We start from the raw sequence: 72,089 nt of genomic DNA, 5'->3' as shown, positions 1-72,089 counted from the left end.
GGGGGCCTTTGACCACATTAGCATCAGGAGCAAATACATAGAGAACCTTCGACATGATGAAAACTTGTTAAAGTTGATGATCAAGATAGATTTTTGAGAGAAAATTGACTGCTTGAATAGGTTGTACAAGTGACCTAGGAGAGAGAGTTATCCTAATTTATCCGTGAATTTTCTTTCCTTTTACATAATCATGATTGGAGAAAGCGACGCCGTATAAGTCTAGTATTCCAAGATATTGTTACATATTTTAATCGTCATCCAGAAGTTACCGTTGAGATAATTGTATCAGCGAGACATAGCGTCAACGACGTGAATTCTCCGTGGAAGCGGTCAGCATATCAGAGTTGCATTATTAGCGGATCAAGGTTACAACTAACAATCGAGTGAGATTGTTATGTCTCCTGATAGCATGGGTTTGAACAATCCTTCACTGACATAGTATTGTGAGGTCTCATCAACGTATGGTTTTATACGCTGAATCCTCAACTTCTTTTCTTAGAAGAATAAAAGGCGAGAATGGAATGATACGTGTAATACATTCTGGTACGGTATGTACCCATCGGTAAAGAGTGTCGACGTTTTATCAGTGTATAGACAACATAATGAATCATCAACTTCTTCAATAGAATTTTTTTGGGAGAGAATAGGTAGGTGCGTGTAATACATCATGGGACGTGATATTCCCATCGGCACAGAGTTTTCGAATTCTCATCAACGTCTGGTTTCATACACTAAATCATAGAATTCTAAAGAAGGATGTATGGCTAGAGTGAATTGGTGTGTGTGATAAACTAAGGTACATAGCCTAACCATCATCACATATTTTTCAAGCTCTCATCAATGTATGGTATGTTATATTGAATCATAAAGCTTTTAAGAAGAATTTACGGGAAAGAAGGCTTTGGTGTGTATGATATCCTACGACACATAGACTAACCATCAGCACAAAGTTCCAAACTTTTATCAGTGTGTAGTATATCACAGTGAATCTTTAAGTTTTATGAAGAAGATATTAATGGAGAGAATGCAATTTTTCAATCACGCTGAGGTGGAATCAGCATGAATCGTAAACAACATAAACTTATCAACTAGAAGTGGTTTATCTTCTGTATCATGAAGTTAAGCTTCATTCAAGAATTTAGAATTCACCATCTATTCATTTAATATGGTAAAATACAATAAAATAATAAAGGATACAATATTAATAAGAGAATAAAACAAAAGATTTAGTCAAACAAGGAAGTTTTCCAAAAGCGAAATTTGAGCAGCTTTTGTAGAAATGAGATAAAGATCCAATTCACCAAATTTTTTGAATTGAAAGGCCATAAATGAGTATCCTTTCTCTAAGATATATGCCCCTCAGTACTATATATAAAAGAATATATAAGCAAGATCAAATACATCAACACAATTCATAACAAAACAAGACATAAGATGCCTTTAATCGTTGAAGTATTGCAAATAGATTCCAAGCTTCATGTTCACCAAGAACAAGGGAAGAACAAGAACCAGTCTTTGTAACCAATGAGTTAATAGGATCCAATCTTGGTAACCTTCGAGTTATGAGAGTCACCAAGACAAAACTCGAAGGTTCCATTCCTGGTGATCCGTGATAGAAGAGATGAGGAGCAATGTCTTGTTGAAGAGGTCTTTGGATCTCAAATGGGAATCGGTGTAGCAGTGAGAGCATCTATGGAAATTAGACGTACCACATTACCTAGCTTCACTTCCTCCCATCAAAATAGAGATAGGATATAAGAGAAAGAAGAGATCTATGTCCAGAAAAACAGTTTCAGACACAATTCTCCCTTTTTTTTTACTCGTCAGTAGTATACTTCATGTCCATCAGTGTGATCATCAACGCCGGGGAGAGAGCAGTTGGTGTTGAATAAAAGATGTTGAGCCAACTTCAACCAGATCTACTCAGAAGATGCTGCATCGAAGGAATGATATGCCAATCATTTCCAAAAGGACAAATCAGTTAAGATCATTGTCGATATGAAGGCAGAAGATCCTGAGACTTAGAGAGTGAAAGAGAAGAACACACATAGGAAATATTAGTAGTAAAATATACAATGTATACTCCGTTGGTAAAATGAAAGTTAGAAATAATTTTTGAAGCATAAAAGTTTTATAGTAAAATAAAAATCAGCAGTGTATGTTCAGAAGTTTAAGATAGAAAAAAGTATGTAAAGTCATAAATCAACATTGTCCAACACAAATATAATTAAAGCATGTAAATTATATTGTCCCGGAGTGCAATGAGCTCAATTGTGTTCTTCAGTCGATGACCTTTCCTTCATTGTACTCAAAAGGAACTCTGCAACCAGTGTCATATAGTTGACTGATAGAGATGAGATTGTTTTGAAGGCCCTTGACATAGAACACATTCTTCAGCTCGACTAGTTTTCACTTAATTGTACCCATGCCTTTGATTGATCCTTCACTGCTATCTCCGAAAGCAATAATAGGAGCATCTTTTCCACAAAATCGGTCAAGAGAAACTTGAGACCAGTCATGTGTCTAGAGCATCCATTGTGTAGGTACCAAACATGCTCCTAACCCTAACGAATAGAAGAGACATTTCAACTTTTCATCTTTGACTCTTTGACAACTTGAAAAGTATCAGCGTCATGCCAGCTGAGACTACCATCAGGGGCATTATTGATAAGATCCATAAGACCTTTAATATTTAGTCCTTACACTTTAGAGTTCTCCTATTCTTCAACCCATTCCTTAGATTCCTCCCGCTTTGCGATAAAGGCTTTTGGCAGCAATATGTTCTCTTTCTTCGTTTGGGCTAGCAACTTCTTGTACAGGACTTCATAATTTTACGAGCTTTAAGATTCTTTCTTTTCTTTACAATCCCTGGAAAAATGGTCAGGGTTTCCATAGTTAAAACAATTATCTGAATTTCTTTACTCTGAGTTGAGCTTTCTTGCTGAACTACCTCCCTTGGACTGAGCTCTTCAGAATCCATTTGATCTACTTTCTTCATAGCGTTACAAATGAGTGCAGCACTAGGAACTAGTACATCAGTAATTTCATCATTACTTGCTTCACCCTGATCAGAATCATCATATTCGTTGATGTGACTGATTGCTTCTTTCCGGGAGACCAAGGCTACAAACGTTTCTTTGTTGGAATTCTTCATAATGTATTTATGAAGAGCTTTAGTTTCTTCATAATTTCGTAGATTTCCAAACAAGGATTTGATATCCATGAGGTTTATCTTCTCAATGTTCTTAAGAACATCAACGTGATGTTCCCAACTTTTTCCAAGAGAATCCAAGAACTTTAAAACCAATTGAGAGGAATGCTTGATAATCCCCAACATGCACATATTATTCACAAAAAAATTAAACATGTTAAAGTTTTGAGTTAGAGATTCACCTTGTTGAGCAAAGAAATGCCCATATCTCCTATTGAGATTGTTGATCGTTGTTTCTTGAACGTCCACATTGCCTTCATAAGCCACCATCAGTGTCTCCATCATCTCTTGAGCAGATTCATAGTTCTAAACCAAATGATACACATGATAAGGAAGAGAGTTTCCTATGGCTTCCCTTGCTTTCACATCAAGAGTAATAAGCCTCTTGTCATCATCGTCATAACTAGCCTTTGGCTTTTGTTTCAAGGGACCAATGGGAGCATTGTCAACCATAGAGTGATGCATAGGAACGTGTGCACCTTTGTCTATGATGTTAAGCATATCAAAATCCATGGTTTCAAGAACAACCATACCCTTTGATTTGCACAAAGCAAAGTTGTGTTCATCGAAAGAAGGGATCTTGCCAACAACAGATGATTTGGGATTATGGGAGGTCGACATGATAACTTGAGTGTATTGTAAACCCGATCTGATACCAATTAAAGGTTTGTATCGCTCAGATACACGCAAGTATGAACAACAAAGAAAAAACTAACAAAACAAAGATTAAACATAAAAAAGAACACATGTGATTATATAGATACTTTCACTAAGAAAGAGGGTTCTCATAAAGAGAATGAGGTCACAAAGACGGCGCAAAGATCTATTAGTGTTTGACCCTAGTAGTACATTATATACAATTACAATAACAAAGATCCCACTATTTAGATGTATACTAATCTGTATAAATGTATAATCCTAATCACTAAGATTGCGGATCAAACATTCTATTTAGGAGATGTATACTAACCTATGTAAAGCTCTGATCCTAATCACTAAGATTATGGATCATATATTCTATATATATAACATATAATTGCCTAATATACATATGATCACCAATATCATTAAGTTCACGTTGGCGCTAATCATACTGAAGCTGGCGTTGGCATTGATGCTGGTGCTGGTGGTTAGCGTATAGTGTTTGACTCATCAGATCATAAGGTGTGACCTTACAAGTCTTGACTATTCTGAGACTTTTTTTCTTGTTGCCAAATTAGTTACTGTTAAGATTGTTATTTCTTTGGTTATCAATAATAATTGGAGCTTATTTTAGCTTGGCATAAACAATGCTTTTTTGTATGGTATCTTGAATGAAGATGTCTATACGACATTACCCCAACGATATCATATAAAGGGGGACAGTCGTGTATGTAAACTTAAAAGGTCTTTGTATGGGTTAAAACAAGCTCCGTGCAAGTGGAATGAAAAATTATGTAGTTCTTTAGCTGATTTTGGTTTTGTACAAAGTATAAATGATATCTCATTATTTGTTCATGTTAAAAATGGATCTATGCTTGCTTTTTTGGTTTATGTAGATGATATTATAATCACCGGTGACAGTATAACAGAAATTGAAAATTTTAAATCTTTTTTAAAGTCTCTTTTCTTGATAAAGGGCTTGGGAAAATTGAAATATTTTCTGAGTATTGAAGTTATTAATTCTAGTTCTGGTGTATGTCTTACACAAAGGAAATATTGTCTTGAGTTACTTCATGAGTATGGTCTTCTTGGTTGTCAACCTGTTAAAATTCCTTAATCCCTGTTCTAAAATTGATACAAATGATGTTGATAGTTCTGATGTTTTGTTCTAGTATTACTAATTTTCAAAAGTTAATAGGAAAATAGATATATTTGACAGTTACTAGGCCAAACATTTCTTATATTGTGCAGAATTTAAGTCAATTTATGCATAGTCCTAGAAAGTCTCACCTAGAAATTGCTATTACACTTTTAAAATATCTTAAATTAAAATTAGAGAAAAGGTATTAGTATTGTTAATTCTGACTCTTGCTCCATTACTGGTTATGTTGCTGTTGACCGGGAAAAGTGTTTATCCTCCAGAAAATTTGTAACTGGTTATTGTATTTTTCATTGTAAAACTCTTATTTCATGGATGAGCACTAAACGGAATATTATTTCAAGGTCCTCTATAGAATCTGATTATAGAGCTTTAGGCTCTATAACTTTTGAAATTATTTGGATAGCTAAAATTTTGTTTGAACTTGGAATCAAGAGATTTAATGCTTTTGAAATATACTGTGATAATGATTCAGCTATAAAGTTGGCTCAAAATCCTGTTTTTCATGAGCGAACGAAATAGTTTGAGATAGATGTACATTTTATAAGGGAAAATTTTTCAAAAGATGTGGTTAAGCTGGTCAAAATTGAGTCTGATAAAAACATTACTGATATTTTTACAAAAGGATTGTCTTTTCCTCAGTACAACTTGTTTTTCTCGAAAATTAGGAATGTTTGATCCTTTTCAAACTATCATTTAATTTTTGTGTCATTTTTAGTTTGAGGGGAGTTGTTAAATTGAACATTTCTTTATCAAACTAAAACTGACTTTGGTTTCTTTATTTATTAATTTATAGATTACAAAATGTTTTAGTTTTTTGGGTAATTTTTTGTATGTTTTGTATTTCTTATGGGTCTTGCAGGTAATCAAGTGTTCCAACTCGCGAGTTAAGTTCGAGTCATGGGTTATCCATGGATTGCTCATCTGGATCATATATAATGTTTGTTTGTGCTTATTAGGAGATTATTCATACATGAAATATCACAACTACCTTTCTCTTTCGTTATTATAGTTTATGTATTCTTAGTGTTCTTGGTGTATAATCAGCTATCCATCTGTTCTTGATCACCTTGATTCTGCGTGTAGTATAGAAGAGAGTAGTATAGGTTGTTGTAATGAGGTTTTCTATTGCAAAAGTTGTTAAACGAACTGATCTATCATCAATAATAGATTTTTCATGTTGAGAAATCGATGTTGTCATTGGTAAATTGGAATTCCATGGATGGACCATCAATCCTTTTATACATATAGGTACAAGTTTTACAGTGTTATGTATAGAGCTTGTTATGCATGATTTATAAATAGAATCTGCTTGAATCTTGATGGCTGTAAATTATATATATATATATATATATATATATATATATATATATATATATATATATATATATATATATATATATATATATATATATATATATATTAAACTAGGTGAATGCACGCGCGTTACGCGAGAATATAATTATATAAATAAAATAATAACTTTTAACAAATTATGATTGATATTTGTACATGAAGAATTAATGTTAGTAGCAACACAAATTTATAGTTAACATATACTTTTATTAAACGCAATAGTTTTAAATAATTGGTTATGTCGACCTTAACATTTGTATCAGAGAACTTATTAAACACTTATAAACCATACACAAATAATATAGAAAATCAACACATTTGATATATAGAAACATTATTATCTCAAGAAAAATATGTTTTGCAATAACCATTGATGCGACAAAACTCGTTTTTGCAACTCTTCATATTTGAATAAAAATCTCTTCAAACGCAAGAATCTTTTTGAGAACAAAACTTACTTATATAATATTCATGTAGCTCAAATGTGTATAAATGATAGGAAAATAAAAAGTCATTACCAATTAATACTCATAAGTTAAAAAAATCTTAAGTTGTAATGATTAGTTACTTTAAATTTGAAATCATTTGTACACATAAATTAAAAAAGTTTTAAGTTGTACTGGGAGTTTCAAATGAATAAGGTTCAAATATTTTGGTCTCGATTATATTATACTAGGCGTATACCCGTATGTTGCATAGAATACAACAATATATTTAAAATCTTTACAAATATATGTTTTTTAAATATATCAATGGCGTTGTTGTTAGATTTTATATAATAAATCTTATAATAAGCTGATATAAACATTGTTTGTTTTGAATTATATGATAATGTAGATATCTTTTAAAATTCTATAATCTCAATTGTCTCAATGACATCTACCTGCAGGTTGCTCATGAATAAAATTAAATATAATATATGGTTTAACGATATTTTTAGTTGTTGTTATGATTAATTAATTTTCAAAAGTTTATTAGCTTAAGATTTTAATTTATATCAATTTAATTATTTAAAACATCAAATTTGTTTTTAAAGGTAACAATATGATTTCTATATATAATGTTACTTTTAACTATTGTTGTTGTAAGTTATTTAAAATAACGTATTTGAAAACTCTTAATTATTTTAATTTGGTTTCAGAAATTTAATCCTTTAAGTCTTACGAATCTCAAATACTAACGACTTCAATTGAAGATTATTCCTAAACAACATAATTATAAGTATTCAACAATCTTATAATGGGAAGCGTAGGATTAAGATGCCTAGACACATTGTTAGAATCCAACACTCGCGGATCTTTCTATATGAACTATGTTCGCTTCTAAAAGCCATAGGAGATACGATCAATTCCTATGCCATATTGGTTATGTTTGTAACTACACTATGAATGTATGTCTTACTAAAAGTCATATGTGTTATAACCGTTAATCTGTATGGAATGTTGAACATCAAGTATAGATTGACAGTACTGGTATGTATGGGTAGACAACCCGCCAATGGTTGCTAGCTACACCCATCAACTGACGAGTCGAAAACATGTGTTGACGTTTCTACACTACTTACTCCACGACGCTGGCAAAGTTTTGGTGTGGAACTTTCAACACGCTCCTTTTTAGTGCTAATACAAATCCTACCATATAGAATTGAAATAGGATTTATACTGGGTTTTTGTTCACTTATACTATTTGAAAGAGGTTGTATGTAGTGGGATAGTTTGTGACTCAAAACGATAAGCGACAACACCAAAAATTAAGTCATATAACACTTAGTTAATAACATGACACGACTGGGCAAGGTTTATTAACTTACACATAATAAGCTATTTATATAAACCCTTTCTTTTTGTACGAAACACTACGTTTACGTGGGAGGAGTCTGTCCTACTGATTTATAGTGTTTTCCAAATTAAGTAAAGCGATACTTAATAATTAATGTGACACGAAAACACAACGTTTATGTGGGAGGAGTTTGCCCCACTGTTTCAGTGTCGGTTCCCAAATTAAGCAAGATAACACTTAATAACTAATACAACACGGCCTTACAAGTTTTATAAACTCGAGATCTATGAGTTCTACATATAAACTATAAAATTGCTTGTACAAAATTTCAAGAGTAAAGTTGGTTGTTTTATGTTTTCACAAAGGGTGTCACGTCTTATTTTTATATAAGTTGGTATTCAAAATCCTTATATAAAAATGCGTTCTGGTCGGTAAAAATTGATATAAGTTTGATTTACTTATATGTATTTGCCAAATTTTGTACTTTTGGATTTGAATAAACGATATTTCTAAATGAGTCCAAATACACTTTTATAACTCATTTATTTTATACTTTTGATATAAAAGTATGTATTTATAAAAGCTGGTCAACTAGATAAATTTTATAAAACACTTTTGGCTATAAAAGTACTTTGTGTCAAAACCTATAGAACTTACCAACAATATTTTGTTGATGTATCTTAATGCATGTATTCTCAGGTTTATTAACAGGTCGGAAGAGTTTGCATATAAAACTTTTCATTATTGTGTTATATCTTATGTAAACGTTGAATTGTTAGGCATGTATCGTGATTCATCAATTACCATCGACAATGTAATTTCTATTTTGGTAATTATAGAATATTATATTTGTACTGTTAAATGTATGTTCAATAATTGTGATCACTAATTTACGTCGCGCACCTCGACGTTTTCGCCGACAGCCGGGGATGTGACATCTTTAGTTAGCTTCCAATTGATGCACTTTATCAATCTTTTTCGAAGAACCTATTCAAATAACATACCAAGCTCCTTAGAATTTGTCTTTACTCATTACGAGCTTAATTACTATTCATAATCATAGTGATCATTAACTTGCATATCAACTTTTTATCGCCAAACTAATTAAGATTCACCACTAAAGCTTCTATATGACTTAATTTGTTAAGTCATAATGTCAATTTCACGTTTCTATCAAATTCATACATTAGGGTTTATAACCCTCAATAACAAATTCAAGAACTCAACCGTGGAATTCATTCATCTAAGCTTATAAATGTGTTCTCATACTACTAGTAGCATCATATCATGAATTTAAGATTCAATTTCAAGTACTAACAACTCTTTCATGATTTGCCATTTTTGAACACATAAGCTACATACGAGGAGAGATGATACCTTAATTCATTTGATAGCTTAATCCTTTTACCCTTTTAAACTTGCATCAAGAATTCATAATCTCCATTGGAAAATCGCCATAGCCATGCTCTGATTCGAGTTTAATAACAATAACTGAACTGATATGTTCTACACATATTCTACGTATACGGAGTCGACGTCTACGTGCCGCATCAATCATATGTATGTGCCATGTACGTTTAACTGACCTTGTATATATAGCAACATACTTTCTAAATGTCACATCATGTTCATGTTACATGTCGCGTCTATACAAAGTAGGATTCCCTCTTGAAAATAAAATCTACATTATCGTGTTACATCAAACTGGTCCGACACATCGTTCTTTCTAAGCGAACGTACCACATTTCGTGCATTTTAGCAGAATCTATTGATGATTCTGTTCCAAGCTTAACCATTTTTTATTCTAACTTCAAATAGTTATAACTCACTCATCTTAAGTCTAATTTATTTATCTTCACGGGGTGATAAGGAGCATAAAAACTCCATTAAGTCACTTTTGACTAAGTGCTTACAAAACTTAATCCAAATAAGTCATAAAGCTAACACTTAAAAATGGTAAAATTTCCATTTTGCCCTTATGGTTATTTGAACCATTTTATGACTTAATCCACTTATACCAACATTCTATCTCATCAAAAAGACTACTTTAACATATTTCTACAATGACATAAGACTAAATCTTTATAAACTCATGGCTTTCATAGAAATTACCAAATTACCCTTTCGATCATACTATTCACATATATTCAAATCTTGCAACTTTTAGGGATGTTGCAATTATTACTTCCATGGTCGTTATGGTAGTAACTTCCAAGCTGTTATTGTTGGATAAAGGTATCTAAGCCAATAACTAAATTGGTGTATACTTGAATTAAGAGCAAAGTCTTTTTTGGGTTGCCCTCAAAACTAGTAATTGACTAGAATGATTTTTGGAGAGAGAGGCTGATTTATTTATTTATTATATGATTAATAAATAGCAATAAATAATTTGTTAGTATATTATGAGATTCATATATTAATTAAAAATAGTATTATTTACTTAAAAATTAATCATATATTAATTGAAATTAATTTTGGGATTAATTAGATTAGTTAAAAATGCAAGGACTTAAGCTATAAATGTTCAATAGTTTAACAAGAGAAGAATTTTAGAATCTTCCCAGGGTGGGCTGAATTTGGCTAAGCCTCTAGGGTTTCTAGAATGTTCTATGTGGATAATATGGAAATTTAGGAAACTAGATAATTCTGGATTTGAAATAATATTATGTTATTTTAAATTAGAGTTTCTAGGGTTTAAATATTAGCTATAAATAGGACCATTGGGATCCTCATTTTCTTCCATAACATATTCCAAAGGAATAGCTGATTTTCCTACTTCACTCTCCTCTCTCCTCAAGTGTTCTAATTGCTAGGGTTTGGGTGCAAACCATTAGAGACATTGGATTTCTGGTGCTTGCTTTCCAAGACCTTTGAAGAAAGGAATGAACATGATTATTTTCTTTAATAATCAAAAGGTATGTAAACCCTAATCCATTGTAACTTTTTATTATTGTAGAGCTTCCTTAGGGTTCTTGATGTTCATATATTATTGTCATCAATAGTGAAAAATTAGATCCAAAAAGCCAGCATGTGAACTTAAGGGTTAAGTTATTTCGCCTCATGCTGTGAATTATAACCTATAAAACCTATCAGTAGTATCAGAGCTTTAGTTTTCTATTTTATTGTGCATATTAATGAATAGATCAAAATTACCTTTTATAGAAATTAAACCTAAAGTCCTTGAATTTTCTCAAACCGCTAGGGTTCTTGAAACCCTAACCTCCAACCTTATTTTCAAAAATACCTAGGGTTCCCTTAGGGTTTCTAGTTTCCTTAATTATTATTTTAAAAGTCTTGAAATTTGAATAATTAGAATTGGATAACCCTATACCCTGATTTCATAAATTAGAAGGGTAATGATTAAATTTGAATTATTTTAATTAATTGGTAATAGAAAAATAATTGTTTAATCCCTAAATGATTTAAATTGATTTAATTAATTGTTTAATTAAAAGATAAATATTAAATCGTAACTATTTTAAATATTACTTAATTAAAAGTTTAATTTAGATAATTAATATCTAAACCTTATATTTTGAAAAGTATTAAAATACACCGTGTACTATGCATGATTAAATGTTTAGTATACAATATGTATAAGATAAGTCGGTCAAATCAATAGTAGGCCTCATTCACGAAGCCATACTTTAAGGGGGTATAGGAAACAATCTATAAAATGGTTGTCATTGGGTGTCCACTCTCACCCACCGCTCCCTTGTATGGTGGAGGGTCGTTAGCCGAACGAGTTTGATAGGACCTAATCTCATTAAAATCATAATGATATAAAGTAACAAAACTATTTTAAATCCCAACTCCAGTTACTATAGGAAAAAGTGAAAAGTATGCTAATCCATGAAAATACACATCATTCTTTATTAGACGTTAGTGGAGCGTGTGCGGTTAACCAACATACTAATTTGGGACTATAAAGTTGACATGGTGGCACAACTCAAAAAATATCATTGTTAATGGAGCGTGTATAGTTAACCGGCACATTAATTAGAGATGATAAATGACATTGAGGTTGTCAAGCGTGTTTACATGGCTATTCACATCTTGTTTGTGATACTCGGTATCCCAGTCACAAATAGAAGAGCATAATCTGAAATTAAACATGACATTGATAAGATTCAATCAATCTCAAAGGATCTAGTAATTACATAGATTGAAATTGGTGAATTGTTTTACCTACCTTCATAAATCGCAATAAGACTACGACATCCATCTTCTTGATTGTGAAATGTATTTTGGATCCTAGCCTTGAATATTTATTTTGGGTTAAAATATTAAGGATTTATGTCAACTAACTAAAACTATCTCTCTTATATAGAAGTATACTCCTGGAGATGCGTCTGCGACTCAATCTTCCACTAACAACTCGAACTTCACTCTACTATTGATCCTCTCAAAAGAGAAATTAGTTGGTCAAAACTACATGGAGTGGATGAGAAATCTCAAAATGACTCTTCAATACGAGGGAAAAATATATGTCCTCGATAAACCTCTACTTGATGTCGATGAGTCAACTGATACTCCATAGGAAAAGGCTGCCTACAAACAACACTATGACGACGCAACAAAGGTCGCTTGCATCATGGTTGCAAGCATGGTACCTGAGTTGAAATAGTTCGATGAGGATTATTGGCTATTCGAGATGTGTTTGGATCTTGTGGAAAAGTTTCATAAGAAAGCACGTCAAGAGAGGTATAAGGTCTTCAAGGCATTGATGGTGTCTAAGTTGAAGGAAGGAGAAATTGTATGCAATCATGTGCAGGGAATGCATATATATATATATATATATATATATATATATATATATATATATATATGTGTGTGTGTGTGTGTGTGTGTGTATGTGTGTATATATATATATATATATATATATATATATATATATATATATATATATATATATATATATATATGTGTGTGTGTGTGTATGTGTATATATATATATATATATATATATATGTAGTGGTCATAGCGCCTTTGATTGAAATTCCACATATATATATATATATATATATATATATATATATATATATATATATATATATATATATATATATATATATATATATATATATATATATATATATATATATATATATGGAGCGGTTGGAGAAGCTCAGTGTGTCTTTTGACAAGGAGTTGGCCATAGACATAGTCCTAAACTCCTTGTCTCCCAATTATGATCAGTTTATCTTAACTTATCATTTGAACAACATAGAGACCACATTGACCCAACTCCACAACCTGTTACAGACAGCAGAATCAGCGATGAAGAAAAATCAGGTCCCTTCTTCTACTAATGCTCTTGTCCTTCCATTGGGAAAAACAGAGGAAAGTAGAGAATGGCTAATCCTCAATCGAATCGGAAGCGCAAGGCCCATGATGGACCGTCTCGCAGTGGGTCAAAGACAAAGACCAATTCTAATATTCCTACTGTTAGTGACCCCAAATAGGCCACTTGCTACTACTGTAATGAAAAGGGGCATTGGAAATGAAGCTGCCCTAAATACTTTCAAGATTTGAAGGATTGAAAAGTTAAGCCATCTTCGACAGGTATATACACTATTCAAGTCAATAATTCACAACTTACTTGTTCTTGGGTCCTTGACACAGAATGTGGTTTCCACATTTGTTCTGATTTGTACGGGCTAAGAGAAATTTAGGAGGTGCAACATGGAAGAATAAATCTGGTCATGGGGAATAGGCGATCTTCACCTGTTACCAAGACTGGAACTTATGGTCTTGTGCTCAGTGGTGATTTTAGAATAGATTTGATTAATTGTTGCTATTCGTCATAAATAACGCAAAACATTATTTCTTTTCATGCATTGTTCATACAAGGTTTTAAATTTTATTTTGACGATATGAACGGTTCGATATTGGCTTATAAAAATGATGTTTTTATGTTTAAAGCTTTACCTTGTAATTGTGTGTATGAAACTATGATTTTTGTTGATAGCTTAGGCAATAATGTATTTCACATTGATTTGTCTAATGGTGTAGACAAAGCATGCTTGTGGCATTGTCTCCTTGGGAACATCAACAAGAAACGCATCGCCCAACTCCAAAACAATGGAGTGTTGGAATCATTTGACTTAAGGTCATATGATGAATGCGAGTCTTGTCTTTTGGGGAAGATGACAAAATCACCTTTCACTGGAACATGTGAAAGAGGTGAAGGATTGTTGGACCTTGTTAATAATGATGTATGCGGGTCCTTCAGATCTGCTACAAGGGATGCAAATCGATACTACGTGAGATTTACGGATGATTATAGTAGATATGGATATATCTACTTAATCAAACATAAATCAGAAACCTTTGAAAAGTTCAAAGAGTTTAGACACAAGGTCGAGAATCAATTGGATAGGAAGATAAAAATGCTTCGATCTGATAGAGGCGGAGAGTATCTTAGTATCAAGTTCCACGACTACCTCATGGAATGTGGAATAGTTTCACAATTGACTCCTCCTACGACACCACAACTTAATGGTGTGGATGAGAGGAGAAATTGAATCTTGTTATACATTATTCATTCCATGATGAGTCGAGCTTCACTTCCTATTTCTTTCTAGGGGGGTATGGCTCAGAGACAGCCGCCCACATCCTAAATCTTGTTCCTACTAAGAAGGTTTCCAAAACTCCTCTCGATATCAGGATAGGGAAAGTTCCTTAGTTGGCACATGTCAAGGTATGGGGTTTTGAGGCTCTCTTGAGACGAGAAACTCATGATAAACTAGAACCCAGAGCCGAGAGATGTATTTTCAATGGCTACCCACATAAGTCTTTTGGATACTTGTTCTACATACCTAGTAAGAACGTGGTCTTTATAGCTTGAAGGGGAGTCTTTCGCGAGAGAGAACTTATATTCAAAGGGAACAGTAGGAGTGCAATTGAACTTGAAGAAATTTAGGATTCAACCAATGAAGGAACCTTAGAAGACACTATCTCTCAACCAGAGGATGAGATTCCTGTTGAGCCTGTTGACAATTCATTACCTCTTCTTCGGTCCAGTAGGGTTGGCATGACACCTTCGTTCTATGGTTTCCATATAACGTCAGAAAGTGAAGCACTTATCAGTGATGGTATACTAGTAAATTTGGATGATCCAACTAACTACAAGAAAGCGATGGAAGACCCTGAGCATGTTAAGAATAAATAGGCAATGGATATCGAGATCCAGTCTATGTATGATAACCAACTTTGGAATTTGGTTAATCAAGTACTAGTTTGAAAGATAGTTTGGTGCAAATGGATCTTCAAGAAGAAGACCGACATGGATGGAAAGGTGGACATATTCAAGGCACGACTGGTTGCAAATGGCTTTTCTCAAACCCAAGGAATTGACTATGATGAGACCTTCTCACCAGTGGCTAAGATAAAGTCTACCAGGATAATGCTAGCAAGAGCCGTGTTTCATAATTATGAAATATAGGGAATGGATTGTAACGTCCCAAAAATAAGACCCAAACATTTTTCATTTTTAAATTTATAAAAACAGTAAACCATATCATTGTCGTACAACACCAAAAGATCAAAGTATGTCACTACATCAAAATATATCTGAGTAAATCTCAAAATGCGGAAAAAGGTGGTGTGTTCTCTGCAATCATCCCGGTATCTTCCCTTTTGATCCTGAAGTACCTGAAACATAAAGTGAAAACCATAACCACAAAGCATATCGAGTTCCCCAAAATACCACATACGATACATGATCAAACACATAATGGGCCCCGCCTAATAAGTCTATTAGGCCCCATCCACTGAGTATAACGGACCCCACCCAACTCGCATATCGGGCCCCGCCCACTGAGTAAAATGAGCCCCGCCCAAACTCATATAACGGGCCTAGCCCAACATATAAATCAAATAAGCACATACACATACAAGAGTCACACATACATCTAGTATCATAGCATAATTGATCATGGGTCGGCATTGGTGCCTTAGACCCGCTAAACATGATGAGGAAACTCACCTCGCACTGTTGAATCTCACAAAAAAATCTCTGGCTACTGGCCCGCTAAAATACCCACGCTATCACAAAATAGCATCCAATTAATAATTGGATCCCGAATCACTCTAAGAGTCTAACTATGGTAAAACACCTTTTTATCCTTTACCCAACTTGGACCAAGGCGAAGGCCTAATCCAATTGTCCAAAGGGCTCAAAACCGAGAGCCCAAAAGTCCAAAGCCCAATCTGCTGAGTACACGGGGCGTACTCACTTTAGGGCTTGTACATGCAGCGTACCTGCTTGTACACCTAGCGACTCTACCAACTTGGCCAACTTCCAATATTCAGTTCTTCAAAGATTAAGACTTCAACCCAAACTCACATATTGCTTCCTTAAGGTGGTTTATCATGTAAACTTGCCAACTTTACGTGCATGCATGGCTTAATGGGGCTCTACAGCTCAAAAGAGCTTAATAAATGACTTAACACATGCATGAGACCAAAACCACCATAAACTGTGCACCTTTATGCTTAAGATACCCTTAATATGCCCAGATCTACAAGGATAAGCTTCGTAAACGACCTTAGCTCACAATCACCAACCAAAAGGGACCAAAATGACCATAAACAAGCTAAAGAGTAGATTTATGAAATGACTTGACAAGCTATAAGATTTATACCACACAAGCCACGAAATGGAGGTGGTAAAGCTAGATCTCTAAGCTCCTCTCCAAAGGATGAGTCTTCAACCTTCTCCTCCCCCTTCAAGATGCACAGAATACACCATAAAAGTTTCACAAGAGCTCAAAAGCACCGCACAAAGGCTAAGGGGCGAATTAGCGTTTTCAAAGGTATGGAGGCTGGTTAAACAAGGACAAATGAGACTATATTATGGTTTATATAGGGTACAAGCCCTAAAATTAGGGTTTTAAAACTGCTCACGTACACCCAACGTACTCCCCGTACGCCCAACATACGTGGATGAGCTCCGCGAGTAGCATGCATTAGTACGTTGTACCAACCCAAAATTTCAATAAAATTTTTCATTTTTAAATACCAAAATCATTTCCATAAATTATAAAATCCCAATTACAATTGTTTTCAAAATCCATAACATCAGATAAATTATTCATAAAATCAGAGTGTCCCCAAACAAAACGCTAAAGAGTGCATGTCGCGCCATTACGCTGGGCCCTTGCCCTTAGATCCTGAAGTACCTGAAACAACCAAAAAACTGTAAGCTAATGCTTAGTGAGTTCCCCAGAGCATACCCCCATAATCCACATAATCACATAAGTCGTATCAATCACATAAGCAACATAAGCCATGCATACAAACATATAAGGATGCCCTTGAAACCCTTCAGGGTCTTATTCCGGGTGCCATGGGAACCCCTACATGGTCTTAGCCCAATGCCTCGGGAACCCCCCGAGGTCTTAACTAGATATGCCATGGAAACCCTCCAAGGTCGTATACCCTAGTGCCTCGGGAACCCCCTGAGGTCTTTACTTAGGATGCCATGGAAATCCTCCAAGGTCTTACACCCAAGTGCCTCGGGAACCCCCCGAGGTCTTTCTTGCAAGTATCACAAAACAACTAGCATACCAAATAGCATATAACCAACCAGTATAACACATATCACTACATCACTAGTGTACCGCACATCACAAAATGGGCTAGCCTTGGTGCCTTCGACCCATTGGTATGGTGAGGAAACTCATCTCTGTCTGCTGAACTCGAAAGTTGCTCGCCTAACAGTCCGAAACCACCTGTGCTGAATAATAATGCCATTACACCAAAATCAGGATTGAATACAATCTGATTAAAGAGCCCAATTACCTAAGCCAAGTCCTTCCATAATGGCCTAAAAGTGCATCATTTGCTAATGGGCTTAAGGTCCATGTCCAAAGCTATTAATGGGCCACAAGGACCAATAAGGCCCAACCATATCAACCATGGCCCAAAACAGATAAATTGGACCACCAACTCAAAAGATGACCAGTCCTGATAACTAATTAAGGCCCAAAGGGCTTACAAGCCCATAACAAGCAGAAACTCATCTGAGTGCATACGCCTTGCGTACCACTCCTGTACGCTCAGCGTATTGGCCCTTTTATCCGTACGTGCTGCATACATGCTTCTACATGCGGTGTACTTGTCTGGCATGCATAAATGACCATTAAGTTCTTAATGCTTGGGATATAAACGTCAAGCTTCAGATCTGAGTCCATTAAGACATTCTAAGGCATAAAGTTGGCAACTTTATGCCCTTTCATGCTCCATATACTCCCAACAACCCCTTATAACCCATTAAGACCTTTCCAAGGGTCTTAACTCATGCATGAGGTCAAAACACCCATCAAGATTACATTTTTATGGTATGAATGAACTAAGGGACCTCAGATCTCCTCTTCCTAAGCTCTGGAGTTGCTCAAACTTCCAAGAGATGATCCATGAACACAAATGGGACAATAAAGCAAACCCTAGCTCAATCTAATGAATAAGATGGCAAGATTAAAACTTTATACCTCCAGAAGCTCCTCAAGGTGAACTAGATGCAGGATCTTGAAGCTCAATACCACACCAAGCTTGCTCACTAACTTCTTCTTCTTGAATAAACTCTAAAATGGCCACAAATACACTCCTTAAGCTCAAGAACACTCTCACAAGGAAACTCTGGTGTAAAAGGGTGAAATGCGGCTATGGAGGCTGATTAGGGTTTGGTCCAAGAGGCTTAAGGATGTTTAAATAGGTTTCAAGTCCAAAAATTAGGGTTTTGCTTCTCTGTCGCGTACGCCCCGCGTACGCGGCCACCCTCCGCGATCATTCATCCTTAGTACGCTAAGTGTACTCCTGGAGTACGCCCCGTGTACAAAGGGCTTATTACACCATATAATTTCAATTCAAGGGTTCATATGGTAATACCTGATTTGGAGTGTTACATACGCCCAGCGTACTCCAACTTTCCCGAAGTCGACAAATATACCCCTTAGGGACCAATTCCGCAACCATTACACCCTAAGGGTCTAAACTTAAAAGTATAATGAACCAAGTGTTACAAATCTCCCCTACTTAAATTAGATTTCATCCTCGAAATCATTCCTTTCCATCCCTGGCACGCCAGACATCCTAAGCGACATAACCACAACCCCGAACATACAACAACCTTCCCAAAGGCAACTGAACCCAATCTTAGTAGGGCTCTCCAAACCTGATGATGAATGAATCCTTTCTCCGCCTAATTTAATCCCCTCCAGAATAACCACTTCTACTTTACCCGAAATCTGAAATCTCGAATTGGTCTGACTCCCCGACAGACCACCCATACTGAACCACTGCTAATTTCATTCCACTTGTCTTCCAAACTGACTAGTTAACTTCTGATTACCCGAGGTTCCTACTAGAAAACAGAATCACAGACCATTTGCTGATGCTGAAAACTTTTCACTTGACAAAAGGGATAAGATATTCCTTCGAGAAAAAGGCTCATCCTGCTGATAACAAATTCCCTAAATATAAAGAACAACGAGAGACAATCTAGGAGATAAACCTTCTAGTGCTGTACAAGTCACTGATTCCTTAGCTGCTAAATCGATACGCTTCTGCTGTAATTCTGAAGTCCCATAACTTGCCCGACCCACACATAGGTAGAATCATTTCAAAACACAATCACAAAGGCTTTTTCTATCACCAGAACCGAAAACATTTCTTGAACCCTTCAGCTAAGGTACTCGGCATATAGATTCCTTATTTCATATCTTACTGAAATAAATACCTTGCACATACACACTCGCGATTCCCAACGCGATTTCCCACCAAAAGCCAACCTGACATATAATTTGTAACCGGAGATCCAAGGGTTTGCAATTGCATTTCATCTGAAATCTTCTAATTCACAACAACCCTTTACTAAATCTGGATATAAAGATCCCTAGCCACCGCTGAGACTGCCAGTCTCACACCTGGTCTAGCCACCAGGTTCCTAAGAGTCCAATTGACAAGGCAACCCTAGCCTATGCATCACACTGCGCCACATACTGACCACATAACCATTCCTACAAAAACCAAGATCCAATTCCTCGATCCAACGGTCTCTACCAGGTCCCACCTGCATTTCCATAATCACACGGGCCTCACCCATGGGTCCTACCCAGTCTATACCAACAAACAGGCCATGGACACGGGTCCCACCCCAACTAGAGCTACACATACCCCAACCCCGCCTCAGACCCCAATGGTCCTCTTCCTAAAACAGGGAAATGCTCACCGACAATCATGTCCGTCTTTCCCAAGGCACGAACTGATCCTCCTTATACTAATAACCACCTCAACGATAGTCTACCTCAAACTGGTGAATGCTACGATCCCAACGCAAACTTGTAACACTTCCATACTATCTGCCAATCCAGTGAATGACACGGCCATCCCACAGTCTTACGACACGTCAAACCCACCATGGTTACTAGCCATGGTCTTATCGGACTTATACCATATCAACCATGAAGCCTTCAACAAACAAGAACATGCAGCGAGGCTCTAACACCACCCTTAACCTGGATCTATCCACAAGCCTGTTATACATCACTAAGAAGACACCGACCATCCGTTGCAAGTTTCTTGAACTCCTAACTTACACAACTTCAATCCAGATGGCCACTTGAGTCACCTCCCCTCCCGACTGGGATGTGAAACTTACCCTAGTTTCACACATGATCCAGCTCCCGGAATTTTGAACGATTCTCCCCCACTCGGATTTGTCGAAGCTCTCCCAACCCACAGAATTTGATGGATTCCCAACCCATCTTACCTTCATCTAATATGAACCATCAACGACATGTGCTTACCAATACTAGCGTTCCATTACTAGCCAATCTCGATGATCGCCCAACTCTTGATTTCCATAAGAATACTCCCCGAAATCTTAGCAAGTCCGATAAACCCACTCACCTCCCATGATACCGCACCAAATCCTTAAGTCCTTTATGCTGGTGACAAAGACCATAATCCTTGCTCTAAATTGGAGAATCTTTACCCCAACTCCCCATCCTCCGCAGAATCTCTAAATTCTAACCATCTTCTTGCTACCATTCTTTCCCTAGCAAGGGTAGTGATTAGTTCAAAAGGTCCTGCCAAAGACGATTATAAATCCCACATGAACAATGCTATCACGCCCACACTCCGACTTTGCTGAAGAACTAATCATGCTGATTCGACTAAAGATCTCTCAATCAAAACCCCTGAACTGAACCCAACAAAGAACTGGAACAATCAGCCAAACAACTGAATCCCACTCAGCAAGATATGACCCATGAATGACTCTTGCCATGCAAAATGGCATATAACAATTCTTTATGATATAACCGAGGAAAAATAAAGAACTAAACCAGAGATAATGCTTACCCATTCCCAACAACATTTCAAAGCAATGATAATAATACTGATAATAATCAAGAGGAAATCAAAAGATAATATACCCGCAATAGCATCAGAAGAAATCCTGACATCCTCTTCTTGCCAAAGCACCTGCGATGGAACTTGAGCTACCCCAACCACTAAGTGTGGGCAATTTGCCCTGATATGGCCAGGCTGATGACAACGATGCCACAATTCTACCTCCATGGTGCATTCTAGGCGGAGGTGGCCCTTCCATCTGCACCTGCCACACTTAGACTTACCGTGCACATGCTCATGTGCCCCTGTATCCTTTGTGCAAACATCACAGACCCTTAGGTCTCTAACGCCAGCCATGGCAACGACCAACTGCTTAGATCGCCTAGTCGGACCATGAGTCCGCTTCTTCTTCCCCAGTTGCCTATCCGAACCAATCTCATGCTCTTGGGTTACCCCGACCATCCCATCAACCGTCTGAACAACCAAAGTCTGACCCTTGAACCTGGTGACCAATCTATTAGTGACACACCCAATGATGTCGGGTAACTCCTCACATAAAGCTCGCGAAACCTGTATGTGTTAGGGTACAAAGTTATTCATGTTTGACTTTGTAATGTGTTGACTTTTGTAAAACCCACTTGCATGTGGTGTATTAGCCTTATGACACATGAGAGATAGAGAGTGAGAGAGAGACATGTAAACACCTCTATGTAAGGTGGGTTCATACCACTTGTAGAGGTATGCTTGAGAGGTGTAAAAGTTAAGTGTGTAAGTGTGTGTTATTTATGTAGACTAGATCTAGATCCTTTTTTGTAACACAATACATAATCAATACATCTCTTAAACACCGAAATCACCATGTTCATTGTGCAATCTTTAATTCCGCATGCCAAACCATGTTCTATAATCACTACAATTGGTATCAGAGTGGGTCTTCAAGATCAACGTGATTTTTAAAGAACGATTCTCGGTTTGGCAACATTTGTCACAATTGAATCATTTTTGGTGAGTCTCTCTATATGATCTCTCTTAATTTTGTTGAATCGTACGTTGCGTTTTTAATTTTTGATTGTTTGATTCGTTGGATCAAATTTTTCTTGAAAAACCCCATTGATGATCCAATAATTTTTTTTAAGATCAATTCTAACTAAAAACAAAATCAAATTTGCGTTTACTGTTCTTTGATCCAAATTCATAAATCCTTTATTGTTCATCAATTCGTGTCCAATCCAATATCTACTTACTGTTCATGATCTCGGTTGAGCCCAAAATTGATTTCACATTTGTTAATCAAACACGTATTAGCCCAAAGTCTCAAGTAAAGATCCAGTTTATGTGAGTCTATGCGTTTCTGTTCATCCTTTTGACTTATTCACACGCATCGTATTCGTGTATTATTGGATCAATTTTTCTTCATGATCGACTGTTCTTGTGTTCTAGTTTTCATTTTTCGTGTCGTTTAATCAATCAATATTCTTTGATAATCTGAGGTTATAAATCGATTTCATATGATTTGTGATATGATGATATCGATTATGTTAGAGCTATATTTGAGAAATCGAAAATTGGATTTTTGATTTGGATGAATATGGTCAAGAACATTATGGACAACAATGAAGAACAGTTCGAATAGGGTGTTTGATCTGAATTTGATCTGAAAAGTTTTCGATTTGTGTTTGTTAATGACGAATTCGAAAAGTCAAAATCGATTTATATGGATTGATTTCGATGAATTATAGTTCGAAATTGTTTGATGCAAGCTGAATATGAGATATAGAGGTCAGAATCATGAAAGATTGGTGGATCAATTTCGAAAATCGTTGAGTTTATAGTCTTGATGTTAAACGAGAAAGTCACTGAGAAAAAGACGATGCGAGTGACGAACAGAAACGATGTTTTGCTAGTCAAATGGTTTGAAATTAGATCAAGTCCAGGAAGTCGACAATGGGTGAAAAGGGGTTATTGGATTGTTGATTTGGGTATATGACTGGAAATAACGAAGATTTTCTCAAAGAATGAAGTCTTTGATTTCGTACGAAGACTGGATGTTGAGTTACTGGAGAACGAACGATTGCTTGTGTTTGGATTGTAATAATGAAATGGGTTAATGGTTTTACAGTCGAATGAATTTGATATTATTGTCAAAAATCGATTGTCTCCATTTTGATTTCGATAGTTTGGGAATCCACGGCATAACGAAATCAGTTGTTCGTTAGTTTGTTTTGAAGATGGTTTTCTTTGGATTTTGATGCAAAGTATGGATGTCGATTCAGTGAATGAATGATTAAGAGGTTACTGTTCACCGTTAAGTGTTCGACACGCTTCGATTTCGTTAATCTAAATGAAGATTTCGTTAAAATGGTGTTGGAAAAAAAATTCGTTAAAAATGTGCTGTGAAAGTTTCGTTACTGTGAAACCAATCGGGGAAGAAGAACATGAAACTTACGAAATTGGTATCTGATCTTTTAACGAAATGGCATCTTTCACCCAATTTCGACTATTGGATGAAAGTTTCGTTAGTTTTGAAAGGAAATAAAGAATTTTCAACAACAGCCCCTGGTGTTTCGTTAGTTTGACACTATGATCAAAATTTCGACAATTTTTTAACAAAGGGCAGTATTGTCGAAATTTGTCCCTGAAATTTCGACAATTTGACACTTTTTCCAAATTTTCGTACGAAGTTTAAAGTTGATTTGTACCAAGGATGAAGACAAATTCATACGAAGGGTGTGACAAAAGTTTCAAATATGGCCCTTATAGTTTCGACTGTTTGACAAATTTTAAAACCCTTCGGATGATTGGCAAAATGTTTCGTATGTTTTGAAAAGAAAAGAAAAAGTTTCGTAAGCAGTCCCTAATATTTTGAATGTTTGGCACAACATAACCAACTTCGAAAATTGGCTGAAGTTTCGTATGTTTGGGGTCTTCTTCGTATGTTTGGAGCACAAAGAGCAGAATTGTCGAAATTAGTCCCTGCAACTTTCGCCCCTGCAGTTTATGCAAATTGACACTTTCTACCCAGCTTTGGAAAAGGGCGAGAGTTTTGCATTTTTGGCTGTTTTGGGCTTACCGGGTCACTGCAGAATTTTGAAATTGACAATTTCTACCCATTTTTGAGAAATTTTGTCAAAGGCGGTCCGTGAACGAAGCTTAAAAATGAAGATTTTTTTGGATTTTCCGGATTAAAGCACAAAGTTTATGCCACATGTTAAGGGGGAGTTTTGAAACGAAAAATTCCGAATAGAGCACGTTCTCTTTCCTTGAAGGTTTTATAATCAAATTTCGATTATAAAAAGGGGGAGAAATTTATATGGAAATTTGAAATTGAATTTTTCATATTACGCGGATTTGAAGACCGAAGTGGCCTTGAATTTTTGAAGTACACGAAATGATGCAATTGGAAGTTTGGAAGTGATTTCGTTTCGAAATGCGTTTGGTTTTATTGAAGATTTTCGGGATGTGTTTTTATGCTCAACTTTTGGGTGATTATTTGGAGTTTGAGAAGCTCTTGATCATTCGTTGATGCTTGGTTTGTATGGTCTCACATTCTAGAGCCCAAATTGAAGAATCGTGGAAGAATTGAACATTGAAGTTCGTTTCGACATGTGTCACCCTTGAGGCTCGGATCGCGTAGTTGCTCGATTTTGGAAGATTTGAAGTGGGTCATCCATTCCTAACTTTGAGGGGGAGAATGTTAGGGTACCAAGTTATTCATGTTTGAGTTTGTAATGTGTTGACTTTTGTAAAACCCACTTGCAAGTGGTGTATTAGCCTTATGACACATGAGAGATAGAGAGTGAGAGAGAGACATGTAAACACCTCTATATAAGGTGGGTTCATACCACTTGTAGAGGTGTGCTTGAGAGGTGTAAAAGTTGAGTGTGTAAGTGTGTGTTATTTATGTAGACTAGATCTAGATCCTTTTTTGTAACACAATACATAATCAATACATCTCTTAAACACCGAAATCACCATGTTCATTGTGGAATCTTTAATTCCGCATGCCAAACCATGTTCTATAATCACTACACTATGGCAATCCAATCATGAGATCGATCCCCCTGAAAACATGGTACATAACTCACCTCTGATCCCATATGACAAGAACTAGCAATAGGATCCTCCTTCCTGAAGGATTCTAGGGTTCCACAAGCTTTGGGCTCCAGATGAGCCCCCAACTGCCCCGCTACAATCTCGGTCTGAAAAGCCCTTATACAACCATCCAAGAGCTCCAAAATACCCTTATTGACCGAACCAAAGATCATAGGAGTCCATTCCAAAATACTGTGGATCTCCGATGAGATGAACTCCCGCATGCGCTCATCGATCGGACCAACACCTACACCTGAGCCTGAATCCGAACCCGAACCTCCTTCCCGAGTTCTCATCACCATTCTGAAGAACAACCATATAAATAATCAGAGCATATCTGCGAATCATCATCCCACTGGCTTCCTAGATTCTCCAAGACTCTCCCCGATTCGAGTATAGATCTTGTGCTTTCAGTAGTGCAGGCCCAATACTACCTTCCACACCTATCCATACTTTCCTCGAGAATCATCCTGAATCCTATAAGTTACCTTCTCAACCAATACTATAATGCTCGCTAAACAGCACAACTAAACCCACCAAAGCACTTCCTAGGTTTCCAACCTCACCCTGCCATCAGTTGCTGAAGAACTCCCCATGATGTCAGTTACCCACCTCGTGAATACAATCACATGCAAAAAAATCTTAGATAATACTTCGAGTAAAATACTCGTCCCTACAACGGTTAGACTCGGAAGACAGTTGCGCAGTAGGGTCAAATCCGTCACTCTGAGATTATCCACCTTTGTCATATGTGACTTGACATATTCACTTAATAGCTAACTCACATCACTTATGAGTTTAACAAAGCACAAAGCAAGCAACATTCTTGCAGTAACATTTCAATCCATAGAATAACCAATAACATCCAGTCCCATATACTACAACCCATGCTAGGAACTTCCACTCTCGCTACCGATTTCCTTATGCATACAAATTATACCCAATCTAGCATCCCATGCTTCCTAGGCTACAAGACATCACATATCAGGCCATTCTATCACTGACGGATCAGAACTAGCATGCAAGTCTACAAGCTCATACAATAGGCATATAAGGAATCTATCATAGCATTCTATCATGAAAATATTGAGCAAATCCTTAACCCTAACTAGCATGAGATGCACATATTCATAACGCAAATCATATCAAATAATATTTTTGGGTATTTTGGGAAAAACTTACTTGACCTCGGTCGATTGCATGCACTACACCCTTTCTTGTATTAGAAAACCCTTTTCTTTAAAACATTTCTTTTTGAAAAACTTTACCAAACCCTTAGTTTGAGTTCAGACACACCCAAGAGTATGTCCGAATCCCTCAAACCAAGGCTCTAATACCAACTTGTAACATCCCAAAAATAAGACCCATTTTTTTTCCATTTTTAAATTTATAAAACAGTAAACCATATCATTGTCATACAACCCCAAAAGATCAAAGTATGTCACTACATCAAAACATATCAGAGTAAATCTCAAAATGTGGAAAAAGGTGGTGTGTGCTCTCCAATCATCCCGGGCTCTTCCCTTTTGATCCTGAGGTACCAGAAACATAAACTGAAAACCGTAAGCACAAAGCTTAGTGAGTTCCCCAAATTATAACATACCATACATAATCAAACACATAATAGGCCCCGCCCAATGAGTGTATTGGGCCCTGCCCACACTCGCATAATGCCCCCCCCCCCCCACAAAGTATAATGGGCCCTGCCCAACTCGCATATCGGGCCCCGCCCACTGAGTATAACGGGCCCCGCCCAAACTCGCATAACAGGCCTCGACCAACATACAAATCATATAAGCACATACACATACAAGAGTCACACAAACATCTATTATCTTATCATAAGTAATCATGGGCCGACATTGGTGCCTTAGACCCGCTAAACATGGTGAGGAAACTCACCTCACACTGCTGAATCTCACAAAAAAATCTCTAGCTACTGGCCCGCTAAAATCCTCGCGCTATCACAAAATAGCATCCAATTAATAATTGGATCCCGACTCACTCTAAGAGTCCAACTAGGGTAAAAGACCTTTTTACCCTTTAGCCAACTTGGACCAAGGCCAAGGCCCAATCCAATTGTCCAAAGGGCCCAAAACCGAGAACCCAAAAGTTCGAAGCCCAGTCTGCTGAGTACACGGGGCGTACTCACTTTAGGGCTTGTACGTGCAACATACCTGCTTGCACGCCTAGCAATTCCACCAACTTGGCCAACTTCCAATATTCTGCTCTTAAACGATTAAAACTTCAACCCAAAATTCAGATCTGACTTGCTTAAGGTGGTATATCACGTAAACCTGTCAACTTTATATGCATGCATGGCTTAATGGGGATCAACAGCTCAAAAGAGCTTAATAAATGACTTAACGCATGCATGAGACCAAAACCACCATAAAGTTTGCACCTTTATGCTTAAGAAACCCTTAATATGCCCATATCTACAAGGATAAGCTCTGTAAACAACCTTAGCTCATAATCACCAGCCAAAAGGGACCAAAATGACCATAAACAAGCTAAAGAGTATATCTATGAAATGAGTTAACAAACTATAAGCTTTATACCCCACAAGCCACGAAATGGAGGTGTTAAAGCTGGATATCTAAGCTCCTCTCCAAAGGATGAGTCTTCAACCATCTCCTCCCCCTTCAAGATGCACGAAATACACCACAAAAGCTTCACAAGAGCTCAAAAGCACAACACAAATGCTAATAGACTAATTAGGGTTTTCAAAGGTATGGAGGGTGGTTAAACAAGGCCAAATGAGACTATCTTATGATTTATATAGGGTACAAGCCCTAAAATAAGGTTTTTAAAACTTCTCATGTACGCCCATCGTACTCCACGTACGCCCAGCGTACGTGGTTGAGCTCCGTGACTAGCATGCATTAGTACGCCTAGCGTACAAGGAGTACGCCCAATATGCTCCAGCTTTCCCGAAGTTGACAAATCTGCCCCCTAGGGAACAATTCTGCAAACCATTACACCTCAAGGGTCTTAACTAAAAAGTATAATGAACCAAGTGTTACATGGATGCAAAAACTGCTTTCCTAAATGGGAAGTTGACTGAGGATGTTTACATGTGTCAGCCGGAGGGTTTTTTACATGAAAAGTTTCCTGAAAGAGTGTGTAAGCTTAATAAATGCATTTACGGATTGAAACAAACATCTCGCAGCTGGAATCTTTGCTTCCATGAGAAAGTCAAAGAGTTTGATTTCTCTAGGGGTTAGGATGAGTATTGTGTCTATGTCAAAGCTAGTGGGAATATAGTGACTTTCCTAGTATTGTATGTTGATGATGTACTCCTTATGGAAAACAACAATCTGACCTTGCAATAAGTAAAATATTGGCTTGGAAAGTGTTTTGGCATTAAAGACCTAGGGGAAGTAGCCTATATTCTTAGAATAAGGATTTTTAGGGATAGAAAAAAAAGATTTATTGGCCTTAGTCAGAGTACATACTTGGATAAAATACTAAAACGTTTTCGTATGAAGAATTCCAAGAAAGGGGATTTACCCATCCATCATACTGTTAAATTGAGTAAGACTCACAACCCCAGTACTGATGAGGAAATAGCTGACATGAGTCAGGTACCATATGGTTCGTCTGTAGGTTCAATCATGTATGCTATGACATGTACTCGCCCTCATGTGTCTTATTCTAGGTTCAATCATGTATGTTATGACATGTACTCGCCCTGATGTGTCTTATTCTTTGAGCATTGTTAGTCGATTTCAGATCAATCTTGGCAGAGCTCATTGGATTGTAGTCAAGAACATTCTTAAGTATCTGTGAAGGATGAAGGACATGGTTCTAGTCCTTGGTGGCAGTCATACGTTAAGAGTGTGTAATGACTTGTTTTCAGTTTAATTATTTCGAAATAGGGGTTAAGAAATAAAATAAATAACTATATAATTAGGATTATATTTTAAACTTCGGTTATGTGAATTAAATTAGCAAATGCATCATAACGATCTAAAGAGATGTGTTAATAATTATAATAAAATGGCATGATTAATCATCACGGTCAACTGAACGACTTAAATGAGTTAATAAAATATTTTATGGGAATTAAAGTAAATAAAAATGACTAAAATAATAATAGTAATATTTATTATAACATTAATAGGAGGGAATATAAGACTAAGGGCTAAAAAGTAATTGATAAAACATCTATTTTGTTAAGAATTTGGGTCTAGGGTAGATTGTGCCAACTTGCACAAACTCCAGGGACTGTTTCTGCCAAATTCGAAATTAGTTGTCTTCTTCTCCCCATGTCACGACACAAGAAGCTGGAGACCTTCTCCTCTCTATTTTTCCTATTTAATACCCCTTCGATTGTACTCCTCAAACCCATTAACCCTAAATCTTATTCCAATTAGTGTGTGTTGCCGGTGACCTGGGTTCTAGGGAGGTGCTTGGTCGATTTGTTCATACCGAGGGATTAAGGAGGATAGACATCGTCGTTTCCATTTCTGCCGCCAGAAACAGCCGCCTCCTGTTGTTTGTACATCGTCGAAGAGATAGATAGATAAATAGATAGATAGGTAGACAGAAAAAGAGAGAGAGAGAGAGAGAGAGAGAGAGAGAGAGAGAGAGAGAGAGAGAGAAAGAGAGAGAAGGAATGGGTGAAGCGACAAAGGATTGTTTGGGAACATTGAAGAACCCTTGTTGGGTTCTCTTAGCTAGAAAAGAGTGAGAATTGAGGGCTGTCACCACCGGTAACCACCGTGTACCGCAAGAAACGGGTCACTGGATATGGGAGGAGGGAAAAATAGGAGTGGTTTTTCACTTGGTTCACTTTGTGGTATAACTCTTTCTCATTTTTAGCTTCCTTCTTTTTCTTTCTTTTGAGATACACTTCACACAACCACCACTAACCATCATCTCTGGGAGTGGTTGCTGCCGGAAACGTCCCTGCCACCAATTTAAAGTTCAATGGGTGGTGGTGAGGTCATTGATATGTTGTGTGTTAAGCACCTAATGAGTTTGGTTTGAAAACAAAACTCATAAATCTCTTCTAATGAGCTTAATGTTAAGAAGTGGGTTTATATGTTGGTTGTTTGAATAAGTTCTTAATTGATTAAGTCATTTACTATTTGGTATTGAAAATAGTTAGTTTAAGGTCATCTTTAACTGTTTTGGTTGTTTGTGGGGTTATCCATTAAGGACTTAATGAGATGAGTGGATTGTAAGTTCAAACTCAATTGTTTTGTAAAATTCTGACATTGTCCCCGATCTTTGAAAAATCATATAAAATCACTGGTTGATCCAAATTATGAAAGAAATATATCTCTGGAAAGGTATGAATGTTTAGTTTCACCCATATCAATGGAATAACCTGATTTTAAGTTTAATTGTACAGCTTTCACTTTGAACACACGTTGGTCCAGAAATTTCACTAATCACTTTGGTTGTTTTGTAAAAATCCTAACTAAATCTAGGAAGCTCCATTTTTAATGTGGTTTTTCCCTAAATGTTAATATTTATGTTTTTTTAGTGATAAATTGGGCTTGGTCTAATTCCATTCCTAAGTTATATGGAATTGGAATTTTTTGCGGGTTGGTCCAGAAAAATGTTGTTTTCATTTGACATTTTGAAAAATACGTAATTAAATCTAGAAAAATCTAAATTGTATAACCTCAAAGGCTGAGTTTAGATGGAAGGGTCTAGTTTGTCACATAAGTTTTTAATGGAAGGATTATCATCCCTTCTAGGGTGTTGATGACCATTTTTCTACTTGGTCCAGTAAGGGGACAATTCTTATAACCAACTTGTGAAATCTTTAGAGTTTAATAGAAAACTAACTAGAGAATGTGTCCTACATTATGAAAAGTTAAGGTAATGTATTATAAGAAGTAATATCAACCTTTCAAGGGTTTGGGGGTTGAGTGAGGTTTAATGTCCCACAAAACCAATTGCTACAACGATAATAAAAGTGAATAAGAAGTATATTATGAAGTATCAATAGGTAACATACGTGATATGAGCTAAGTAAGGATTATTAATGTGATTGTAGGTTTCCTAAGAGCTAGAAACCAATCTTAGCTACTTATGTGACTTTATTCTATGTAACTGCTTCATGAGAGTCTTCTCACACTACTCGTGGGTCAAAGGCACCAATGCCGACCCACTAGATTGTGTTGTGTATAATGCTAATTGTCTTTGTGAATTTGCATGTATGTTTGGGTTGAAATACACCCCAGGGCTGAGACCACTATTGTATGTTTGGGTTGAAATACATCCTAAGGTTGGGCCCACTATCTTATGTTCGGGTTGAAATATACCCCAGGGTTAGGCCCATTGATATGTATTTGGTTGAAATACACCTCAGGGTTTGGCTCATTGATGTGTATTGGGTTGAAGCATACCCCAAGGTTAGGCCCACTGATTTGTATAGTATGTGGTATTTTGGAGAACTCACTAAGCTTTGTGCTTATGGTTTGATGTTTAAAATGTTTCAAGTTTTCTTATATTGAAGGAAGGGAACGGCTTGATTGCATCGCATCCATTGGAGATTTCCACACATAATAAATCTTATTGTAAACTGTGATAAATATTTGAACCAAATGGTTTTATTTAGATCTTTGAAGTTGTAATTGGAACAAATGCTTTTATTTTTAAATGAAAAAAATGGGTTGAAATTCGGGATATTACAAGTTGGTATCAAAGTCTTTGTTTGAGGGATTCAGTCACACTCTTGGGTGTTTCAGAACTCAAACTGAGGAATTAGTAATCTTTTTAAAAGAAAATAAAATTTTCTAAAAAGACTTTTATAAAGAAAGGGGTGCGATGTGTGCAATCATCCGAGCTCAAGTAAGTGATTTCCAAAATAGTCATACATGTTGATATGTTATATGTTATAAAATGTTTGCATGCTAGGATAAGGCTAAGGATACCTTCAGGGACTGCATGATAGAATGGCCTGATTTGTGATGCCTTGTAACCTAAGAGGATTTGGATGTTATGCCTTATTTGGAATCTATGTTGGTGGAATTATTTACTAAGTGTATGTTTTAAAATTCTATATGGTTAGGATCATATAGCCTTAGAATGATTGATTTAGCCGTATTTCCTGTTCCTCGTTTGGTTGTGGGCTTAGGATAGAATCATTTATTCGACAATCTATTTGACCCCTTATTGTGTACAATTTGCATGTACAAGGCAACTGACAATGTTGGTAGATTTTCCTAGCATCACAGAAGTTAGTGAGTTAGGGGACGCCTTTTAGGTTTTGTGGCCTATTGAGTTCTACTGCTTGAATGTTGCTTGCTTTGTGCTTTGTAGGACTCATATTGATGTGAGTTAAGTATTGTCGGAATATGTTAAGTTACATGCTGGAAAGGTTAAATAATCTTAGAGTGATTGATTCGGCCCAATTGCGCAACTCTCGTCTGAGTCTAACCGTTGTAGGGTTGGGTCTTTTAGTTGAAAGATTATCTAAGTTTTGTTGTATGTAATTGTATTCATGAAGTAGTTAACTAACATTAGTAGGAGTTCTTCAGCAGTTGATGGCAGGGTGAGGTGGGGATCATAGGAGAGCCTAGGAAGTGCTCTAGTGGGAATGGTGCGCTGTTTAGCGGATTTTGGGAATACCAGTTTGAGAAGGTTACTTAAAGGATTCAGAATGATTCTTAAAGAAAGTATGGATAGGTGTGGAAGGTAGTATTGGGCCCGTACTACTGAAAGCACATGATCCATACTCGAATCAAGGAAAGTCACGAGGATTCTAAGAAGCGTGGAGGATGAGGATTCTTTGGTTATGTTCTGATCATTTGTGTGGTTGCCTTTCAGTATGGTGATGAGCACTCATGGAGGAGGTTTTGGTTCAAGTTCAGGCTCTGGTGCTGAGCCGATTGATGAGAGGATACACAAGTTTGTTATGTCAGAGATCACTTGCGGTATTTTGGATGTGACTCGTGTGATGTTTGGTACCATAAAGGAGGGCGTCATGGAGTTGTTGGATGAGCGGCTTGGGAATTTTCGTGTAGATTTTGCGGCTGGTCAGATTGGAGCATGGACACTCTCTTTTCAGGAATTCAAGGCTTGTAGAGCCCCAAAGTTCTTCGGGGAGAAGGACCCCATTACTAGTAGGCAGCGAATTACTGACATGGAGAATGCTCAGCAGACTAGTTCCTAGTCTGAGGGATCGAAGGTGGGATTTGCATCCTGCCTTCAGAGGGATCGAACCTTTGATTGTATTGTCATTGAGGTTTCACAGACCCTACAAGAGGAATTGTCGGCCATTATTGGTCATATCACTGACAGGTTGGTTTCCAAGTTCGAGGAACATATTACAGTCGTTCAGACAACTGGGATTATCGAGGTGACTCAGGAGCGGGAGCTTGGTTTTGAGACACAACGGGGAAAGAGGAAGCAGACTCATGAACCAACTCTGCTAATAACATCTAAGAAGGTTGATGTTGCCATGCCTAGTACGGGAGGCCAGACGAGCCACAACATTGTTGCTAAGGGTGTAGGAACCCACGAGCCTGTGTGCTGCAAGTTCAAATGCGACAGGTGGGGATGGAAGGGACATGTTCGCCAAGATTGCACACTGGAGGTAGAATTATGTCATCATTGTCATCATCCTGGTCACATTAGGACAAATTTCTCACGCTTGTTGATTGGGGCGACTCAGACCGCATCATCCGCGGTCTTTCAGGAAGCAGAGTCAAGGCCTCAAGACCTCGCGAACATCAGTCGGTGGTAGTTCGAACCCTAAGTGGGGGAGAACTGGGTATTCGGCTTGGACGATCGTCAGTCTGTTCGATTTTTGTGATTTCAATATAATGAGTCGGAGGAATCTACAATTCACGTATGTGAGGCTTTGGTTTAGGTTATTACTGCATAAATGAAGGAATATACTACCATTGAAGTGCTCGTGGTTAGGAAATTTCCTCAGTACGCTTCTCAAGGATCCGATGGAGTGCTTCATGATCTGAAGGAATTCAAAAATTGGTCAAATCGGGGTTGCAAAGCAAGTTGCCATCGAATTTATGTATTCAGGAATGTATGGCTTGTCCTCGCAGTCGGAAGTTGTTGGTCAAGGAGCTTGTTGTAGCCAGTTGTTTCTTTCCGGAGCGCCAAGTATTAGGTTAAGAAGCGTTTGGGCCACTTAGATTGGGTATTGGTTATTGAGAGACTGGTTGGCTCACAATATGGATCTCTATTTATGGTCTAGGATGGGCAATTGTCAATTAATGATCAATTTTACAAGTGGGTATGTGCATTTTATTCATTACAAGCTTTGTCGAATATCGCCATAAGTGTGGGAGTAATTGAGTGTTTAAGGACAATTTTCATATTGGGAGTGGGCGTAAGGGTATGTAGTGGTGCAGTTTGAGGTTTGCTAGTGCACCAACAGTAATTATGAGGTTTATGGATCGAGATTGTTTGGCCAATGGTGGATCGGTCGGTTTTAGTGTTTAACACGGACATCTGCAGTTATTTGAAGGGCTTGGCATGAGTTAATAGAAGTTTCAATGTCAGGAACGACATTTCGTCAATTCTCCATGCATGGCTTTGAGTTTACATGAAGATCGGTTATGGGATGTCGTGTCGGTGCGGATGGTAATTGGGTCGATCCAGCCAGGGTTCAGTCAACATTATTATGGGTGATTCTGGAATCTCCTTAAGATTTAGATTTTCTATGATCTAGTGGGGTTTTATCGTAGCACCGTTCAAATTTTGTCCAAGGTCTGGAATCTTGTTCCAGTTGTGTAATCAAGAAATGTTGCTAGTGACTTGGTGTGCTTCAGTCGGTTTGATCTGGGGATTAAACCGATGAGGTTATCAGTTTGCAAGGTCCTTCAATCTTTGAATTGAGTTGTACAACAGAAGGAATGCAGTGGATCGGAGGCGGCTTGTATGCCATGTTCATTGTTATGTGAATCTTGGTAGTAGATTTAAGGCGGCTAGTGTGTTCTATTTGTGGGTTATTTTTGGTAATGTTAATGGTTGCTCTTGTGTTAGAGATAAAATTGGTATTGAAGGCTATGGTCAGACCTTAATAGTTATACGAAGAGTATGGATGGTTATTAGCACATATAGGCACGTCACTCGGTCCAACAATAAATCACTCGTAGATTTATGAAAATGTAATAGAATGTCTCAAGGGGCATATGGTGAGGTTGTGTCATGCACCTCAGAACCATTAACAGTTGTAGCTGGGTGACTCGGTACTTTTTCAGAAGCAAGATTCAAGATCAACAATTTCGAGGACATAATTTCAATAAGTATGGGAGAATTGTAACGCTTTATTTTCTGTTTAATTATTTCAAAATAGGGGTTAAGAAATAAAATAAATAACTATATATTTAGGATTATATTTCGAACTTGGTTTAAGTGAATTAAATGAGAAAATGCATCATATCGATCTAAAGAGATGAGTTAATAATTATAATAAAATGGCATGATCGATCAATCATCGTGATTAATTGAACGACTTGAATGAGTTAATAAAATATTTTATGGGAATTAAAGTAAATAAAAAGGACTAAAATAATAATAGTAATTATTATTATAACATTAATAGGAGGGAATATAAGTCTAGGGGATAAAAAGTAATTGAGAAAACATCTATTTTGTTAAGAATTCAGGTCTAGGGTAGATTGTGCCAACTTTCCCCAACCCCAGGAACTGTTTCTGCCAAATTCGAAATTAGTTGTCTTCTTTTCCCCATGTTACGACACAGGGAGCTGGAGACCTTCTCCTCCCCATTTTTCCTGTTTAATACCCCTGCGATCGTACTCCTCAAATCTATTAACCCTAAATCTTCTTCCAGTTTGTATGAGCCGCCGATGATAAGGGTTCTAGGGAGATGCTTTGTTGATTTGTTCATACCGAGAGAGTGAGGAGGATAGACGCCGTCGTTGCCATTTATGCCGCCAGAAACAGCTGCCTTCGGTTGTTTATAAATCGTTGGAGAGAGAGAGAGAGAGAGAGAGAGAGAGAGAGAGAGAGAAGGAAGGAATGAAGGAAGGAGTGAAGCGACAGAGGATTGTTTGGGAACATTGAAGAATCCCTTGTGGGGTTACCTTGGCTGGAATAGAGTGAGAATCGAGGGCTGCCACCGCCGGTAACCACCGTGCACTGTGCACTGCAAGAAGCCGGTCGTCGGATATGGGAGGAGGGGAATATAGGAGTGGTTTGTCACTTGGTACACTTTGTGGTATAACTCTTTCTCATTTTTAGCTTCCTTCTTTTTCTTTCTTTTGAGATACACTTCACACAACCACCACTAACCATCACCTCAAGGGGGTGGCTGCTGCCGGAAAATGTCCCTGCCACCACCTTAAATTTCAATGGGTGGTGGTGAGGGCATTAATGGGTACAAGTTCCATGGCTAGATTGTTTATTTTTGTAATTCTTTCCTTTCAAGTTTTAGTTGCATTTCTCTTTCGAATTTGGTCTGGTGTGCGGATTTTGAACACCCTATGACCACCATGACTCCACCATGTCACCACCATTTCATGGTGGTTGAATGGTATTGTGTTTTTATGATTAACATGTTGTGTGTTAAGCACCTAATGAGTTTGGTTTGAAAACCAAACTCATAAATCTCTTCTAATGGAAGTGGGTTTATATGTTGATTGTTTGAATAAGATTTACTATTTGGTATTGACAATAGTTGGTTTAAGGTCATCTTTAACTGTTTTGGTTGTTTGTGGGGTTATCCATTAAGGACTTAATGAGATAAGTGGATTGTAAATTCAAACTCAATTGTTTTGTAAAATTCTAAAATTGTCCCCGATCTTTGAAAAATCATATAAAATCATTGATTGATCTAAATTGTGAAAGAAATATATCTCTTCAAAGGTATGAATATCTAGTTTCACCCATATCAATGGAATAACCTGATTTTAAGATCAATTGTATAGTTTTCACTTTGAACACACGTTGGTCCAGAAATTTCACCGAAACGATATAAGGTCAAAATATCTTTCATAGAAAGTGACATTACACAATCTATCAAAGTATTCAGATTAGATTTGATCATCAGTTTACCATGTTTCCTACCTAAATTTTTAACAACCCAAAACGATCTCGCATAACAGTCAGAAACATTAGTGTTCAAAGGACAATCCTCTCCATAAATATTTTAAATGTCAAGGATCCATAAAGCCTCTAAGTTATTAAGGAAATGCAACTTCTGCCTATATAAAAGAGCTCTATTGAGCATATAAAGACTATGTGACATTAATAAATACAAGTTTAAACCATGTATTTGTTACACAACTAACACAATTCCAACAAACTTCACAATTATATAATATTTATAATAGATTTATTTCAACAGTTTATAGAAAACAAGTAGTCTTAAGCTGCTTCAGCAAATCCAACTTGTAAGTTACCATAATCGAATACCGTATGGTACTTACCCATAAATACATCTCCCAAAATCCTACACCAAAATACAAATATGTCACATATTAAATTTAAATTAAAAGAAAATAAATAAATTATGGGAAATGTGATTATAATTTATACCATAGAGGTCCGCGAGGAGGTGGCACATCTAGAGCACTAAATCCACTGATGCATTGTGCTTTTGCTCCCTCACCAAATTTCAAAACATACTGATCCATAAAAAATAATAGTTAGTAAATACCAAAATTATAATAATATATAAATTAAAAAAAAATAAAGTTACCTGTTGAGGGGAGAGTTGAAAAGCTTTACCACCAATAGTAAAATCAATATTCGGCATGGAAGAAAGACCTTTACAGTCAACTGTAGATTGTCCCCCCGGACTTGGCAAATTCTCACACAGCTGAAATTTATGAACATAAATTTCATTATTTAAAAGTTCTTTTTTTTTCTTTTAATTTAGATTTATATTTGTTTCACCTTGTCGGCATAATTAATTATGGAATCCTCAGTCTTGTTTTTCTTGAGCTCCTTTTGCATCCAAAAAACCACCATCTCACAGAAAGTACACATTTCATCGTTTACACCAAAAGACTTTCCATTATTTTTATCAACCACACTTTCAATTATCATACTGTAAAAAAAACATAATTGTTAGATATGAAATAATATGAATAACTAAAAAAAAATATAATTGTAAGAGAAGTGTGAAATTAACCTAGTATCATGAGAGCCTTCAACCATGCATAACTTCATTTGGGAGCATATTTTCTCAGGTTTTGCCTACAAGCCATTGAAATGAAACACGTGAAAACTGATTATTAGGAGTAATATTTATTATTTACCAAATGTTTTTTTATTTAATTCTGTATAAAAAATGAAAGTGAAAGGGTACCTCAGATAAGAGCATATCAATTATAGACTTTCCATACTCTTCCACCAAAGTCTTGCATTCTTGGCTCATTAATCCATGAGCACCAATAGCTTGATTGATTTGAGTAACAACAGCCTAAAAAAGATTGGATTTGAGAATGTTTTTTTTTTAATAATAAATGTCTTTTTCTATGTATTTGTAGTTTCAATTGATAAAATGTTTTAATTACAGGAAAAAAAAAAAAAACCATTATATTTTGGGCAATTTTGCGGTTTAAGTGTTTAACCACTTACACTTGATTTTTACCGATCAAACAATAAAAATTTGACATTTTTCAAATTAACCATTTTATGTTTTTAACATGTCGAAATAAAAAATGGTTAATTTAGTAATTTATAACAAAATTACCTATGAAACTGCTATGACTTTTATTGCTTGATTAGAAAAAACGAAATTGCCCAATATATATATATATATATATATATATATATATATATATATATATATATATATATATATATATATATATATATATATATTTGTAATTTTCCCTTTATTTAAAACTAATATACATGTCTGTAAAAATGTCTATTTTACCCGCGGAAATAGTAAACTATACATACCGTTGGACCAGCCAACAAAGAGGTTCCAGAATCAGCAATTGCTACACAACTATTAGTGCAAAATCCTAATAAAATAAAATTAAAAGAAAAAAAATCAAAAAGAAGAGAAATTCTGAGATTAGAAACCATGAAAACACAATTTAAATATTAGAAAGGAATCAAGGGTAAAAGAATGCCATAAAATTACCAGTTGTTTCGTTACCAATGATGACATCGTTCATTTCAAACTATAAACAACAAAAGCAACTAAATGAGTAATAAATTTTATAAAAAAAAAATTAATATAAGAATAATAACCTGCCAGTAGCCTTTTTGAGTGACAGGGACATAAGTGTGTTCACCTCTGAAATGATTAGTATCAACACCACCAAACACAAGTTCACCTCCTTCATTATCTTTAGTATTTCGATTAAGCCAAAATGAAAACACAGGTTCATGAACAAGACCTTGGTCAACCATGTTGTACCTAATATGGTCAATTATCAAACATTAAAAAAAATACATTTTTGGTCCCTAAGTTTGTTTAAAATTGCAGTTTTGGTCCCAAATAGTTTCTTCTTACAATTGAACAGAGGCACCAACATTGCAGGAGAGAACTATCTAGAACCAACACTGAATCTTTTTAAGAGACTCAGGGGTAAAAATGTAATTTACTCCAAAAGAAAAGTTTGGAAAATAAGTAAAGTACCAAACAGGAAGAGCACCCCCAACAGAGATTTCTTGAAACCCAAGGCCAAGAATACCATCAAACTTTGCTGCAACAAAAGTGATACCAGGCTCTTTGGTTGCTTCTATGAAATCCTGAAAAAGGGTAATTCAGTCATTGCCAAAATGAAGAAATGTTAATAAAAAGATGCATAATTTATTAATCTTTAGTCTTTACCTGTTCCTTGATAGTAAAATCACCAAGTCTTATAGAATCTTGGCTAAAGAAACCAGAGATAGCACCAGTTCCATATCGAATTGCAGCAGATTTCCCTGGATGTAAAAAAAATAATAATAAATAAATAAATAAATTGTCACATCAACGCCAACTCAACAAACCTAAAAAGCTCCACATATATCTATTTTACACTAAATTACACAAAAAAAACACTTTTTATTTATGATTAATAAACTTAAAGAATAGAAGGTCAAAAAATATGAAAAAGTTATTGGGTCAAGCTTATAACTGAAAACATATGGAAAAATCTATTCAATTGAAAAAACAAACTCCACAATAGGAGATTTGCTTCTTCAAATTATTTGACCCAAAAAGCTTATGAATAAGCTCCTATTTTAGATGTTCTAAGCACTTGAAGCCATCAAAGAACAAGAACATGACACCATACCATTTTTCTTATAGGTACTTGATTGGCTAGACTTATATTTTGAGTGGAAAAGGCAAGCAACCTGCATCCATATCAACACTAATCAGCATCTGTTGAATCAAAATAGAGAAAAAGATTTTATTAGAAATCAGTAATAACTAGAAAAAAATCACTCACTGAGAAGTAGCACTTTGTAGAAGGCACCCAAAGATTAGAACTTCCAGTGTCAAAAATGACAGTGAACTTTTGAGGTGGAGTGCCAATACCAATTTCACCATAATACTGAGCATCCAAGTAGTTTTTTAGAGAAATTATGTCAGTGTCTGAATCCCTGAAGTTGCCATGGAGACCGGAATTCCCTTCATTTGAGGCATCATGTTGGTTTAATTGGTTGATTTTTCTCTTTTTGAGTCCAACTCTAACCAATCCACCATTAGAAGCTGAATATGCGGGAGGTGAGAGAAGAAACAACAGGAATGACAAGAGCAAGCTTGCTTTAAATATGGTACCCATGTCTAACACTGCAATTAGATATCATTTCAGAAACAAAATCTCATAGTAAAATAAATAAAAGTTCCATTCTAATTTCACACTTTTTTTAATACATAATTAGTAAAAAAAAATTATGAAACAAATAGTTGAGCTTTCACAATCATATGATGGCATCAATTTAGTGCTTTTTGTAACCAATTTAGCCAATTAAGAATCAATCACTCTCATAATTACTTTCTCAAACCATAAAATTGTAACCTTGATTTACCAAAGTCAATAATCAGCTACTATCTAAATCATAATGCGAGAGTGCTAGAAGAGAATCCGAATGATCATCAAGGCAACAGACCAAAAAAAACCTTAATCCAACAACTTAGAGCCTATTCCTTTTACACATAAGATTAACCGATAGCCAATATCCTTACATTCACTCAAAATAACAAAAATCCTTTAGTATTCACGGAATTCTCAAATGAACTTCAATTGTTCACTAAACGAAATATATTAACAACTTAATTCCTAAATCAAAATCAAGTATGATCGTAAGAAAATCGAAGCACAAAGTACGTACCCTGAATTTACAACGTCGATCAAAATGATGATTGAGAATTAGTTGAAACAATACAAATACGCAATTATAAAAATACAATACATGAAATTCAATCAAACTCAAATGAAATCGAGTGATCGGAGACGATTGATAATGGCAGATTGAAAGAGGCCTAACCTGCGTGATTGCCTCCAAAAGAAACAATGTGGAAAGCGTGAATATAGAGCAATATGGGACATGAAAACAGAATGAGACAGTTCCAACACTACACAGTGGAGTTGTCCCTCTTTATAGAGTAAATTGCAGTGTTGGTCCCTATGGTTTGGTCATATTCGCATATTGAGTCCAACCTTTGAAAATTTGACAAGATGCATCCCTGTAGTTTAAAGAAATTGCACTGCACATTCTTAATCCACTTAAAAAGACCATTTCACCCTTACTTTTATATATTTCTTTTATATATATATATATATATATATATATATATATATATATATATATATATATATATATATATATATATATATATATATATATATATATCAAGGTTGTAAAAATCGTTCGACGGTAGCTCAACGGTCGACTGATGTTAAGGGATTAATCGGTCTTGGCGGGGATTAATCGGGGATTAATCGGAGACCATAGATTATTAATAAAATATTAAAATTAATCAAATATTAATATATCTTAAGAAAAACAAGTACTTCAAAATTAGAAAATAAGAAAATTTGTAATTTGAAAATACGAAAATATGAACATTTTGATATAATATTTGAAATTTTGAAAATTTGAAAAATTTGGAGTAAAAAAAAAAAGTAGATTTTCAGAATTTTTTAGAATTTTTTTTTTAATTTTTTTGACTTTTTTCGAATTTTTTGACTTTTGTTGACCAATTAATCTCGCCAAGACCGATTAATCCCGCCAAACCCGATTAATCCTAAATTTCCGATTAATACCCTAATCATCGACGGTTGAAGAACGTCAAACGATTAATCACGATTTCCGCAACAATGATATATATATATATATATATATATATATATATATATATATATATATATATATATATATATATATATATATATATATATATATATATATATATATAATCGTTTAATTTTTTTTATATTTTGCAGCTTATATTTTATTTTATTTATTTATATTTTTTATGATTTTTATATTTTTTTAAATCTTATTGGAATATATTTTTAATGTTTTTTTATATTTTATTTATTTATACTTTTTTGACTTTTTATGTGAATAATTTTTCTAGTATTTTTTTTAATGTTTTGTTCGAATATAACTTTTAATGTTTTTTTGATTTTTTGTTTTTTTATATATTTGTAAAGCTTTTTATAAATACTTTTTGTATAAAAAATATACAAAGGTTAGTTAAATGAGAATATGATTGACACATATTAGGTATATAATTATTGTATAGGTTAGTTTAATGTTTTGACTTTTTTTTTTAATAGGATTATTGTATAGGTTAACCGAAATTGAAAAAGAGTGTCAATGACTTCAAATTCAATTTTTTTAGTTTTACAAAAAAAAAAATCATTTCATTACGAATGGAAAATGCTAATCAGAATTCATATAACTCAAACACATGAGTCAATGTTTTTTAATTCATTTTTTTTTAATTTTTAGAAATTTTGTTCGTTTTGAGTTATATGGTTTTCCAATTAGCTTTTATATAACTTGAAACCCCTTTGGTGTGTTGTTTGAATATATTGTTTAATGTTTTTTTTACATTTTTTTCGTTTATAGTTTTATGATATTTTCTTGAATAATTTTTTTTTTGTTTTTTGGCGAGTTTTTTGAATAATTTTAATTTTTTGACATTTTGTTTGTTTATACTTTATGTAAAAAATGTAAAAAAAAAGTTCGTTAAATGTGAATATTATTAACATAGATTAGGAATAAAATAATATTTTTAATAAGATTAATAGATAGGCTAACTGAAATACGAAAAAGGGTTTCAAGTTATATAAAGGCTAATTGGAAAACCATATAACTCGAAAACGAACAAAATTTCTAAAAAAAATGAACTCAAAAACATTGACACATGTGTTTGAGTTATATGAATTATTATCCATTTGGAACAAAATGTAAAAAAAATTAGAGTAAATGGCACGAATGGTCCTTATGGTTTAGTGTAATTTGCGCGTTTAGTCCTTAACTTGTTTTTTTTAACTCGGAAGGTCTCTACTGTTTGTTTTTGTTACGCGCTTGGTTCCTGTCTTACCTAAAAAGACTATTTTTCCATTGATTTTTTAATTTATTTAAATAAACACACCTCTAACATCACCCTCTACACCTTATCTTACCTATCCTATCATTTTTCCCTATTTAAAATAATAGTCTTTTTAAGTAAGACAGGGACCAAGCACGTAACAAAAACAAATAGTAGGGACCAAACACGTAACAAAAACAAACAGTAGGGACCTTCCGAATTAAAAAAATAAGTTAGGGACCAAATACGCAAATTATCCCAAACCATAGGGACCATTCTTGTAATTTTCTCAAAAAATTATAAAACTAAAAAAATTGAATTTGAAGCCATTAACAGTTTTGAATTTCGGTTAGCCTATATAATAACTCTATTAAAATAAATAATTATATACCTAATATGTGTTAATCATATTCTCATTTAACTAACCTTTTTTATATTTTTTATACACAAAATATTTATAAAACTATATAAAAACAAAAGATTAAAAAACACATTAAAATATATATATTCGAACAAAACATCAAAAAAAATTAGAAAATTTATTCAAATAAAACGTCAAAAAAATATAAACGAACAAGATATAAAAAACATTAAAAATATATTCGAATAAAATTTTAGAAATATAAATAAATAAAATAAAATGTAAGCGGCAAAACATAAAAAATTTAACTATATATATATATATATATATATATATATATATATATATATATATATATATATATATATATATATATATATATATATATATATATATATATATATATATAGGTAAAGGTTCAAATGAGAAACACTAAAGGTTAAGAACCCTAAGAACCACTCATATGTAATATGTTAGATCTGATACCATTTCTTCATTATTCTCCCGAAACAAAATAAATATCCTCTCACCTCCTTCAAGCATCTCTGATAAACACCACCACATCCACCACCATCGACGACCGCCTCACCACTGGTACCGCCGACGACGACACCTCCACGCCGCAGCCTCTGACCACCGACGATAACACTTAAATCTGTCATCAGAGTTTTAGATCTGGAACCACCGATGTCTCGTCTTTGTCGTTGTTGTGGTGAACCGCCACAATCGTCGTCGTGTCCTCCTTCCACGACATATCTGTTCCGACCAGCCACCACTTTTTCTTCAGATCTGCTCTGGAGAGCCACCAAAACCACCAGATTTTCACTAAGATAAGGTAGATCTCGAATGCACCAGATCTGGACCACGTCCTCCTCTTCTCATCAACGAAATCAGATCTAAGATATCCGCCAGATCTCTTCCCTTTCTTCTCCTCCGGCGACTTCTTTCATCGTCGTCTCCTCTGTCAGGTATCAGAAACTGACATCCATGAGCATTTTCCGATAATGTTTTTGTTTAAACTATCACCAATCACAACATAATGTAAATCATATATGAGTATGCGATGTTTTTCTGTTGATGTTTTCCAACGAGCTTTTCCGACTACTGTTTAGGCATCCCGGTGAGTTCAACACGACTAGGTGTGCTTTTTGGTCACGAATTTCGGCAGAGATATTTTCCGACAAGCATTTCATATGGTTTTCAAGCGTTATCGTTAAAAACAAAAGGTTAGATTTACAAGAATTGAGAAATCAGAGTTATTTTTCTCCGGTAATGTTATGGAGAAGTCAAAAAGTTAAAGGTGTATGTATGTGATATATGTGTGTGTAGGTGATTTGACCGAGAATGGTAAAGGCTTTGCAGTTCTCCATATTTAATTGCTTCCATTTACTCTGAAGACACAAGCACAATAAAGAGGTATATTTTTTTATTGTTTACATATACCTAGTCTGACATATCTAAGAAAATAGGAATAATTAATAAACAAACAAAATTTAATCTATATGACAATTTGCGTAAATATTGAACTTATAAGAATGAAAACAAACTCACCTGTGTAAAAAGTTGTTCCATAGCGACGAATTAATATGAAAGGTCACCATCCCACCGGTGGGTGGACAGAAGTCCGGCGAAAGAAGAATGCAAAGTCTCACGGCGAAGGAGCGATCACGAATTTCTACGTGACAGGATATCCTGATGGTATAAGGAAGGAGGAAATACGTAAACTGTTTAGTGAGTACGGAAAGATAGTGGACGTATACTTGGGGGGCAAAAAGGATTACAACAGGAACAACTTCGCGTTTGTTAGATTCGTGGATGTGGTCAACGTCAGAGCTATGGAGGAAAGGTTGCAGGGTATCAAATGTCAGAACAAGGTGCTATCCGTCAACATTGCAAAGCACCAACGTAAGCCATTCCCACTGAACACTTATGTCGTCCACAAACAGCCTATTACCATGAGGAAAGTCAACTCCGATTTTGCTAGTGCCCAGCCACAACCTCCTAGCAACATAGACTCCAGATCCTACAAACAAGCACTGACAGGGACGGTGGAAAGGCCACATATAACCAAACCACCTCCAATTGTGCTCGCTTCTCAAACTATTATGAAGGAATAGATCAAAAAGAGTGTATTAATAGGTGAAATGCATAGCTTAGACCACATGGGAACGATGCATACTCTGAACATAATGAAAAATGAAACTAAATATTTAGGTGGCCTCAGACTTGCTATCAAGTTTAAATACTCAGTCAGCGCTGAGGAATTCCTACGTGACGAAAAAAGATGGAGAGATTGGTTCAAGTGGATTGTAAGTGCGGATCAACATGATTTGCAATACGAAAGAATAGCTTGGATTAAAATCCTTGGTGTCCCGTTAGCATTATGGGACGAAAACAACTTTTCTACCATTGCACGACGATTCGGCAAGGTCATCAACCCATTTGATAACATCTCAACCAGAAGAGACTACTCCATGGGCATGGTCGGTGTAATAACTTCAGCGAGGAAATGGATCAACGAAGAAATAACAATTGTGGCCGATGGTGTAGAATATCAAGTTGGAGTAGTCAAGTATACAGACGATTGGTCTCCATTCAAACCAATACCATTCGACAAGGTAGAGGAATCTGATGATGAAGAGGATATTGAAGGTGTCTCAGACACATGGATGGCAGTCGAAGAACAGGAAGAAGGAGATTTTAGACCTAACGATGATAGTAAAAAACAGGGAGAGACGAAGTCACCGGTGGAAGTCGACGGTAACGTAAGTGCATTTGGAAATCCGGTTAGCACTGAGGCGGTTGGAACAAACCTTCCGGAAACGGAACCACCAATAATCGAGAATTGTGTCGACAACAATAACGTAAGCGCATTTGGAAATCCGGTTAGCATTGAGGCGGTCGGAACAAACCTTCCGGCAACGGAACCACCGATAATTGAGAATCGTGTCGACAACACTAATGACAAGTTTCATATTCCCAAAGCGTCGGCAACGATTGAAATCCCCCAAAATCAATACATTGGAACCCAACTTTGCATTAATGAGAATATGGAGCACATGACACCTATCTTGGTGGCACATACCAGTAAACTCCCTGATATTGGGCCGATTCAAAACTTAGTACCTCTTGGCTGTTTTGGCCTATTTCCAAACAACAAAAGTTCTCCATTCTCTTTCAAATCATCATTGGCCTAATCGAAGAACTCTAACAGTGGAGGACCACGACACAAAAAAAGGAAAAGAGACAAGTGTCAATTAAGTCCCTCGCATCCAGATCCGGTTGCCACTAACCTAAATCAGGCATTGGGAAATCAAAATCATTTCGATTCTTTGGGAGATTGCAATGAAGATACGCGATCAGGTGATATTCTAGAAACTGTCAAAATTGGTTGTGCAGTTGGATTTCAATTTGATTTGCAAGACCCAGGGCTTGCAGATGTTGTGGGCGAATCCGATGAGCAAAATGGTTTACAATGAACTGCCTTTCTCTCAATATTAGAGGTATCGGGGAGGTAATGAAAGTTAATTGGGTTCATAGGCTAAAACATCGTCACAAAGTCAACTTCATTGGGCTACAGGAAAACTCAATTACTTGAATACGAAAAGGTGGATGTTCAAGGGTGTTGGGGAAATCATGATTACGACTATGATGGAGTGAATTCAACTGGACGATCCGGAGGATTAATATCCATGTGGAATAACAGGTGTTTCAAAAAAAAGAGGCAATAAAATCAAGAAATTAGCTAATTGTTATTGGTGACTGGATTGGTATCAATGGAGACACTATATTCGCGAACATATATGGACCTCATAATCTTGGTGACCAGAAGGAGTTGTGGCAGGAACTGTTGGAAATAAAAAGTTTGCATCCAGGAAACTGGATCATGTTCGGTGACTTCAACGTAGTCAGACGACCTGATGAGAGATTCAACTCCTTATATTGTTCTTCTAGTGCCTCAGCGTTTAACAAATTCATTCAGGAAGCGGAGTTACATGACTTCAACATGGGCGGAGAAAAATTCACATACATGACAAGGGTGGATGCTAAACTGAGCAAACTTGACAGATTCTTGGCATGTCAACATTTCCTAAATGTCTTCCCGTCGCTTGTCGTCACCACCCACCCAAGAGAAATTTCTGATCATAGTCATATCACTATGATCTCTCGCTTATCGGATCACGGACCTCCTCCCTTCAAGTTGTTCAATTCGTGGTTGTTAAAGGAAGGTTTTGAAGACACAGTTAAAGATGCATGGAACAAATTTATTGGATTCGGTAACTCAGATGCGTACCTTGGAGCCAAACTGAAGTATCTTAAAGAAGAGATTAAAAAGTGGAAGAACTTGGTGGATAAAAACGAAAATCAGGAGATTCTCAACATAAGAGCCAAAGTTGCTCAACTAGAGTCCTTAGCGGAATCTAGAACCCTTATTGACGAAGAATTAGATACTCGCAGCCATGGTATCCAAAAAATTATGGAACTTGAAAGAATTGCAATGTTAGATTTGAAGAAAAAATCAAGGGTTAAATGGGCGGTGGAAGGCGATGAAAACACCAAATTCTTCCATGGATTCATAAATTCCAACAACAAGAAAAATAAGATTGATGAACTGTTGGTGAACGGGGTGTGGGTCTCATCAGTTGACGAAATAAAAAAGGAAGCTTTGAATTTTTTCAAAGACAAATTCACTGAAACTAGGAGATCGAGACCCAAACTGATTAGTCCTTATCTTAAATCAATATCTATGATGGATGCTATCAGATTGGATGCACCCTTCACAATAGAGGAAATAAAAGAAGCGGTTTGGGCATGTGGTGGTGAAAAGGCCCCCAGGCCGGACGAATTTACTTTCAAATTCATCAAGACTTACTGGGACGTCCTCAAGGTTGATGTGTTCAACTGTATTCTACACTTTGATAAATTCGGTACCCTTGCACGTGGTTGCAATTCATCATTCATTACCCTTGCGCCTAAGATCAAAGATCCATCTTCTTTATCAAATTATCGTCCTATCAGTCTGATAGGTTGTATTTACAAGATCATCTCGAAGACGCTTGCAACTAGAATCAAAAGAGTAATCGGTGGTGTCATAAGTGAAGTACAGTCTGCTTATGTAGAAGATAGAAACATACTTGATGGCCCACTAGTGATTAACGAGCTATATTCATGGGCAAAAAAAGTGAAGAAAAAGATATTACTGTTCAAGGTGGACTTTGATAAAGCCTTCGATTCAGTAAACTGGGAATATCTAGATTCGGTTCTCTCTCAGATGGGTTTCGGATGCAAATGGCGGTTATGGATACGGGGTTGTCTAAATTCATCTCGTGCCTCGGTTATAGTCAATGGGTCACCTACGGACGAATTTGAGATCTCCAAAGGCGTTCGTCAGGGAGACCCACTTTCCCCGTTCCTATTTATAATCGCAATGGAGGGACTGAATGCTGCTTTGGAAGCGGCCAAATATAAAGGGTTATTCAGAGGTATTCAAATACCTAACGGTGGACCCGAGTTAAATCACTTATTATACGCCGATAACGCTTTATTCATTGGGGAATGGTCTAGGCCTAATCTCAAAAATCTTGATCGAATACTTAAATGCTTTCATGTTGCGTCTGGGCTCAAAGTTAACTTCTCCAAATCTAGGGTATTCAGAATTTGTGCTTCTGAAATTGAAACCTCGAGTTGGGCTAGTATCCTTGGTTGTAACTCTGGATCATTTCCATTCAATTATCTTGGAGTACCTATAGGTGCTAATATGAATCTCATAAGAAATTGGAAACCCATCATCGATAAATTCCAATCGAAATTAACATCTTGGAAGTCTAAATCCCTCTCATTTGGTGGACGCATAACACTAATCTCTGCTGTGCTAGGGAATTTGCCTACCTACTATTTTTCCCTCTTCATCGCACCGGTGGCAGTCACAGAAGCACTAGAGAGGATAAGAAGGAAATTCTTATGGGGCGGTGATGAGGAAAAAAAACGAATACATTGGGTTTCCTGGAATAAAGTGGTGGCATCAAAATCTGCAGGTGGCTTAGGTATTGGATCAATCCGAGCACTGAATATTGGCTTAACAGTTAAGTGGTGGTGGCGCTTAAAGAAGGAGAAAGAATCACTGTGGGGAAGAGTTGTAAAAGGGCTGCATTCTCTAAATAATAAAGCTCATGATTATATGGCAAATAACAACATCAGGGGTGTTTGGTACAACATTGCATCAGTAAGAAAAGACCTCAAAAAACATGGCATTGAGATCAGTGACATTTTCAAACTCCAAATTAAATCAGGTGATAATTCCAAATTTTGGTATGATAATTGGGTCGGGGAGGAGATACTAAAAAACAAATACCCTTCTCTTTACGCTCTTGAATCTAGGAAACGGTGCACTGTGGCTGATAGATTTTATGAAGGGGCCTTTGAAGGCCATTGGAAGTCCTGTCCTCGTCAATTGGGGTTGGGTGAGGAACTTTCTAATCTACAACGGGATCTATCCATGGTGAGTTTGACAAATAGGGATGATAATTGGATATGCACACTTGATTCCAATAAAGAATATTTTGTGAGTGCCTTAAGGAGGGTCATTGACCAGAAAGCAGATCCAAATCCTATCCTACCCAATATTACTTGGTGTAAAATGGTGCCAATCAAAGTGAACTGTTTCATATGGAGAGCAATGCAAAAGAAAATTCCTTCATTAACTGCCCTTAGATTGAGGGGGTGGAGATTGCATCGATAGAGTGTGGAGCGTGTATTAATGGAGATGACTGTGTTGACCATATTCTCGTTCTCTGTCCATTCGCTCGTTTGATTAGAGAAAATATTTTCCAGTGGTGTAATTTACCTAATCAATCGTTCAACAACGTTAATGATTTACTAAACTTTATTGATAACTGTGGTCGAGGCACAAGAAGGATACAACGGTTAAGAATGATCTGCTATGGGTTATTATGGTGCTTATGGAAGTACCGTAATGTGACATCCCCTAATTTCTCGGCCAGAAAAGACCGATTTAATTTATGCTTTTTAAAATAAAATCAGAGAAATCTTTTCAAAAGATGTTGCGGAATAGGTCCCCAAAACAAAACATGATAAAAGTTTATTAAAACCTTTCTATAAGAAATGTATAGTTTCATTTCATATCAAAACCTCGGGATGTCATGTTCCGATACAGATCAAAAGCATAAACAAGACATTATAAGCCTTACAACAGTTATTTACAACTACTGGCCTATAATCCAAAAATCTCTCATCGTCCTCCGACTATGCTCGGGGTCCACTACCTGTAATCATAAAAAGCTGAGTGGGTCAAGCTTGGGAGCCTGATGAGCATATAGGGTTTTCAACCCACAATAATAATAAATTTATTAAGTTCACCAATCAACAATAACCCTGATTACCCATTCCCGTTGTCCTCACTTTATGTCCCTAAACGTCTATCACAAGGGACCTAGCCTAAGGAATATCATCGGGATGGACACTACTGCTAAGGGGTTTCCTCAGCCATACATGTCCTAAAGGCAACCATGAGGGGGATTGGAGTACACCAATGAACATTTAGTTCATCAACACCTACAAGTTGCGAACCTGCTAGTGTGCCACTGGACTGTCTAGAAAGGTCCGTGGTCGTCATCTATACTCCGTTAGACGACTTCACCAATAACAACAACAACAACACCGAGGCCTCTCATCATTTTAACACCCATCGACTATTTCGTCTACCCATGTTCTACCCAACATATTTGTAGATAAAATACATATACAGTTTAAAACTTGTATAAAACATCTATTCAACAGTCACCTCAAATAAACAATTAATATATTTACACATAACACGTATTTTAAGGTAAATACTTCATATCTATGTGTAAAGTGAAAGTAACTATACACTCACATGTTTTGATGAAAATCGGGCAGCAATTCGTTTCCTAAAACGATCGTTTCTAATAAAACCGGGAGTTTTATTGAGAAACCGGGCTCTGCGAAGGTCGGGCTTCGAAACCGAAAAGATAAATTGTTCGGGCTTCTCGGGCACTTCGTGGCGTATTCCGGGGGTTATAATTGATACTGGGGCTTTGGGGGATGTTAGAATGAAAGAAATATGGGTTTAGGGGCTAAAAGTGACAAGTTTTCAAAATACCCCCGGGAGGTCTCGCACCCTCCTATTTATAGGGGCCGAGGCTGCTGATCCAAGGGCTGAGAAGCCTCTACGCGTCAGAAGATCCGAAGGCTTGCAGGTGGCTCGCACGTGGGTTGCGCGTGCGAGGGGCTCGCTGGCTTGTTCTGATTGGACCGAAGTCCGGATCCGAGGAGGGGGGTTTCGTGGCTCACTGCGAAGGCTCGGACACGTGATAAAGGGAACGCGTCGGACACCCATTGGACCACTTCGGATGACTCAGCAGCTCGGATGACTCAGCAATATTCCAGATACGCGTCGGATGCGAGGCGAAGACACGTGGCCGAAGTCCACGTATGCGAGATTTCTCGGTTTTGGGGATTTTTTCTCGATTTTCGCACCAAAACTTCTAAAATCCATAACTTTCGCATACGAGCTCCGTTTTTGACGTTCTTTATATGCACGCGTAGGTAAAATTATGCTCTACAACTTTCGTTTAGACTTCGTCGGCTATTTTTGACTTTAATTTTTATTTTATTATTTTTAACAGACCGGGACAGAAAATCCGTTAAAAATTCATAACTTCTTCATCCGACATCCGTTTTCGTCTGTCTTTTTACCGTTGTGCTACTATTGACGAGACCTTCGATTCTCGTTTAGGTCGTGTCGGCTAAAAATCACTCGATCTAAAATTCGAGTTTTTAGCTGTCTACTGCTAAGCTGAAACTTCGAAAAATCATAACTTCCTCATACAAAGTCAGATTTGGGCGTTCTTTTTATATCTACTCTCGGTTTAACGAACACTACGAGTTTTGTTTAGATCACTAAGGCTAAAAAGTAGTTTATCAAAAACTCACTTTTTACGACATTCAGCACCGTGCCGGTTTTGTCGTGAAACTTCGACAGGTCATAACTTCTTCGTTATAACTCGGATTTTGGTATTCTTTATATTAGGTTTTATACAAACAATCCTATGTGTGCATGCAACCCTAATTGGATCTATGTTTTCACTATAAGACATACAACTATATGAACACAAAATAAACCCTAGCATGCTTCTATAATTTTCGAAAATCATATAGAAGTGTAGTAGACATACCTTTGTTGTTATATTGCAATAACAACTAGTTTCCTTGATCTCTTGAACTCTTGAAAGCAAGCACCACAATTGTAGTGCCTCTAATGGCTCACAAACACCTTGAAGCAAGAAGGCAATTAAGAGAGAGAGGGGAAGGATGCTAATTTCGGCCCTAGGGTTTCCCTTGGAATCAAGTGGCCTAAAATTGAAGCATAGGGCATCTATTTATACTGTAGGGTGCTAGGGTTTCAGTCTAAACCCTAATGGATAGCTTAGCCACCAAGCAGCCCAAGGAACCTTCTGGAATGAGGCCCTTGGACGAAAATATGATGATCCCTCATCATAATTTCGTTCCCCCTTACTCCATTAGGTTTCCCAGCCCAAAACTCAACTATCACACATTTGACAGTTTATACCCCTTTATTTAATTAATCTCTTTTAGTCACCAAATTAATTCCTAATTAATTTATGACTAATACTAATTAAATAAATATGATTTCTCCTTTAATATATTATTCTTATAATATATTAATAAACCATAATATCTTCTCTCTCATATCAAATTACCTTGTCAAGTTGCTTTGGTGAAGGCAACCCAAAAGGACCATGCACACTCGGGTCAAGTACATACCAAATATAGTTACGGACTTAGACACTAATCCAATAGTCTCCCACTTGGATAAGTCTAGTAACTACATCTCACATATGACTTCCGTATCCGATTAGCAATCGTAGCTTTCAATAGCCGCTGTCAACTCTGACCAATAATCTGTCCTTCAGATAAGGGATCGTATAATCCTCTGTTCTAGATATCATGCTAACAATACTTATTGTTTAGCATTTTATTTCTTGATCTCTGATTTGTTCGACATAGAACTCAGTTGAACACATCAACTTCATCCTGACCGGGCCCGGCACATAAGTCAAACCAAATCATCAAGTGGCCAAGATATCGCTTTTATTCTCATAGAATAAAAGGAACAGAAAAACGTCGACTAATATGCCTTTATCATTTACTAGTTAAACCACACACAACAATGCGTTTTATAACATCAAGTTACTGATGCGTTTTCGCATTATCAATGTATAATCAACTAGCAAACAATAACCATATCTCTAGGTTTAAAGATTATATGATATTATCATCTTGCGATCACTTGTGATAACATTCATGAAGTGATACCAGCAAGTGTGGGTCTATTCCAATGCTCAATACAAATTTCATAAGCACTCATAAACTTTGCAGCAAACCTTTGCTATGTCTAAAACTTTTCAGACAATCTACAAACAAATTTATGACAATCTTCCTTCATATCTACTTCCAACATATGAACGATTGTGGACTGTTCGAATAATCTTATTATTCAGGAAGTCAAAACATGCAAAATTGAAACAATAGATAAATAATCAACACAAGATAGAAGCTTTCTTATAAATAACACACCTTTATTTAATCATCAAATGTTGAATACATGATCATCCATTACAAGTTTCCTACCTATCTAATCTAAACTAATACCGTCCTTCAGCCCTACGCTCCTAGCGTGCTGCAAATGCTTAACCCTACTCAGTCCCTTCGTGAGGGGATCTGCTGGGTTATCTTCTGACGATACCCTCTTCACAACGAGGAGTCCCTCTTCTACTCGATGTCTAATAAAATGGTATTTCCTGTCGATATGACGAGATCTGCCATGATCCCTTGGTTCCTTGGTTAAGGTAACCGCTCCTTCATTATCACAGAAAATTTCCATGGGCTCTTTTATGGATGGCACAACTCCAAGGTCTCCAATGAAGTTCTTCAACCATATAGCCTCCTTTGACGCCTCGCTCGCCGCAATGTACTCTGATTCGCACGGTGAATCAGCTACGGTTTCTTGCTTGGAACTTTTCCAAGTCACTACTCCTCCATTCAGGGTAAAGACCCAGCCCGACTGTGATCGGTAATTATCCCGATCTGTCTGGAAACTAGCGTCACTGTACCCTCGCACCCTTAAGTCATCACTCCCACCGAGGACTAGAAACCATTCCTTGGTCCTTCGTAGGTACTTAAGAATATTCTTGACAGCAATCCAATGTGCCCTACCAGGATTCCCTTGATATCTGCTGACCATGCTCAAAGCGAAAGCCACATCAGGGCGAGTACAGGTCATAGCGTACATAATTGAGCCAACTGCGGAAGCGTAAGGTACTCGGCTCATATCAGCTATTTCTGCCTCTGTACTCGGGCTCTGAGTCTTACTCAGTTTGGTATTGCATTGGATTGGTAACTCCCCTTTCTTGGAATTTTCCATACTAAAACGTTTTAGTACCCTTTCCAAGTATGTATCCTGACTGAGTCCTATCAGTCTCTTACTTCTGTCTCTCACTATCCTTATTCCCAGAATATATGCAGCCTCTCCGAGGTCCTTCATAGCGAAACACTTCCCAAGCCAGGACTTGACCTCCTGCAATGTTGGGATGTCATTTCCTATGAGTAGTATGTCATCGGCATACAATACGAGGAAGCTCACTATACTCCCACTGGCCTTGACATATACACATGACTCATCTTCATTTCGCAGAAATCCAAACTCTTTGACCTTCTCGTCAAAACAAAGATTCCATCTGCGAGATGCTTGCTTTAATCCATAAATGGATTTCTCAAGCTTGCACACTCTATTTGGATGCTTTGCATCGACAAAACCCTCTGGCTGATTCATGTAAACATCCTCAGCCAACTTCCCATTTAGGAAAGCGGTTTTTACGTCCATCTGCCAAATTTCATAATCATGAAACGCAGCTATCGCAAGCATTACCCTAATAGACTTTATTTTCGCAACTGGTGAGAAGGTCTCATCATAGTCAACTCCAGGAGTTTGAGTAAAGCCCTTCGCGACCAATCGCGCTTTATAAGTGTGCACTTTCCCATCCATGTCTGTCTTCTTCTTGAAGATCCACTTGCACCCGACCGTCTTACGACCTGGTACATTATCAACCAAATTCCAAACTTGGTTGTCATACATGGACTGAATCTCGCTGTCCATTGCCTCTTTCCATTTAGCAGACTCTGGGCCTGCCATGGCTTCCTTGTAGCTGTTAGGTTCGTCCAGATTTACTAGTGTACTATCACTAATAAACGTATCCCCGTCAGTAGTAATATGGAAACCATAAAACTGGGGTGGAACAACAACTCTACTTGAACGTCTAAGAGGTAAGGACTGGTCAATAGGTTCAACAGGAGTTTCCTCCTCAGGTTGCATGCCAGTGTCAGAGGTTCCTTCTTCTCCTGACTCTTGAAGCTCTTCAAGGTCAATCTGACTCCCACTGTCTTCTTGGCTTATGAGTTCTCTTTCTCTGAAAACCCCTCTCCTAGCAACAAAGACAACATTGTCATTTGGTCTATAGAAGAGATAACCAAAAGACTTCTGTGGATAGCCGATGAAATAACACTTCTCACTACGAGGTTCTAGCTTGTCGTGAGTCTCTCGTCTCACGAAAGCTTCACAACCCCAAACCTTGATATGTGCTAACGAGGGAGCTTTCCCTGTCCACATCTCGTGAGGCGTTTTGGTAACCTTCTTGGTGGGAACTAAGTTAAGGATATGGGCGGCAGTCTCCAAGGCATACCCACAGAATGAGATTGGTAACGAAGCACGACTCATCATAGAGCGAACCATGTCCAACAAGGTTCGATTATGTCTCTCAGCCACACCATTCAATTGTGGCGTTCTAGGAGGCGTCAATTGTGAAACTATTCCACACTCTTTCAGATAGTCGTGAAACTCAAGACTTAGGTACTCTCCCCCTCGATCAGATCGAAGCATCTTGATTTTCCTGCCCAACTGATTCTCCACTTCATTCTTGAACTCTTTGAACTTTTCAAAAGTTTCTGACTTTTGCTTGATTAAGTAGATATATCCATATCTGCTATAATCGTCTGTAAAAGTCACGTAGAAGCGACAAGCGTCCCTTGTGGTGGATCTAAAGGGTCCACATACATCTGTGTGTATGAGATCCAATACACCCTCACCCCTTTCACATGTGCCAGTAAAGGGTGACTTGGTCATCTTCCCAAGTAAACAAGACTCACACACGTCATCGTCCCTAAGGTCGAAAGACTCCAAGACTCCATCCTTTTGGAGTTGGGCTATGCGTTTCTTGTTCACATGGCCAAGGCGACAATGCCACAAGCATGCTTTGTCCAAACTTGTGGACGAATCAATATTCAAAACATCATTTCCTAAATTATCAATAACTAACACAGATTCATAAATCCCATTACAAGGTAATGCATTGAAATAAAAGACACCATTCAAATAAGCATTAATAGAACCATTACTATTATCAAATGAATATCTGAAACCTTGTCTAAACAAACCATGAAAAGAAATGATGTTTCTTGCCATATCTGGCGAATAGCAACAATTATTTAAATCTAGCCCTAACCCATTACTCAACACTAAGGAATAAACTCCGATCTTGGTTACTGGTGAAGACTTCTTGTTTCCCATGATCAAGCTTATCCTTCCATGCTCCACTTCCCTACTTCTTTTTAGGCCCTGCATATCAGAACAAATATGGTAACCACACCCTGTATCAAGAACCCATGAAGTAGCAAATGATGAGTTATTAGATTTAATTAAATACATACCTGCGAAGGTGGGTTTTATCTTCCCATCCTTAATATCTTGCAGATATTTAGGGCAGCTTCGTTTCCAGTGGCCCTTCTGGTGGCAATAGAAGCACTCTGCTTCCTTGGGGTCAGAAGAGGGCTTAACAGAACCTGCTTTGGTCCCACTAGAAGAAGAACCATCTTGGGTCTTACCCTTATGGTGGCTCTTGTAAGGAGCCTTCCTTTTCTTTCCCTTTCCTTGGCCAATTGCCAACACATGAGCAGCTACAGTAGAGGATGATGCAACAGATTTGTCCTTGAGGTTGCTCTCAGCTGTCCTCAGGAGCCCTTGAAGCTTACTTAGGGTGACCTCTTCCTTATTCATGTGGTAGGTCATTCTGAACTGGCTGTAGCAGGAAGGCAAGGAGTGGAGGATGATGTCGATAGCCAAATCCTCATCAAACTTAACATTAAGTTTGAGAAGACGATCAACATATCTTTGCATTCTTTGCAAATGAGCAGTTAGGGATTCTCCACTCCCTATCTTAGCGGTGATCATGTTGGTGATGATCTCATAGCGCTCTTGCCTCACGCTCTGGTGGTACCTGTCCAGCAAATCTTGATGCATCTCATATGGATACATGTCCTCATAGGACTTTTGGAGTTCGAGGTTCATGGTGGCCAACATGATGCAATGAACTTTCGTTGCATCACGCTCGTGGGCCTCAAAGGCGGCCATCTCTTCAGGAGTAGCTTCTTCTGGGTTGATCCTTTCAAGCTTCTCGTCTAGGACATATTCTTTGTCCTCATAACGAGTTATCATGCGAATGTATCTCATCCACTCGTTGAAGTTCGAGCCATCAAATGTCACTTTTTGACACAGGTTCATCAACGAGAATGACCCAGAAGTGTTGTTGTTTGCGTTTGCGTTTGACATCTGAAATAGAAAGGAACAAAGTTTGATTAGAATGAATCCCTAATTAAACACCCACATGAGAAATTAGGGCTAGGATCCAACAACATTATTTACAACTTAGAAAAAGGATGTCGTAATCTAAAAGTAAATAATTTGAAGGTAAGTGAATGACGATTCACTAATTTTCACCATGAAAAACGAAAGAGGTTAAGTTTTATATGTATTTGAAAATTCCTAGATTTCTTTTGAGATTCATTGAACATTTCAATGGCATGTTTAAATCTCAATATGCACTTCAAATTTGCGACTGGGATGCCGAGGATCGCAAACAAGTTTGTGAATAACCATGCGAATCATCATGGTGCACTCAATGTCTTCATCACCTAATCAATGTGCTGGTTAGCCACGCACGCTCCATTGATCTATGATAAGACTTCGAACCACCCTTTGTCACCAATGTCAATCCCAAATTAGTGTGCTGGTTAACCACGCACGCTCCACTAACGTTTGACAGGGGTACAAAGTGTAATTCCATGGAATAGCATCATTTTCACATTTTACCCTAAAGTAACTAAGAGTGGGAATTTGTAAAACAATGTAGTTACTTTAATATTTCCATTATACTTATAATGAGGAATTAAGTGCCCTATCCTATCCGTTCGGCTAACGACCCTCCACCAGTCAAGCAAGCGGTAGATGTGAGTGTACATCCATTAAGCGCCATTTTATAGGCAGCAACCTTATACCCACCTTATAGACTGGCTTCGTGAATGAGGCCTACTAGCGATAAGACTAGCTTATTCTTATACATATATATAATAATTAATCTTATAATATCATAATTGTATAAGGGTGTATTTTAAAACATTTTAAAATACTAGTGTCTTTGTTGCATTTAAAATTTTCGAAAATTAGACAATTTAATTTAAAATTTTAAACACCAAAAATCTTTGATTTAATAATTATCAAAATTAAACAATTAATTTAAATTATTAAATCATGAAGGATTGTCATAAAATTAACAATTAATTTATCCTAATCCTTTTTATCCCCTAGATTTCGAATTTATGGAAAGGATAAGTCAAGATCTTCAATTATCTAGTTTAAACAATTAAGTTGATAATCACAAAGATGGCATTATCCAAATCCCTAAAATTTTGGGGTCTTGTCTTGGGGGGGCAAGGGATTTTCGAAATCCCTAGGGTTTCATAACCCTAATTTCGAAATTTGGAGGCTAGGCAAAAAAAAAGTTTAAGAACCCTACAAAAAATCGCCAACTAGGGTTTCTTAACCCTATTTTCGAAAAACACCAAGCCTTAGGGTTTACTTGCCATAAACCCTTTGTCAAATTCATAATATGTATCAAATCAAATTGAAAACAAAAACCAATGGCTCTGATACCACTGATAGGTTTTATACAAACAATCCTATGTGTGCATGCAACCCTAATTGGATCTATGTTTTCACTATAAGACATACAACTATATGAACACAAAATAAACCCTAGCATGCTTCTATAATTTTCGAAAATCATATAGAAGTGTAGTAGACATACCTTTGTTGTTATATTGCAATAACAACTAGTTTCCTTGATCTCTTGAACTCTTGAAAGCAAGCACCACAATTGTAGTGCCTCTAATGGCTCACAAACACCTTGAAGCAAGAAGGCAATTAAGAGAGAGAGGGGAAGGATGCTAATTTCGGCCCTAGGGTTTCCCTTGGAATCAAGTGGCCTAAAATTGAAGCATAGGGCATCTATTTATACTGTAGGGTGCTAGGGTTTCAGTCTAAACCCTAATGGATAGCTTAGCCACCAAGCAGCCCAAGGAACCTTCTGGAATGAGGCCCTTGGACTAAAATATGATGATCCCTCATCATAATTTCGTTCCCCCTTACTCCATTAGGTTTCCCAGCCCAAAACTCAACTATCACACATTTGACAGTTTATACCCCTTTATTTAATTAATCTCTTTTAGTCACCAAATTAATTCCTAATTAATTTATGACTAATACTAATTAAATAAATATGATTTCTCCTTTAATATATTATTCTTATAATATATTAATAAACCATAATATCTTCTCTCTCATATCAAATTACCTTGTCAGGTTGCTTTGGTGAAGGCAACCCAAAAGGACCATGCACACTCGGGTCAAGTACATACCAAATATAATTACGGACTTAGACACTAATCCAACACTTTATATATCTGTAATCCTTGTCACGACCACTACAACTTTCTTAATAGATATCAGCTTTATCTAATATTTATTTTCGACGCTCATTTTTATTCTTAATTAATTAACTCCTAGTAATTAAGCATAAAACACATAAAACACATAATATTCACATAATTCCTTTTCATTTCTTCAAAATGAGTTACAAAGGTTAACCTAGACTATCATATCAATATTAATGCCTAGCCTAGAAACACGGGCATTACAATTCTCTCCCCCTTAGGATGATTCCGTCCCCGGAATCACATATCACCAAACAACTGCGGGTAGCGACTCATCATGTCACTCTCCGTTTCCCAGGTGAGATTTGGCCCATTCGTATGTTTGCAACGCACAAGCACTAAATCGACCATCTTGCGTCGCAACTTCTTAGTCTTACGGTCAACGATTGCCTCAGGTTCTTCAATCAACCTCTTGTTTTCATCCAACCTTAATTCAGAAATGGGAATTATGTCGGGCACATCTCCCGTGAACTTTCTCAAATAACACACATGAAAGGTGTTATGAATACCCTCCAGTTCTTCTGGTAATTCTAGCTTGTAAGCTTGATTCCCGATCCTCTGAAGAACTTTAAATGGTCCAATAAACCTTGGACTCAACTTTCCCCTTTTACCAAATCTTATAAGTCCCTTCCACGGCGAGACTTTAAGTAAAACCGAATCTCCAACTTCGAAGGATATCGGTTGTCTTTTCTTGTCAGCATAACTCTTTTGTCGATCTTGAGCTGCTAACATCCTTTCCCTTATCACTTTCAACTTTTCAGCAGTTTGATGGACTATCTCAGGTCCCATAAACTGCTTTTCCCCATCTTCCAGCCAACATGATGGCATTCGACACTTTTCTCCATACAAAGCATGATAAGGTGCCATCTTAATGATTGAGTGGAAACTATTATTATAGGAAAGTTCTACTAGAGGTAAGTGTTCATCCTAGTTACCTTGGAATTCTAGGGTACATGCTCTCAGCATATCCTCCAATGTTTGAATCGTTCGTTCGCTTTGACCATCGGTTTGAGGATGGTAAGTTGTACCAGGGGCAGACCGTCATAGGGGTCGGGGGAGGCCATGGCCTCCCCGCTTTTGGGTCTCCTAATACCCGTATATGCATAACCAAGTTGAAAAAAATAACTAGAATGGCATATTTGCCCCCCCCCCCCGGTTTCCAGATCATGTCTATTAGTCTATATAAATAATATCTTAAAGCTATGCAATCTGGATAGGAATAACAAGTAACAAAATTTCCGGAAGATCAATAACAAAATCAAAACAACCTTGTTTCTGTAGAATTTATAAAATAAGGAAACTCAATATGACAATATCTATAAAAATCTATAAAAACCCCAAATTCTAATCAAATTTACATCATTTTTAATCCTTTAACAAAACTGAAAAGTGAAAACCAAAACCCAAAATTTATTCCGGCCGTCGAAAAACTACGTCTTGAAACTCACCGGAAAAACTTCACCAGTTAAGGCTGTTGTTTTCTTGTACTTTTTCCGGTCGCCGGATTGTTCGTACCGTACGCCCTCTCGCCTCTTTACTAGTCGCCGGAGCCTGGATTGAGACTTGACCGCCAACCGCCTTGCGCTTGAGTGCTAGCCTACTGGAGCTTTCCGCCTTTCCCCAAGTTTTTTCTTCGTAGATCTCCATTCCATTCTCAGTTAAAGGTATTTAGCTTTTTGACTCTTCTTTTCTTTATAGGTAGGTCTATTTATTGCTTTTTCTCTGTTGTTAGTCAACAACATATAAATAAAATAGAAAAAGTAGAAAATGGTTCATGTTGATTATGACTACACATACATACAACTAGACAATAGTATTTACTGATTTAAGAGATTAATAATTATTACTTTATTATTTATTTTAAATGGTTTTTATTTAATTGTATATAAGTTTTCTTGAACGGATGATATATATATATATATATATATATATATATATATATATAGTATTATCATATATTTGTGTGTATTTATATTTGTTATTATGATATGAAACAAATTAAAATTATATAACAATATGAAACAAATTAAAATTATATGCATTTTATATTATTTTTTGAAAATAAAATACTCTATTTGTATATATTTTATATTGTTATTTGTTAATTGTTAGTAAATTTGATTGTGTAGTTTATATCAACATGAAAAAACAATCTACTATTGATGGATTTTTCAAAAGAAAATACTCAAGTTCTACTCAAGATTCTGAAAACCTGCCGGAGATTGTTTTGGATGAAGATTCCCCCATGCCTAATGTTCGTCAGAACCGTTTCAAAAAAACTCATCTTGAAAATAATGAAATTGATCTTAGTACATTAGAACGAGATCCTGGTTTGCGTAAGCAAATTTATGATTATCCTGTTAGTCAACGAGATACTATTATGCGAGCATATATTAATCTTGGTCCCTTTCAACAAACACTTTCTGTATATCCGAAATCTGGACCTGAAACCCATAAACGTAGTTTTCAAGTTTCTTGGTTTAAGTTATTTCCTTGGCTTGAATATTCGAAGAGCTTAGATGCTGCATTTTGTTTTCCGTGTTTTCTATTCAACAAACCTTCTGGAATGGGACACTACGGCCAACGAGCATTTACTATAGATGGATTTCAGAACTGGAAGAAAGTTGGTGGAAAAAATTGTGCCTTTTTGCAGCACATGGGCTCTGAGTGTACATCTTTTCACAATGTTGCACAAAAATCATGTGATGATTTGTTAAATGAGGTGCAAGATATACGGAATGTGTTTGAGACATTTACAGAAGAAGAGCGTAAAAATAATAGATTGAGATTGAAGGCTACTATTTATACAGTCCGTTTGTGTGCCTTTCAAGGAATTGCATATAGAGGCCACGATGAAGGACAAGATTCTATAAACAAAGGAAATTTTCGTGAAATATTGAAGGCACTTGGTGATTTTAACACAGAGTTGGAAGAATTGTTTCGTACTGCTCCTAAACATGCATTATATACATCACCATCAATTCAAAAAGAGATTTTAAACCTTATATCAACTAAGGTGAGGAAGATGATTTGTGAGGAGATTAATGGTGGAAAATTTTGTTTACTTGTTGATGAAGCACGCGATCAGTCTAATAAAGAACAAATGTCAATTGTTTTGAGATTTTTAAATAAAGATGGCTTTATTATGGAGCGTTTCTTTGGGCTTGTTCATGTACCTAACACTACAGCAAAAACTCTTAAGAATGCAATTTATTATGTATTGTCACGTAACAATCTTGATCTTAAGTCAATTCGTGGTCAAGGGTATGATGGTGCAAGCAATATGCGAGGTAATTTCAAGGGTTTGCAAGCATTGATTTCAAATGATTGTCCTTATGCATACTATGTTCATTGTTTTGCCCATCGATTACAATTAGCATTAGTGGCTGCTTCACAAGGAGTTGTTGTATTACAAAAGTTTTTTACTCGATTATCTTTTGTTATCAATGTTGTTGGTGCTTCCTCCAAGCGTACCGACCAACTTAGAGATGCACAAGCTGAGGAAATTGCATATAAGATTTCTATTGACGAGTTAGAGACAGGTAGAGGTCTTAATCAAATTGGTACATTACAACGAGCTGGTGATACTAGATGGAGTTCTCACCTCAAATCAGTTTCAAGCTTAATCAAAATGTTTAGTCCAACTTGTGAGGTTTTACTTAAAATTATTAAGGATGGAACCGGTTCAATCAAAGGCGATGCAGATTCAGCATATGAGGCTATTACTACATTTGAGTTCATTTTTGTTCTTCATCTCGAGAAAGAAATAATGGAGATCACCGATTTGCTTTGTCAAGCTTTACAAAGACAATCTCAAGATATTTGTAATGCATTGAGGCTAGTTGCATCCACCAAATTGTTATTGCAAAAAATGAAAGATGAAAGATGGGATGGTTTACTCTCTCTTGTTATGTCATTTTGTCAGGAGCGGAACATTGATATCCCCGATATGTCTTCTCCATACTTTAGTAGAGGGGCTCGAGCACGTAACGAGGGTAGTGATCATACACTTGAACATCATTACCGAGTGGATATATTTTATGAAGCAATTAATTGTTAATTAATGGAAATAAATCATCGATTCAGTGATAGATCAACAGAATTGCTTCGACTTTCAACAACTTTAGATCCTAAAAGTGTTAATGAGCCCTTTCGAAGTGGTGATGTAATTAAGTTAGTAGAGAAGTTTTATCCTGAAGATTTCAATGAACAAGAGAAAGTAGTTTTGAAGATACAACTTCAACATTATGAGATTGATGTCGTTCAACATGCAGATTATAAACTATTGACATCTGTGTCAGAATTGTGTCAATGGCTTATAAAGACTAGAAGAATAACGAACTTTCATCTTATTTATCGAGTAGCTAGTCTTGTACTTACTCTTCCAGTTTCTACTGCTACAACGGAGAGGTCATTTTCAGCAATGAACCTCATTAAAACAAAGTTACGGAATAAAATGGAAGACGAGTTTTTGAATGACTCATTGGTTTTGCACTTCGAACGGGAACTTGCTGAAAAGATTAGTTTAGAGACAGTTGTACAAGACTTTAAAAATGCAAAAGATCGCCGCGTTCCACTTTGATAAATGATGTAACATAGTTATATTGTTTTTCTTTTTTACACTTTTGATATGTCAGAAATTTGAACCAAATAAAATTTGTTTATATATTTAATTATGAAGTTTTGATTCCGCCCCCCCCCCCTTGTTGTAACGCTTGTGTTCCGCCCCTGAGCTGTACTCAAACACAACTTGGTACCCAATTCCTCTTGTAGACTTCTCCAAAACCTTGAGGTAAAACGGCTGTCACGATCGGATACAATCGTTAACGGAACACCGTGAAGCCTCACAATTTCCTTCATGTAAGAATTCGCAAGTTTATCCATAGACCATTTCTCGTTAGCGCTATGAAATGCGCACTCTTAGTGAAGCGATCAACGACCACCCAAATCATGTCGTGACCGTTCCTTGTTCTGGGCAGTTTAGTCACAAAATCCATTGTGATGTCCTCCCATTTACCCATGGGTACAGGTAAAGGTTCTAAACTCCCATACAGTTTCTGATGTTGTGCCTTAACCCTAGCACAAGTTACACATTTGGCCACATACTTAGCAACATCAAGCTTCATCGTCGGCCACCAGTAATAGGGTTTTAGATCCCTATACATTTTCGTACTGCCGGGATGAATCGAGTACATGGTCTTGTGAGCTTCTTCCATCAGAAGATCTCTTACTCCTCCCGTCTTAGGTACCCAAATCCTATCTTTGAATACTTTCAGTCCTTGACCGTTTGTATCAAACACCAACATTTTACCCAAACGTTCCTCCTTCCGGTCATTTTTCTCTAAAGCTTCCTCCTGAGCTTTCTTTATACTTTCCACAATTGTAGAGACAACTTCAATTCTCAACGCTCTTGGCCTTCTCTTTTCAAGATTCACCTTCCGACTGAGAGCATCAGCAACAACATTTGCTTTACCAGGGTGGTAAAGTATCTCACAGTCGTAGTCCTTGAGTAACTCCAGCCAGCGCCGTTGCCTCATGTTTAATTCCTTCTGATTAAAGAGATATTGAAGACTCTTATGATCAGTGAAAAGTTTGCATTTAGTACCATAAAGATAGTGCCTCCATATCTTTAAGGCGAATACTACCGCTGCCAACTCCAGATCATGAGTGGGGTAGTTCTTTTCATGCTCTTTCAATTGCCTCGATGCATACGCTATCACTTTATCCCTTTGGGTCAGAACACATCCTAACCCAACTCCAGAGGCATCACTATAGACTGCGAAGTCATCAACTCCTTCTGGTAACGAAAGAATCGATGCTTCACACAATCTCTTCTTTAACTTCTCAAAGTCTTCCTTATGCTTCTCATTCCAAGCATAAGTAGCTCCTTTGTGGGTCAAAGCTGTTAATGGAGTAGCGATCGAAGAAAAGCCTTGGATAAATCGACGATAATATCCGGCTAATCCTAAAAAGCTTCGAATCTCCGTAGGACTTTTTGGTTGTTCCCACTTCATTACAGCTTCAATCTTTGCTGGGTCAACCATTATTCCTTCTTGGTTAACCACATGACCTAAAAATTGGACTTCTTGAATCCAAAATTCACATTTGGAGAACTTTGCATACAGCTTCTCCTTTTTCAGAACTTCTAGCACTTCGCGCAGATGCTTTTCGTGCTCCTTCTTGCTTTTCGAATAGATCAAGATATCGTCTATGAATACTATCACGGATTTATCAAGGTATGGTTTACAAACCCTGTTCATCAAATCCATGAAAGCTGATGGGGCATTGGTTAATCCGAACGACATAACCAAAAATTCATAGTGTCCATATCTTGTTCTGAACGCAGTCTTCTCGATATCCTGCTCTCTCACCTTTAGTTGATGGTATTCGGACCTAAGATCGATCTTCGAGAAATAGCTCGAACCTTGCAACTGGTCGAACAGGTCATCGATCCTCGGCAACGGGTACTTGTTCTTTATCGTCGCTTTATTCAGCTCTCTGTAATCGATGCACATTCTCATGCTCCCGTCTTTCTTCTTTACAAATAACACAGGGGCTCCCCAGGGTTATGGATTAGGTCGAATGAAACCTTTGTCCAATAACTCCTGAAGTTGTGTCATAAGTTCTTTCATCTCTGTTGGTGCTAATCGATATGGTGCTTTTGCTATCGGCGTCGTTCCTGGTAACAAGTCGATACGAAATTCTATTTGTCGATCAGGGGGCAATCCGGAAAGATCTTCGGGAAAGACTTCCGGATAATCACACACCACCGGAATATCCTGCACCTCCTTCTTTTCCTTCTGAGCATCGATCACGAACGCTAGATATGATGTACACCCCTTGGCCAAACACTTTTTGGCTTCCATTAGGGAAATGATTCCAGAGTTTACTCTGCGTTTGTCTTCGTACACCATAAACGACTCTTTCTCTGGCGGGTTTACTTTTACTATCTTCTTTCTACATAATATTTCGGCATCATTGGCGCTAAGCCAATCCATTCCTAAAACTATGTCGAATCCATTTAACACGATAGGAAATAATTCCTCGTGGAACTTATTCCCATCCAAGTCAATGAGGATGTTTTTCATACGATGGCTAACAGGTACAAACTTGCCACTAGCAATCTCGACTATTATAGCATTAATTAGTCTATCTACAGGCAAAGCTAGTTTTCGACCAAATTCATGTGAAATAAAGGAGTAATTGGCTCCAGAATCAAACAAAATTTGGGCAGGCAATTCGTTTACGAGAAAGGTACCTGAAGCGACATCGGCTTCTTCTTTCGCAGCTTCAAGTGTCATCTGAAAGGACCTCGCCTTCGGCTTTGGTGGCAGATTGGGTTTCGCTGCGTCTTTCTTCTTCGGGCAATCCTTCAAAATATGCCCTTCTTCATGGCACCCATGACAGACGTTATTAGTGAAGGTGCAATTATTGGCATAATGCCCTTGCTTTCCACACTTGTAACAAGTGAGTTCCACGCTACACTTCCCAACATGTTTCTTCTTGCACTTGTCACACCACTTGGCTTCGGCTCCTCCTCCGAATTTTCTCGAACCAGTGTTCGAGAACTTGTTCTTTTTATTGGAACCTGAAGTTCCTTCAAACTTTCTCTTTTCGCCAACTTCAACCTTGCTGGCGGCTCTCCCTTTTATCATATCTTCAACAGACTTGACAGCCCAGATAGTTGCCTCCAAAGTAAGTGCCTGACGTACTGGCACCGCATACTCCCATGGAAGTCCCTTTGCGTACCTGTCAATTTTCGCCAGCTCATCTGGGACAATACGCAAAGCAAACTCCATTTTGTCTGTGAAGTTATTCGTATATTCGTCAACGGTCATACTCTCCTTCTTCAATGTTAGAAATTGGTTTTCTAACTCAAGTACGTTTTGGGCCGAGCAGTACTTGCGCTTGAAGTGCACCAAGAACTCTGCCCAAGTCAGTTGCAGTGGCTCATTAGGGCTTAGGGTTTTCCCCAAAGTGTTCCACCAACGAGCAGCACTACCCCTGAACTGACGCACTGCAAAGGTGGTTTGTAACTTGCCTTGGCAATCAAAAGTCATGAAAGCCAATTCCATTTCCGAGATCCGATCCATTACTCCGACAGGATCTTCTTTTCCAGTGAAGGTCGATGGCTTGCAAGTCATAAAGTCCTTATACTTTCACCCATTTCTCTCCACTCTAACCTCGTGGTTATTTCTTCCAACCACAAGCGGTTCACTATGACCAACCGATCTACTGTTGTTTCCTTCTTCAGATCGATCGTCATTCAATACACGTTGTTCAACAGGAACTGAAGGTTCATCCCTGTTGTTCAGCAACATTTGCCTCAATTCCTCCCTCTGTTCAGCCATCATGGTCTGAATCATAGTTCGTACTCCAGCCATGGTGATGGGTTCGGGTGCAGCTCCTACTATCGGCACCTGTTCCACCACTTGAGGTTGAGGTTGTTGGTTTCTGTTTGCATTTCCCGCTCCACTTCGAGTTCTTGCCATTATAATCTATATACCGAATAAGGCGAATTTAGGTCTTTATCCTATTTAGACATTTCAATTCCCTTATCACTCTGAAACGTTTACATGTTAGTTCTAATCTCGTAATCATACGCTTAGAATCCTACACACATAAGGTTTCCAGATCCGGTCGGCAACAGACCATAGATCCGAACAAATAATGGCATATATGGCAAACATATAGCATTTAGCACATAAAAGCATTTTAGGCACCTTTCCTAAAATAAACTAGTGCTCGTGTCTAAAATATGGTAGACACTCATCTCACAATCATCACTTAGCATTCTAAGTTTAAGTCTAGAAATTGTAGGATATTTCTTAGTTCGCTTAAACTAATGCTCTGATACCAACTGTGACATCCCCTAATTTCTCGGCCAGAAAAGACCGATTTAATTTATGTTTTTTAAAATAAAATCAGAGAAATCTTTTCAAAAGATGTTGCGGAATAGGTCCCCAAAACAAAACATGATAAAAGTTTATCAAAACCTTTCTATAAGAAATGTATAGTTTCATTTCATATCAAAACCTCGGGATGTCATGTTCCGATACAGATCAAAAGCATAAACAAGACATTATAAGCCTTACAACAGTTATTTACAACTACTGGCCTATAATCCAAAAATCTCTCATCGTCCTCCGACTATGTTCGGGGTCCACTACCTGTAATCATAAAAAGCTGAGTGGGTCAGGTTTGGGAGCCTGGTGAGCATATAGGGTTTTCAACCCACAATAATAATAAACTTATTAAGTTCACCAATCAACAATAACCCTGATTACCCATTCTCGTTGTCCTCACTTTACGTCCCTAAACGCCTATCACAAGGGACCTAGCCTAAGGAATATCATCGGGATGGACACTACTGCTAAGGGGTTTCCTCAGCCATACATGTCCTAAAGGCAATCATGAGGGGGATTCGAGTACACCAATGAACATTTAGTTTATCAACACCTACAAGTTGCGAACCTGCTAGTGTGCCACTGGACTGTCTAGAAAGGTCTGTGGTCGTCATCTATACTCCGTTAGACGACTTCACCAATAACAACAACAACACCACCGAGGCCTCTCATCATTTTAACACCCATCGACTATTTCGTCTACCCATGTTCTACCCAACATATTTGTAGATAAAATACATATACAGTTTAAAACTTGTATAAAACATCTATTCAACAGTCACCTCAAATAAACAATTAATATATTTACACATAGCACGTATTTTAAGGTAAATACTTCATATCTATGTGTAAAGTGAAAGTAACTATACACTCACATGTTTTGATGAAAATCGGGCAGCAATTCGTTTCCTAAAACGATCGTTTCTAATAAAACCGGGAGTTTTATTGAGAAACCGGGCTCTGCGAAGGTCAGGCTTCGAAACCGAAAAGATAAATTTTCCGGGCTTCTCGGGTACTTCGTGGCGTATTCCGGGGGTTATAATTGATATCGGGGCTTTGGGGGATGTTAGAATGAAAGAAATATGGGTTTAGGGGCTAAAAGTGACAAGTTTTCAAAATACCCCCGGGAGGTCTCGCACCCTCCTATTTATAGGGGCCGAGGCTGCTGATCCAAGGGCTGAGAAGCCTCCACGCGTCAGAAGATCCGAAGGCTCGCAGGTGGCTCGCAGGTGGGTTGCGCGTGCGAGGGGCTCGCTGGCTTGTTCTGATTGGACCGAAGTCCGGATCCCAGGAGGGGCGTTTCGTGGCTCACTGCGAAGGCTCGGAAACGTGATAAAGGGCACGCGTCGGACACCCATTGGACCACTTCGGATGACTCAGCAATATTCCGGACACGCGTCGGATGCGAGGCGAAGACACGTGGCCGAAGTCCACGTATGCGAGATTTCTCGGTTTTGGGGATTTTTTCTCGATTTTCGCACCAAAACTTCTAAAATCCATAACTTTCGCATACGGGCTTCATTTTTGACGTTCTTTATATGCACGCGTAGGTAAAATTACGCTCTACAACTTTAATTTAGACTTCGTCGGCTAATTTTGACTTTAATTTTTATATTATTATTTTTAACAGACCGGGACAGAAAATCCGTTAAAAATTCATAACTTCTTCATCCGACGTCCGTTTTTGTCTTTCTTTTTACCGTTGTGCTACTATTGACGAGACCTTCGATTCTCGTTTAGTTCGTGTCGGCTAAAAATCACTCGATCTAAAATTCGAGTTTTTAGCTGTCTACTGCTAAGCTGAAACTTCGAAAAATCATAACTTCCTC

The 72,089-nt window shown here is 37.0% G+C and overlaps 3 protein-coding genes across 4 annotated transcripts; 2 read left to right on the top strand and 1 right to left on the bottom strand.

Moving 5' to 3' along the window:
* Positions 1-37,729: 37,729 nt before the first annotated feature.
* Positions 37,730-42,068, bottom strand: LOC145124018 (cyprosin-like). 2 transcript variants are annotated; one of them, XM_079059227.1, is made up of 14 exons: positions 41,994-42,068; positions 40,952-41,295; positions 40,796-40,856; positions 40,348-40,442; positions 40,153-40,265; positions 39,762-39,930; positions 39,652-39,691; positions 39,465-39,529; positions 38,863-38,976; positions 38,686-38,750; positions 38,448-38,601; positions 38,251-38,370; positions 38,088-38,176; positions 37,730-38,001 (listed from the first exon to the last, which is right to left on the bottom strand). In XM_079059227.1, exons 2-14 carry the CDS (start codon positions 41,285-41,287, stop codon positions 37,917-37,919), a joined length of 1,506 nt encoding a protein of 501 aa, XP_078915353.1. In that variant the 5' UTR covers positions 41,288-41,295; positions 41,994-42,068; the 3' UTR covers positions 37,730-37,916. The 2 variants fall into 2 exon arrangements, with proteins under 2 accessions (XP_078915353.1, XP_078915352.1); XM_079059226.1 differs by lacking the exon at positions 41,994-42,068 and adding an exon at positions 41,838-41,969.
* Positions 42,069-63,494: 21,426 nt separating this feature from the next.
* LOC145127444 (uncharacterized) lies at positions 63,495-65,414 on the top strand. Its single transcript, XM_079062639.1, has one exon. It carries the CDS (start codon positions 63,495-63,497, stop codon positions 65,412-65,414), a length of 1,920 nt encoding a protein of 639 aa, XP_078918765.1.
* Positions 65,415-65,417: 3 nt separating this feature from the next.
* Positions 65,418-65,936, top strand: LOC145127443 (uncharacterized). Its single transcript, XM_079062638.1, has one exon. It carries the CDS (start codon positions 65,418-65,420, stop codon positions 65,934-65,936), a length of 519 nt encoding a protein of 172 aa, XP_078918764.1.
* Positions 65,937-72,089: the final 6,153 nt, after the last annotated feature.

The sequence above is a fragment of the Lactuca virosa genome, chromosome 7 (genome assembly GCF_052849685.1).
Source record: "Lactuca virosa cultivar CGN04683 chromosome 7, Lactuca_virosa_CGN04683_v6, whole genome shotgun sequence".
NCBI classification, from domain to species: domain Eukaryota; kingdom Viridiplantae; phylum Streptophyta; class Magnoliopsida; order Asterales; family Asteraceae; genus Lactuca; species Lactuca virosa.
This window is presented reverse-complemented; position numbering and strand designations above follow the sequence as displayed.

What these genes read in the sequence shown, in the direction of transcription:
- LOC145127443 (XM_079062638.1), top strand. Translation starts at nt 65,418, where the DNA reads ATGGAAATAAATCATCGATTCAGTGATAGATCAACAGAATTGCTTCGA.
- LOC145127444 (XM_079062639.1), top strand. Translation starts at nt 63,495, where the DNA reads ATGAAAAAACAATCTACTATTGATGGATTTTTCAAAAGAAAATACTCA.
- LOC145124018 (XM_079059227.1), bottom strand. Translation starts at nt 41,287, where the DNA reads ATGGGTACCATATTTAAAGCAAGCTTGCTCTTGTCATTCCTGTTGTTT. An exon ending in TTGATATGCTCTTATCTGAG is followed by an intron (nt 38,751 to 38,862) that starts GTACCCTTTCAC and finishes AATGGCTTGTAG; the next exon opens with GCAAAACCTGAGAAAATATG. An exon ending in TAATTAATTATGCCGACAAG is followed by an intron (nt 38,371 to 38,447) that starts GTGAAACAAATA and finishes CATAAATTTCAG; the next exon opens with CTGTGTGAGAATTTGCCAAG.